This window comes from Bos mutus, chromosome 15 (genome assembly GCF_027580195.1).
Source record: "Bos mutus isolate GX-2022 chromosome 15, NWIPB_WYAK_1.1, whole genome shotgun sequence".
Taxonomy (NCBI): domain Eukaryota; kingdom Metazoa; phylum Chordata; class Mammalia; order Artiodactyla; family Bovidae; genus Bos; species Bos mutus.
The window spans coordinates 77,068,674-77,140,762 of NC_091631.1; positions in this window are offsets into that span (position 1 = coordinate 77,068,674).

Below are 72,089 nucleotides of genomic sequence, written 5' to 3' on the forward strand. Positions count from 1 at the left end.
AAATATCAATAACCTCAGATATGCAGATGATACCACCCTTATGGCAGAAAGTGAAGAGGAACTAAAAAGCCTCTTGATGAAAGTGAAAGTGGAGAGTTGAAAAAGTTGGCTTAAAGCTCAATATTCAGAACACTAAGATCATGGCATCTGGTCCCATCACTTCATGGCAAATAGATGGGGAAACAGTGACTGACTTTATTTTTGGGGGCTCCAAGATCCCTGCAGATGGTGATTGCTGCCATAAAAGCAAAAGATGCTCATTCCTTGGAAGGAAAATTATGACCAACCCAGACAGCATATTAAAAAGCAGAGACATTACTTTAACAACAAAGGTCCATCTAGTCAAAGCTATGGTTTTTCTAGTAGTCATGTATGGATGTGAGAGTTGGACTGTGAAGAAAGCTGAGCACCAAAGAATTAATGCTTTTGAACTGTGGTGTTGGAGAAGACTCTTGAGAGTCCCTTGGACTGCAAGGAGATCCAACCAGTCCGTCCTAAAAGATATCAGCCCTGGGTGTTCATTGGAAGGACTGATGTTGAAGCTGAAACTCCAATACTTTGGCCACCTTATGCAAAGAGCTGACTCATTTGAAAAGGCCTTATTCTGGGAAAGATTGAGGGCAGGAGGAGCAGGGGACGACAGAGGTTGAGATGGTTGGATGGCATCACTGACTCTATGGGCATGAGTTTAGGTAGGCTCCAGGAGTTGGTGATGGACAGGGAGGCCTGGTGTGCTGTAGTCCATGGGGTTGCAAAAAGTCAGACACAACTAAGAGACTAAACTGAACTGAACAGCCTAAGAGATATCTGAGACAACATTAACTACACTAACATTTTCATTATAGTGTTCACAGAAGGAGAAGAGGTAAAAAGAAAGAATATTTTTTCAAAGAAATAATAGCTGAAAACTTACCAAACATGGGAAAGGATATGGTCCCTCAAATCCAGGAAGCACAGAGTCCTAGGCCAAGGAGGAAATGCTGAGACAGATAATAATCAAACTGACAAAAATTAAAGACAAAGAAAAAATATTAAAAGCAACAAGAGAAAAGAAGTTAAGAGCATGCAAAGGAATCCCCATAAGGCTATCAGCTGATTTATCAGCAGAAACTCTCCAGACCAAAACGGAGTGGCATGATGTATTTAAAGTGACAAAAGGGAAAACCTTAAAACCAAGTGTATTCTACCCAGCGAGGCTACCATTCAAATTAGACAGAGAAATAAAGTGTTAAGAATCAAGCAAAGGCTAAGAGAATCCAGCACTACCAGACCAACTTTTTGAAAAATGCTAAAGGAGATTTTCTAATCATAAAAAAATGAGACCACAAAAGAAATTTTAAGGTTACAAATGAAAAATGTCACCATTAGGAAGATATACAATAAGTAAAGAAAATCATCTGCACACAAATATGATATCAAAATTAGTGATTTTTAGAAAAAGAGAGCATGAAAGCAGGATATTGGAATGGATTTGAAGATCAGCCTATCACACCTGTGGCTTAATGTCTTCAAAAAAAAGTAGAAGTAAAAAATTAAAAGATCGGCAACTTAAAACAATCTTGTGTATATGTAAACTGCTATATGTCAAAGTGTCATGCTAACTGCAAACTGAAAATCTACAATAGATACACACATAGAAAAAAAGAAAGAAAGAAAGAAAGAAACCTAGGCGTGACACAAGTTAGTCACTTAATTACAAAAGCAATTGTGCTTTCATGGCTGCAATTACTATCTGCAATGATTTTGGAGCCCCAAAAAATAAAGTCAGCCACTGTTTCCCCATCTATTTGCCATGAAGTGATGGGACCAGATGCCATGATCTTCGTTTTTTGAATGTTGAGCTTTAAGACAACTTTTTCACTCTCTGCTCTCACTTTCATCAAGAGGCTTTTTAGTTCCTCTTCACTTTCTGCCATAAGGATGGTGTCATCTGCATATCTGAGGTTATTGATATTTCTCCCAGCAATCTTGATTTCAGCTTGTGCTTCTTCCAGCCCAGCATTTCTCATGATGTATTCAGCATGTAAGTTAAATAAGCAGGGTGACAATATACAGCTTTGAAGTACTCCTTTTCCTATTTGGAGCCAGTCTGTTGTTCCATGTCCAGTTCTAACTGTTGCTTCCTGACCTGCATATAGGTTTCTCAAGAGGCAGGTTAGGTGGTCTGGTATTCCCATTTCTTTCAGAATTTTTCCGCATTTATTGTGATCCACACAGTCAAAGGCTTTGGCATAGTCAATAAAGCAGAAATAGATGTTTTTCTGGAACTCTCTTGCTTTTTTGATGACCCAGCAGATGTTGGCAATTTGATGTCTGGTTCCTCTGCCTTTTCTAAAACCAGCTTGAACATCTGGAAGTTCATGGTTCACGTATTGCTGAAGCCTGGCTTGGAGAATTTGCATTATTTTGCTAGCATGTGACATGACTGTATTTTTGCACTGGGTAATTTTGGTGGGAATATACGTGTAACTCAACGTATTTTCTGAAACGTTTATGGATCTTATCCCAGGGGCATTATTTCAGTATGTACTATGTGACCTTTTATTTTGAGCAGCATATTCTCATTAGAATTGCATCTATGGGACATTTTCAGGTTTTGTTGGTGCTATGAGTTGATTTGAAAGCCTATTATATATGGACCTTTTTTTTTTTTAATATGGACCTTTTTAAATTCAATTATCTGCTTGATATTTTTCAGACCACACATTTACTATTATTTCAGACATAAATCAGAGGTTAACTGGCTCATAGAAAAATTATCAGAGAATATTATTTCCTCCCCATCCACCAAATATTAATCTTCAATCAGGTTTGCTTACTATTCCCTCTGGGTAGGGAATTTATTTAGCATGAAGTTTTACATTGAGACTGACCCCTTAAAATCCCAACTTTAAAAAATATCTTTCCTAAGATGCTCCATCTTTAGCAAAGAGTAAGTTTTACCTATTATTCCCTGAAGATCTCCACAGTGTGGCAGAATATTTTTATTAGAAGATGGTTTTCATATACACTGCTGCTGCTGCTGCTAAGTTGCATCAGTCGTGTCCAACTTTGTGCGACCCCATAGATGACAACCCAACAGACTCCTCTGTCCCTGGGATTCTCCAGGCAAGAATACTGGAGTGCCATTTCCTTCTCCAATGCATGAAAGTGAAAATTGAAAGTGAGGTCACTCAGTTGTGTCTGACTCTTAGTGACCCTATGGACTGTAGCCTACCAGGCTCCTCTGTCCATGGGGTTCTCCAGGCAAGAGTGCTGGAATGGGTTGCCATTGCCTTCTCCTTATATACACTACTAACAGTAATAATTTCTCTTTTACTTCATGAGCTCCATAAAGAAAGAATATTTTCTTTCAATGTCAGATCAGAAATATATTTAAAAAGTTGTTTTAAATATTACATTGAGCATTTTCACTATTTCATTTGGAAGGTGATGTCATTTACCATATTGCTAGAGATAAAGACCTTAGATTTCTTTACCAGCTAAATCTTTCAGGTCAATATTCTGTTCTGGCATCATGCTTCCTCCAGGAAATCTTTCCTCTCAGTCCAGATTAATAACAGTTCTTGTGCTCCAAAATTACCTTAACTATTGCCATTTCATGCTTAAATCATCACTGCATGTAGCCTCTGCTGACCCTATTGGAAAGGAACCATGACATGTATCTCTTCCTTCAAGGTTATGGTTGTTGTTTAGTCTCTAAGCTGTGTCTGACTCTTTGTGACCCTAGGGACTACAACATTCCAGGCTTCCTTATCCTTCACAATCTTCTGGAGTTTGCTCAAACTCATGTCTGTTGAGTTGGGTGATGCCATCCAATCATCTTATTCACTGTTGCCACCTTATCCTCCTGCCCTCAATCTTTCCTGGCATCAGGGTCTTGTCAAATGAATCAGCTCTTTACATCAGGTGACCAAAGTGTTGGAGCTAGCTTCATCATCTGTCATTTCAGTGAATATTCAGGGTTGATTTCCTGTAGGATTGACTGGTTTGTTCTCCTTGCTATTCAAGGGACTCTCAAGAAGCTTTTCCAGCATTGCAATTTGAAAGCCTCAGTTATTTGGTGCTCAACCTTCTTCATGGTCCAACTCTCACATCTGTGCATGACTAATAAAAACTATATATATATTTTTTTTTTTTTTTTTTTTTTTTTACTATATAGACATTTGTTGGCAAAGTAATGTCTCTGCTTTTTAATATACTGTCTAGGTTTGTCATAGTTTTTCTTCCAAGGAGCAAGGGTCTTTTAATTTTGAGTGCAATCACCATCTTAAGTGATTTTGGAGCCCAAGAAAATAGAATCTGTCACTGTTTCCATTTTATTCCCTATCTATTTACCATGAAGTAATGAGATTGGGTGTCATGATTTTAGTTGTTGTTGTTTTTTTTTTTTTTTGAATGTTGAGTTTTAAGACAGCTTTTTCAGTCTCCTCTTCCCCTTGATCAAGAGGCTCTTTAGTTCATTTTCAATTTCTGCCATTGGAATGGCATCATTTGCATACCTGAGGTTGGTGATATTTCTCCCAGCAATCTAGATTCCATCTTGTGAGCCATCCAGCCCAGCATTTCACTTGAATTACTCTGCAAATTAGTTAAATAAGAAAGGTGATAGTATACAACCTTGACATACTCCTTTCTCAATTTTGAACCAACTATGGAAAACTGGTTTTGATGTCCCAGATAACCATGGTGGTGTGGTCACTCATCTAGAGCCAGATATCCTGGAGTGTGAAGTCAAGTGGGCCTTAAGAAGCATTACTACAAACAAAGCCAGTGGAGGTGATATAATTCCAGCTGAGTTACTTCAAATCCTGAAGGATGATGCTGTTAAAAGTACAGCACCCAATATGCCAGCAAATTTAGAAAACTCAGCAATGGCCATGAGACTGGAAAATGTCAGTTTGCATTCCAATCGCAAACACAATGCCAAAGAATGTTCAAACTACTGTACAATTGCACTCTTTTCACATGCTAGCCAGGTAATGCTCAAAATCCTTCAAGCCAGGTTTCGGAAGTACACAAACCAAGAACTTTCCAATGGACTAGCTGCATTTAAAGAAGGCAGAGGAAACAGAGGTCAAATTCCCAATATTTTTTAGATCATAGAAAACGCAAAGGACTTCCAAAAAACATCTACTTCTGCTTCATTGACTACACTAAAGTCTTTGACTGTGTGGATCACAACAAACTGTGGAAAAATCAGATTATTGTAGGATCTCATTAATGTTATGTTAACTATGTGACCAACCCCCTTACTCACAGATAAACGAATTTCTGATTCTTTTCTGGTTCCCTAGTTTTCCATTAAAGCAACTACTCCTTGGATTAACTGTTTCAATCTGAAGTTCTTGTGCTTTAACTTTTTTCCTATCTCTTCACTTTATGTAGTTACTATGTATGTATGTATGTGTGTGTGCAGTATGAATACTTAAAATCTACTCCCATAGCAAATTTTAATTATATAGTATATTATTAGTAACCTTGTACATTAGAACCCAGAGTTTATTCATCATGTAAGTGCAAAGAGTCGGACATGACTGAGCAACTGAACTGAACCAAACTGAACTGAAAGTCTGTACCCTTTGACCAACATCTTCCTCCAGGCTCATCCATGTTGTCTCAGCAGAATTTCCTTATTTTTATGGCTGAATAATATTTCACATACCATATTTTCTTTATCTATTTTCCACAGATGGAGACTTAGGCTTTTTCCATATCTTGGTTATAGTGTACAATGCTGCAATGAACATGGGTGTGCAAGTATCTCTTCAAGATATTATTATCATTTCCTTTGGATACAAACCCAGAAGTGGGATTGCTGAATCATGCAATGGTTCTACTTTCAATATTTTAAGGAAACTTCATACTGTTTTCCATAGTGGCTGCTCCAATTTGTATTCCCATCAACACAAAATGGGAGAAAATATTTGTAAATCATATACCTGATAAGGGGTTAATATCCAAAAATATAAGAAATTCATACAATATACACACACACATGCAAATAACCCAACCTACAAAAAACAGCAAAGAAGCTTAATGGACATTTTTATAAATATGCTTGAGTGACCAAAAAGTATATAAGAATCTGCTAAACATCATTAATACTTAGGGAAATGCAAACTTTTAAGATAGTAGTCATCAAAAAGATAAGAAATAGTAAGTGCTTATGAGGGTATAGAGGAGAAGGTGATGGCACTCCACTCCAGTACTCTTGCCTGGAAAATCCCATGGATGGAGGAGCCTGGTAGGCTACAGTCCATGGGGTCGAGGAGAGTCGGACACGACTGAGCGACTTCACTTTCACTTTTCACTTTCATGCATTGGAGAAGGAAATGGCAACCCACTCCAGGGTTCTTGCCTGGAGAATCCCAGGGACAGGGGAGCCTGGTGGGCTGCCGTCTATGAGGTCGCACAGAGTCAGACACGACTGAAGCGAATTAGCAGCAGCAGCAGCAGGCTTAACCCATGACCTTAATTCAGTCCTGCTTTTTCACTCAAGGCTTTTATTGTCACACATTATTTCCTATTATTTTTACTCTCTTGAAGTCCCAAACTTTTTTTGTACTGATGCCATCACTTGTGACACTGATCCCTTAGTGTCTAAGGATTCACACTTCCTGATAATTTTTGTCAGTTTTTATTATAGGATTGCAGGAAGGATTTGAATGAATAAAATAAGAAAAGTACATATTACAACCCCTCATACATAACAAATTGTCAACTAAAAATAAGACTATTGTTATTTTTGTTGTTGTTAGGACTATATCAAACAAAAGAACTATTATTACATTTTTAGAGACATTTCATGACTGGAAGGCTAATGGAGATCTTTAACCCCCTCATGAAACTGCACATCTTATTCAAATGAATTAATCTTAAAATCTTCCAGTCAAGAACAAGGTTAAACAAAAGTGGAATAAAGGAGAAAATTTCCTTTCATGCCCCTAATACCTTTCCTCTCTCTCAGCAAACATTTAAGCACATTGTCTCTTTGCAAATATCTTGTGCTTTCACACTGTTTGGGGCCCATGCCTTTTAAATTAAAAATAAATGAGGCATTCACTTAAACTATGGAGCTATCGAATTTTAACATTAACCCATGTCCTAGACTATTTTTTTTTTTTTTGTAAGCCACCAACTTCCTGGTGGCTCAGATGGTAAAGCATCTGTCTACAGTGTGGGAGACCAGGGCTCGATCCCTGGGTTGGGAAGATCCCCTGGAGAAGGAAATGGCAATCCACTCCAGGACTATTGCCTGGAAAATCCCATGGACAGAGGAGCCTGGTAGGTTACAGTCCATGGGGTCGCAAAGAGTCGGACACGACTTAGCGAGTGAACTGAGACTATTTTTTATAACAAAAGAACCAAAAGTAAGATATTCCTTAATCCAGTGAAATAAATCTGTTTTGCCATATTGCAAGCCTGGGCCTCGGGACTAAAGCATATCTGATTAGAACCACAACTCTTCTAATTACTGACAGTAATCTTGGACAGTTTTCTTAATCTCTCTGAGCTCCCAAGTGCTCATAAGTGAACTGGGAAAAAAATGCTTAGCTCATAAGGTTGGCAAGAAGATTTAAATGGATAAAATAAGTAAAACACATATTAGAATCCCTGGCATATAGCAAATGTTCTTCACAAAATAGGGACTACTGTTATCATTATTATTACTATATTAAATGGCCACTGTCACAAATACTATTGTATTTTAAGGAAATATTAGGACTAATGCTTTATTGAAACTACAGTTTTACACTACCTCTTCATTATCTTAGCCTGGTCTTCTCTTTTCTAGGATTATCATAGGATACATTTGCATCAGAATGGGTAGGGGTTATACCAGGCATCCTTGCCACAGCTGTTACTCTATTTTCAAGGATTTATCAAAGACAGTGAATGAACTTAGCAAAATACGCATATCAGTGCTGTATGCATGCCATCACAATCCACTTATGTTCATTCCATCTGCCTCTTCTTCACTTAGCAATATTAAGCATGAGCTAGTTACCATCTTCTGTAGCATCTTCCTCAGCTTTCCCTTGAATCTTTAGAAGTGGCTTCTAACCACGCCTCCCCCCCCCGCCTTTTTTTTTTCCTTCACCAAGCTTCATTTAATACTTGCCTCCTCTTGGTCACTCATCTTGTTTCTGATTTATATTTAAATAGCTGCCTTATGAAAGGCTCTTACCATCTCTACCTCTTTCATTTCCGTCTGTGTCTACCTCAGTCGCCTGCTTTCAGTTATAGGAAGTAAGTTCTGCTGGCCTTCAACTTATTTTCCCTTCCTTTGTTTCTTTTGTAGGCATTTCCCCAGTCTCTCTGTTATAATCAACTTCTTTCTCTTTGTACACCTCCTTGAGATTTTCCATTTGTAATCAGTTTTACCCTAACTTCCATACACATATTGGTCATATCAACTTCTCCACACCAGTCCTTTGGCACTGACTTTATTATTCAGTTCCAGTCATGCAGTGTTTCCCTGTCAAAACCAATATTGCCTTTCAAACTTGATGTTATAGTATTTAACTCTAGGTCAATTTTTCTCTAAAACACTATTTCATGACGCAGTGCGAAAATTATTATGACACACATACAAAAAAAAAAAAAAAAGATGCTGACATTTATCAACCTTGTCCCCAGATAAGTTCTGATTTACTGTAATTAAGGTCAGACTATACAGAAAATTAATGTTAAAATATAGGGGATGTACTTGACTTGACTATTAATTCCAAACATCCAGAGCACTGCTGCACAGTCAGCAATGTGAATTTAGGTGTTTTAAGCTACTGTGAACAGAAAAGATTTATGGGCAATAAAAGGAAATGTACTCATAATTCACAACTGGCCTGTGAGACCAAGGCTCTACTTTGGAGCAACAGGACAGTTCATTAGTTTCACTAAACAGTCCTGGAATTGAAACAGAATGGTCAGCCATCACTAATGTGATTAAGACTTTTGATTTCATGCTTTAAAAAAAAAAAAAAAAAATTAGTTCACCTAAATGTGATTTCAAAGCTTTCCTTTTGTATGCATCAGGTGTCAATAACCAGTTGTTGACAAGATAGGATAACCTTGAAACGTTATCAAGTAAGGAAGGCTAGGACTCCAAGGAAGGATTTGTGTGCTTATTTTTTTTTTTTTCCACACTGAAAATAGAGTTTCAATAGCACATTTAAAACAATTGTCTAAAATGATGAAATAAGTCTATTTGGAAAAGTAACCCATGTTAAAATTTACATAGTGACTCACCATCTACTCTGTTTCTTTTTTGAATGTTTGATGAGGCAAATAAATTTAATGAATGTGTCCAAGTAAAACATTTTACCATGCATTTTGCAACATTAAAATATGTTTGTGAAAGTGTTAGTTGCTCAGTTGTGTCCAACTCTTTGGGACCTCATGGACTGCAGCAGTCCAGGCTCCTCCGTCCATGGAGCCCTCCAGTCAAAAACACTGGAGTGAGTTGTCATTCCCTTCCCAGGGGATCTTCCCAACCCAGGGATCAAACATTAGTCTCTTGCATTATAGGGAGAGTTTTTACCATCTGAGCCACCGGGGAAGCCCAAGATATTTTTAAGATATGGGAAACTTTGAATCTCACTGAACATTTTAGTTTTCTTTCTTATAAACTGCATAATAATTTTTATAATCTATTAATATTTCTACTAATTTTCAATGATCAGAACTATAAGTCTGATTACAACATATATATCCTTGCTATTTACTAACTGAGCACTTCTTAGGACACAGGTAAGATTTCCATAGGTTACTAGAGAATTTAACCAACAATTACCTAGTGATAATCTGTGCTTTGCCTCTTTCCCTTCAAATTTGTACTGGAGATGAGATATGAAACAAATTGGGCTTCTAGAATTTGAATACAATGTATATAAACCAGCCTGTGTAATATGTTATAGTAAATTCTCACAGAGAATTTATTCTACCTTCCCCAAAGAAAGACTACCAATTATTTCAATTTTTAAATATATCTATTTTGCATAGCGTGCCTATAAATGAGAGAATTCTTCAATTCATTTTAATTTCCAGGAAAAAGTATGTGATCTTATTCAAGTGGCTCAGAGTTTTCTGAGGGACAAACCAGAGTGAGTGGACAATATAAGCTCACACAACAATCAGTGGCAGCTGTGAAACTAGAAGCCAGGACCCTATAATCTAGTCTTCTTGATTTTAACTGCAGTCACAGCTCCTTTTTCCTTTTATGTAACTTTTTTAGTAGAACTTTGACCATAACTTTAATAGTAGCTCTTTTGATTCTTTGAACGTAATGATAATATGCAGTAATTTGCAGTTTTGTTTCTGTTTTGGGGCAGATTTAAAGTTGTTCATGTGGTGGGCTGTGCGTAAGGGAGTCACCATGTAGTGTAGGGGGACACCTCATCACACATGGCTTTAGAAAAATTCTAGTACCTACTTCTTTGTACAGTTCTGGACTTTCCTACTAATCATTTTTCATTCAACTATTTTCAGAAGAAGCCTTGCATATATTATTTTAATAATTGGATTATAAAAGAAGCATAAAATGATAATATTAATTAGTAGTAAGAACAATACAAAGGGAGGAGTATTTTAAAAAAAACCATAAATATAAATTTGGGATCAATTAAAAATTGCTATGGATCATTATATGTTGCAAATGGAAAATTAGAACAAGACAGTCACTCTGGAAATCTTTTAGCTCTAATAAAACAAAATGTGCAACTGTCATATAACCTAATAATTGTGCTTTTGAGTATTTATCCAAGTTAAATAAAAACTTATATACAACACAGGAATCTGTACATAAATGTTCATAGCAGTTTTATTTTTAACAGTCAGAAACTGAAAAGAGCCAGATGTCCTTTACAGACTAGTGATTAAACAAAGAGTGTTACATCCAAATCACAGAAACTGCTGAGCTATAAAAGCGAAAGGATTATTGATACATTCAACAGCTTGGCTGCATCTCCAGAGAATTGTGAATAGTAAAAATACTCCAGTCTCAAAAGTTTACCTACTATAGAGCTCCATTTATATTACAGTTTTGGGATAATAGAATTTAACTAGTGGAGAATGTAGTGAATGTCAGGCATTACAGATGAGAGTAAGAGGGGGAAACATAAAGAAGTGTAGCTGTTATAAAAGAGCAATGCAAGGGATTCTTAGAGTGATGGAATTGTCAGTATTTTGACTTACAGTGGACACATAAAAATATTCAGTTCAGTTCAGCCACTCAGTCGTGTCCAACTCTTTGCAACCAATGGAATTCAGCAAGCCAGGCCTCCCTGTCCATCACCAATTCCCGGAGCTTACTCGTCATGTCCACCGAGTCAGTGATGCCATCCAAGCGTCTCACTGACTATTGTCCCCTTCGCTTACTGCCTTCAAACTTTCCCAGCATCAGGCTCTTTTCAAATGAGTCAGTTCTTCACATCAGGTGGCCAAAGTATTGGAGTTTCAGATTCAGCATCAGCCCTTCCAATGAATATTTAGGACTGATTTCCTTTACGATTGACTGGTTGGTCTCCTTGCAGTCCAAGGGACTCTCAGGAGTGTTCTCCAACACCACAGTTCAAAAGCATCAATTCTTCTGTGCTCAGCTTTCTTTATAGTCCAACTCTCACATCCGTACATGACTACTGGAAAAACCATAGTTTTTTTTTTTTTTTTTTTAAACTTTACAATATTGTATTAGTTTTGCCAAATATTGAAATGAATCCGCCACAGGTATACCCGCGTTCCCCATCTAGAACCCTCTTCCCTCCTCCCTCCCCTACCCTCCCTTGGGTCGTCCCAGTGCACCAGCCTCAAGCATCCAGTACTGTGCATCGAACCTGGACTGGCGACTCGTTTCATACATGATATTATACATGTTTCAATGCTATTCTCCCAAATCTCCCCACCCTCTCCCTCTCCCACAGAGTCCGTAAGACTGATTTGACTAGATGGACCTTTGTTGGCAAAGTAATGTCTCTGCTTTTTAATATGCTAAATGTATCATAACTTTTATTCTAAGGAGCAAGCGTCTTTTAATACCATGATTTGCAATCATAATCTGCAATGATTTTGGAGCCCAAAATACTGAAGTCTCTCACTGTTTCCATTTTTTTGCCTTTTCTTTGCTATGAAGTGATGGGACCAGATGCCATGATCTTTCTTATCTGAATGCTGAGTTTTAAGCCAACTTTTTCACTCTCCTCTCTCACTTTCACCAAGAGGCTCTTTAGTTCATCTTCACTTTCTGTCATAAGAATGGTGACATCTGCATATCTGAAGTTGTTGAAATTTGTCCCCAAAATCTTGATTCCAGCTTGTGCTTCACCCAGCCTGGCATTTTGCATGATGTATTCTGCATATAAGTTAAATAAGCAGGGTGACAATATACAGCCTTGACATACTCATTTCCTGATTTGGAACCAGTCTTTTGTTACATGTCCAGTTCTAACTGTTGCTTCTTGATCTGCATACAGATTTCTCAGGAGGCAGGTCAGGTGGTCTGGTATTCCAATCTCTTTAAGAATTTTCCACAGTTTGTTGTGAACAACACAGTCAAAGGCTTTGGTGTAATCAATAAAGCAGAAGTAGATGTTTTTCTGGAACTGTCTTGCTTTTCTGATGATGCAGTGGATGTTGGCAATTTGATCTCTTATTCCTCTCCCTTTCCTAAATCCAGCTTGAACATCTGGAAGTTCATGGTTCACATACTGCTGAAGCCTGATTTGGAGAATTTTGAGCATTACTTTACTAGCATGTGAGATGAGTGCAATTGTGTGGTAGTTTGAACATTCTTTGGCATTGACTTTCTTTGCGGCTGGAATGAAGACTGACCTTTTCCAGTCCTGTGGCCACTGCTGAATTTTCCAAATTTGCTGGCATATTGAGTACAGCACTTTAACCACATTATCTTTTAGGGTTTGAAATAACTCAACTGGAATTCCATCACCTCCACTAGCATTGTTCATTGTGATGCTTCCCTAAGGCCCGCTTGACTTCACACTCCAGGATGTCTGGCTCTACGTGAGTGAGCACACCATTGTGATTGTCTGGGTCATGAAGATATTTTTTGTGTAGTTCTTCTGTGTATTCTTGCCACCTCTTATTAATATCTTCTGCTTCTGTTAGATCCGTAACATTTCTGTCCTTTGTTGTGCCCATCTTTGCATGAAATGTTCCCTTGGTATCTTTAATTTTCTTTAAGAGATCTCTAGTCTTTCCCATTCAATTATTTTCCTCTATTTCTTTGCATTGATCACTGAGGAAGGCTTTCTTATCTCTCCTTGCTATTCTTTGGAACTCTGCATTCAAATGGGTATATCTTTCCTTTTTGCCTTTGTCTTTTGCTTCTCTTCTTTCCTCAGCTATTTGTAAGGCCTCCTCAGACAATCATTTTGCCTTTTTATATTATTTTTTCTTGGGGATGGTCTTGATTACTGTCTCCTGTATAATGTGACAAACCTCAGTCCATAGTTCTTCAGGCATTCTATCTATCAGATCTCATCCATTTAATGTATTTGTCACTGTATAATCATAAGGGATTTGATTTAGGTCATACCTGAATGGTCTGTTGGTTTTCCCTACTTTCTTCAATTTAATTCTGAGTTTGGTAATACAGAGTTCATGATCTGAGCCACAGTCAGCTTCCAGTCTATACATATGCTAATAATTATATAGAATAAAATAGGCACACACATGTATACATACACAAATTATTACAAGTAAAGCTGAGTAAACAATGTCAGTGAATTATGTAAATGTCTAAATAATGGTCATGATATTGTACTATAGTTTTGCAAATGATACTGTGAGAAATTATAAAAAATATACATGGTACCATTTTCATTATTTCTTATATAACTTTATGGTAATTTATAATTATTTCATTAATAAATTTCATTTAAGATAGTTTGAAATGTTGATTTGCTGAAGTTATTTATGCTCATGTTTGTACTATAAATTAGTTATTTATAATTTTATAATTTATATGTTTAATGAATATAATTAAAGAATTTAAAAAGTGATTTCCAAAATTATTTTAATGAGAACAATACAAATATACTGAAGTCGTGCATTTGTGAGTGAGAATAAGTAATAGTTTAAGGAAGCATACCTCAAAAAATACTTAACAACAACTACAGCACAGGTCCTGGTAGTTCAAGATGATGACAATAAGGAATTAGGAAAGTCATGTCTGTATTAGAAGCCTAAGGAGTTCTGGTTGATAATCATCCTAAATTGATGTTCTTAGTCCACAGATTGGAAACAATCAACTTAATGACTAATAAGAAATCACAGCCAGTTGAAGCTTAAATGAGACCACTAAACTTGTACAGAGAAACCATGCAGATAGAGTTGATAGCAGTCGATAAGAAGTCCAGGGTCCCCGAGGAGGAGAAAGTGGTCTGGGGCTCTCAAGGAAGAGATAGGGTTTTAGAATTCTCAAGGAGGAGGAAAGGACAAACTTTTTTTTCTCTACATTCCTTAGTCTTAGTCACATAAAACTTTTTTTCAAATCACTTTCAACTCTGTACTAAGGATTATATGACAACAATGTATCCGGCCTGAGGACAGTTTCTCCTTCTTGAAAACTGTCTGACTAATCATGTTATCTTAAAATGTGTATTATGGGAGTGGATCTGGTAAGATCTTTCTAATTTTAGTTCTAATACTGCCATCTTAAAATGTATGTATGGGAGTGGGTATAGTAAGACCTTTACACTTTGAGACATTCTTTTGATTGATTGTAATAACCAATTTAAAAAGTATATATTTCCCTTGCTAAGATGAGTGAAAGGGGCACTCTCCATTCCCCTTCTGATGTCTGTGTCAGAAACTTCCTTTGTCCCTTTTCATACTTTAATAAAAGTCTGCTACACAAAAACTCTTGAGTAACCAAGCCTAGTCCCTGGTCCCAAAGCTAAATCTTCTGCTTCCAAGATCATGAATCCGACACCATTCACTATAAGCTATCATTTATAAAATTGTTTCATTTCTTTAAAAGGAAACTACTATTATATGTTAAGAAATTTGTAGTCAATAATTTGTTTCAAAGAAGCAGAGAAGAATTGTTCATGATGGCAGTGTTATAAAATTTAAGTCAGTAATTCAATTTAAGTTATGAGATTTCTCAGAACTCATGTAAACCAAGATAAAAAACCCAAATTTGCCATCATTAAAAAGTCTGCAAATAACAAATGTACTGAGAGAGGGTGGAGAAAATGGAACCCTCCTGCACTGTGGGAATATAAATTGGTGCAGTCACTATGGAAAATGGTACAGTTATACTTCTACTTATTTGTGAAAGTTAAAATACGATACAAATGAACTTATTTACAAATCAGAAACAGATTCACTGACATAGAAAACAAACTTACAGTTACCAAAGGGAAAAGGGGGTAGTGAGGACAAATTAGGGCTCTGGAATTAGCAGATTCTGTAATAAATCAGAGTGGAAAAGAAAATGGATATAGATAGATAGATATAGATATATACATATGAGGTATATAAAAGTGACCAAATCACTATGTTGTGCACCAGAAACTAATACAACATTGCAAATCCATTATATTTTACTTCAAAATAAAAACTCAAGAATGTCTCCTCCTCCCTTTAGGACAATCCTTGGAAAAAATTTCTAGACATGAAAAGTGCAATTTCCTGCCTGTGTCTCTCAAATCTAACTTAGTAGAATACAGGGTAAGCAAGAGACACATTATTTAGCATAATAAAGCCAAAAAGTCATCCTTGAAGGGTTCATAAATCTTCATACAAAACAGAAATAGAATTACTGACAAACAATAAACTCCCTCAGTGGAAGCTATCTGAGTTACTAAAATATCTTTACTCTAAAATTACACTTTCATAATATATAGTGTTTGACATTACTTACAATTAATAAAAACACAGGAAGTACACAAAAATAGTTCAACAGAAACAGTATGTGTAACAATATGTTTATATGTTGAGAGAGATCAATAGTGTATACATCAAGTGTGTACAAATGATTAGAAAGATTTCCCTACATAATTAGACAATGAAAATTTGGAGGATGAAGCAATTTCCATGCTCACTAGTAATCAATAACCAATATATGAGCAAAAAAAATAAGAGATAAATTTTATCTTATGAATTACAGTGATGAATAACTATGATATTGTGAATTTGCTGTATGGAATCTTACTTCAGGGCTACTTCAAACTGGTTCAGCTTTTTGGAAAAGCAATTCGTAATATGTCTAAACTGTTATGCATGACATTCACCCCAAAGTTTGTCTGTTAGCATCTCAACCCAGAGAAATAAAACGGAGCACATTGTCTGGTTAACTTTTCATTATAGTCTATAGTTAGTAACAATGATGTATTAATGTTCATTTTCTGATTCTGATAGCAATATTATGACTATATAAGATATCAACGATAAGAGGAACTTGGATGAAGGATGCCTGGGAATTCTGTGTACTATTTTTTTTCTAATTTTTAAGTCTAATAATTTCACAATAAAAGGTTAAATAAAGAAAGAAAACCTAGACACAAGAAAGTAAATTAAATTAAAAAATGTGACAAATTAATATGGAACGTGAAGATTCTGTTCTTTAAATACTAAGCTTTGTTTTAAAGCAGTAAAATATATGAAGAAATAAAATTATCCTTATTTGCAGACATGTTTCCTCATATAAAACCAAGAATAAGGAACTATATTTTAGTTGAAATGAGAGTTAACAGCAATGTGTAGATGTGAAATGAATAACCCCAAATCAAGGGTTTTCCTTGATATAAAAGTGACAAATTGGAGACTTATGGATGGTGGATGATCTGATTTCTAATAGAAACCAAAATAAAATAAAATACCTAAGTATAGTATTAACAACAAATTTAATATGTATGAAAAACAAAAAATAATGTACATGACAAAAAAATCATCAAATATTCTTTAAATATCTATGATGAAAGAACATAAGGCAAATGAACAAGGTATTTTTGGATATGAAAACAAGTAAAGAACTCAACAGAAATTTGAATAACTATTAATTCAATACAAATGCTTAATGGACATATACTAAAAGCTATGATACAATCAACAAAAGAAGCATGAACTTTCCCTCATTGACGCTTATGCTTGTTTAGTACAAGACACAAATACAGTTGTAATGGTATAAAATCAAAGTTTTTGGGGGAAAATGAATAGAGGGCCTATGTTAGTCTGTGCCCTTTAATTTGGAAGTGCCACAAATCCAGCTCCAAATTGCTTAAGACAAAAAGAAAATGATACGCTTGTGTTGAAAAAAAAATAAGCCTTTACCAAATGTTATCAGAACTCACTGTCCACTATTAAATTTTGTTCCTCTCTTTGCGGGCTTTGTGGACTTCCCAGGTGGCTCCGCAGAAAGGAATCTGCCTGCAATGCAGGAGACACAGGAGATGTGGATTCAATCCCTGGGTTGGGAAGATCCCCTGGAGGAGGAAATGGCAACCCATTCCAGTATTCTTGCATGGAAAATCCAATGGAGAGAGGAGCCTGATGGGCTGCAGTCCATGGAATTTCAAACAGTGGGACATGACTGAGCACTCATAGTTGATTTTTTGTGGGCTTTATTTTCATATTGAATGTCCATTATGGTAGGATAAAGACCACTAGAAAGTCTAGTTTATATCCTACTGGCATCAAATTCATGGCAAGAGCATTTTTATTTTCAATGGTTCAAAATAAAGGTAATAAAGTGTGTCTATGGGACAACTAGCATTGCCTCAGCTGCATTTCCATCCATTTTGGTCTTTGAAAACAATGATTTTCTGACTGACCAGACCTATGGCATGGATTATGTACTTTGCAGCCAAAGATAAGAAGCTCTATACAGTCAACAAAAACAAGACCGGGAGCTGACTGTGGCTCAGATCATGAACTCCTTATTACCAAATTCAGACTTAAATTGAAGAAAGTAGGGAAAACCACTAGACCATTCAGGTATGACCTAAATCAAATCCCATATGATTATACAGTGGAAGTGAGAAATAGACTTAAGGGCCTAGATCAAATAGATAGAGTGCCTGGCGAACTATGAAATGAGGTTCGTGACATTGTATAGGAGACAGGGATCAAGACCATCCCCATGGAAAAGAAATGCAAAAAAGCAAAATGGCTGTCTAGGGAGGCCTTACAAATAGCTGTGAAAAGAAGAGAAGTGAAAAGCAAAGGAGAAAAGGAAAGATATAAGCATCTGAATGCATAGTTCCAAAGAATAGCAAGGAGAGATAAGAAAGCCTTCCTCATCGATCAATGCAAAAAAATAGAGCAAAACAACAGAATGGGAAAGACTAGAGATCTCTTCAAGAAAATCAGAGATACCAAGGGAACATTTCATGCAAAGATGGGCTCAATAAAGGACAGAAATGGTATGGATCTAACAGAAGCAGACGATATTAAGAAGAGGTGGCAAGAATACACAGAAGAACTACACAAAAAAGATCTTCATGACCCAGATAATCACAATGATGTGATCACTGACCTAGAGCTAAACATCCTGGAATGTGAAGTCAAGTGGGCCTTAGAAAGCATCACTATGAACAAAGCTAGTGGGAGTGATGGAATTCCAGTTGAGCTATTTCAAATCCTGAAAGATGATGCTGTGAAAGTGCTGCACTCAATATGTCAGCAAATTTGGAAAACTCAGCAGTGGCCACAGGACTGGAAAAGGTCAGTTTTCATTCCAATCCCAAAGAAAGGCAATGGCAAAGAATGCTCAAACTACCGCACTCATCTCACACGCTAGTAAAGTCATGCTCAAAATTCTCCAAGCCAGGCTTCAGCAATACATGAACCATGAACTTCCTGATGCTCAAGCTGGTTTTAGAAAAGGCAGAGGAACCAGAGATCAAATTGCCAACATCCACTGGATCATGGAAAAAGCAAGAGAGTTCCAGAAAAAACTTCTATTTCTTCTTTATTGACTATGCCAAAGCCTTTGACTGTGTGGATCACAATAAACTGTGGAAAATTCTGAAAGAGTTGGGAATACCAGACCACCTGGTGTGCCTCTTGAGAAATCTGTATGCAGGTCAGGAAGCAGCAGTTAGAACTGGACATGGAACAACAGACTGGTCCCAAATACGAAAAGGAGTACATCAAGGTTGTATATTGTCACCCTGCTTATTTAACTTTTATGCACAGTACATCATGAGAAATGCTGGACTGGAAAAAGTACAAGCTGAAATCAAGATTGCCAGGAGAAATATCAATAACCTCAGATATGCAGATGACACCACCCTTATGGCAGAAGGTGATGAGGAACTAAAAAGCCTCTTGATGAAAATGAAAGAGGAGAGTGAAAAAGTTGGCTTGAAGCTCAACATTCAGAAAACTAAGATCATAGCATCCGGTCCCATCACTTCATGGGAAATAGATGGGGAAACAGTGGAAACTGTGTCAGACTTTATTTTGGGGGGCTCCAAAATCACTACAGATGGTGACTGCAGCCATGAAATTAAAAGACGCTTACTCCTTGGAAGGAAAGTTATGACCAACCTAGATAGCATATTGAAAACCAGAGACATTACTTTGCCAACAAAGGTCCATCTAGTCAAGGCTATGGTTTTTCCTGTGGTCATGTATGGATGTGACAGTTGGACTGTGAAGAAGGCTGAGTGCTGAAGAATTGATGCTTTTGAACTGTGGTGTTGGAGAAGACTCTTGAGAGTCCCTTGGACTGCAAGGAGATCCAACCAGTCCATTGTGAAGGAGATCAGCCCTGGGATTTCTTTGGAAGGAATGATGCTAAAGCTGAAACTCCAGTCCTTTGGCCACCTCATGCGAAGAGTTGACTCATTGGAAAAGACTCTGATGCTGGGAAGGATTGGGGGCAGGAGGAGAAGGGGACGACAGAGGATGAGATGGCTGGATGGCATCACTGACTCAATGGACGTGAGTCTGAGTGAACTCCAGGAGTTGGTGATGGACAGGGAGGCCTGGCGTGCTGCGATTCATGGGGTCGCAAAGAGTCGGACACGACTGAGCGACTGAAGTGAACTGAACTGATGGCATGAATATTTTGTAGCTGTGGAGTCAGTTCTACTCAAACCACATGGATTGAAATCAAGTGAATATAGAAAAGTAGGAACTGATACTAGAGGGAATATAAATTGATGCTCCACAAGTAGAAACAGGTTGAAAAATAAGCACTATAGGAACTAATTTATTTTAGGATCATATGAAAGGTTTTTTGTCAGTAAATCATGTTTTCAATTGATCCCACAGATGAGTAAATCTTATCTAGGCTAAGGGAAGATTTAGAGGGATAAATTATTTAGGCTATATAGTTTATCTTTGTTGAGTTTGGGATATTTGTGTTTTTTAAGGAATTACTACATTTATTCTAAGTTGGTGAGTCATGAGTGTAAAGTTTTCAGATATCCCAATGTCAATCTGGAAGTTAATAACATATCATTTCTTTTAATTTTTCCAATTTTACCAGAGGTTTTATTTTTTATTATAGTTTATTATAAAGTATTGAATATAGATCCTGTGCTACACAGTAGGATATTGCTGTTTCTGTGTTATATATAGAATTTATATCTAGTAATCACAACCCTAACTTATCCCCCATCACATATGCCCATCCCCCATCACTCATTTATCTTTGGTAACTGTAATTTTGTTTTTTTTGTCTGTGAGTCTATTTCTGCCATATGAATAAGATCATTAATATCATATTTTAGATTTCACATGCAAATTATATCGTATGATATTTGTATTTTTCTGTTTCACCTATTTCACCTAGATGATAATCCACAAGTCCGTCCATGTTGCTGCAAATTGCATTCTTTCATTCTCTTTTAATGGTTGACTATCATTACGATGTGTATATATATACCACAAATTCTTTATCATTTCATCTGTTGGTGGACACTTAGGTTGTTTTCAGGTCTTGGCTATTATAAATAGTGCTTCAGTGAACATTGGGGTGCATATACCATTGTTTCTGGGTGTATGCACAATAGTAGGATGGCTGGATAATAAACAGCATATTAAAAAAGCAGATATATCAATTTGCAGAAAAAGGTTTGTATAATCAAAGCTATGGTTTTTCCAGTAGTCGTGTACGGATGTGACAGTTGGATGGTAAGGAAGGCTGAGCACCAAAGAATTGATGATTTCAAATTCTGGTGCTGGAGAAGACTTTTGAGAGTCCCTTGGGCTGCAAGGAGATCAAACTAGTCAATCCTGAAGGAAATCAACCCTGAATATACATGGAAGGACCATGCTGAAGTTGCAATACTTTGGCCACCTGACGCAAAGAGCCAACTCATTGGAACCTGATGCTGGAAAAGATTGAAGGCAAAAGGAGAAGGGAGCAACAAATAGCATCATTGATGCTATGGACATCACTGATTCAATGGACAAGAATTTGAGTAACTCTGAGAGATAGTGAAAGACAGCGAAGCCTGATGTGCTGTAGTCCATGTGGTCACAACTAGTCAGACAACATAACGACTAAACAGCAATAATTGCAACTCTATTTTTACTTCTTATGGAGCCTCCCTACTGTTTTCCATGGTTGATGCAACAATTTATGTTCCACCCACAGTATGGAAGGGTTCCTTTTTCTCCATACTCTCTTTAACATTTAATATTTGTAGATTTTTTAATGATACACATTCGGACAGTCTGAAGAAATTCCGCATTCTAGATTTGATTTTTTTTCATTAATAATTATTGACGTTGAGCATCTTTGCATTCACTTTTTGGCCATATGTAATCTTCTTTGGAAAAATGTCTTTTTAGGTCTTCTGCCCATTTTTGAGTGAGTCATTTTTTTTTTTTTTTAATTGAGTTGTATGAGCTGTATATTTTGGAAATTAAATCCTTGCCAGTCACAATATATCCAAATATTTTCTCCCTCTCTGTAGGTTGTCTTTTGGTCTTGTTTATGGTTTACTTTGATGTGCAAAAACTTATGATTTTGTTTAGGTGCTATTTGTTTATTTTTCTTTTATTTCCATTGCCTTGATAGACTGACTTAAGAAAATGTTGCTACAAATTATTTCAGAGATTACTTTGCTTATGTTCTCTCCTAGCTAGCTGTCTTAGAAGTTTTATAAAGTCATGCGTTATGTTTAAGTCTCTAAGCCATTTTAAGTTTATTTTTGTGTATGGTGTGAGGGAGTTCTAACGTAATTGATTATATGGGACTGTCTTTTCCCAACATGAATTCCTGAAGAGATAACTATAATTCCTCCACTGTATATTCTTGCCTCTTTTGTTGAAGATTAATCAAGTGTAGGTATGTGGGTTTATATGTAGGTTTTCTTTTCTGTTCCATTATTCCCTGTGACTATTTTTTTTTTTTTTTTTAATGTCACTACCATGCTGTTTGATGGTTGTAGCTTTGTAGTATTATCTGAAGTCTGGGAGGGTTATGCCTACTGTTTTGTTCTTTTTCCTCGTGATTGCTTTTGCAATTGCTTTTGGTAATTTGTTTCCATACAAATTTTGCAATTATATACTCTAGATCTGTGAAAAATACCAGGGTCAACTTGATATAGATTGCATTAAATCAGTAGATTGATTTGGGTAGTATGTTATTTTTTTCAATCTAATAACAGGAGACATCTTTCCATTTCTTTAAATCATCTTCAACTTCCTTTACCAATGTTTTATAGTTCTCAGGATATGTCCTTCATTTCCTTAGTAAGGTTTATTTTTGAGTATTTTTCAATTACTTTTAATTTTTTAATTGAAGTATAGTTGACTTGTAATATTGTGCTAATTTCTGCTGTACAGAAAAGTAATTGTTATACATATATGTATACACTTTAAAAATAATTTTTTCATTATGGCTTATCACAAGAGACTGAATATAGGTCTCTCTGCTATACAGAAGGACCTTGTTGTTCACCCATTCAATATGTAAAGTAGCTTATATCTGCTAATTTCAGCCTTCAACTCCATCCCACACTTGACAACTACAAGTCCCTTCTCTGTCCTTGAGTCTGTTTCTGTTTCTTGAGTCATATTTTAGATTCTACCTATAAGCAGTATCATATGTTATCTTTCTCTTTAGGACTTACTTAATTTAGTATGATACTCTTTAATTGTGTCCATGTTGCTGGAAATGGGATGATTTTATTCTTTTTTATGGTTAAGAAATATTCCATTGTATAGGTGCACCACACCTTCTTCATTCATCCATCTGTCGATGAACATTTAGGTTGTTTCCATGTTTTGGCTATTGTGAATAATGCTGCTATGAAAATGGAGATACATGTGTTTTTAGAATTAGAGATTTGTCTGGATATATGTCGAGGGGTGATATTACTGGATCATATGGTAACTCTATTTTTAGTTTTCTGAGGAACTTCATACTATTTTCTATAGTGACTGTACCAACAGTGTAGGGAGTTTTCCTTTTCTTCACATCCTTACCAAAATTTGTTATTTGTAAAATGTTTAATGATGGCCATTCTTACTGGTATGAGTTGGTTCCTCATTGTATTTTATTTGAATTTCTCTAATAATTAGAAATATCAAGAATATGTTCATGTGTTTATGGGCCATATTAATTTTTCTTTGGTGAAATGTCTAATTTTATCTTCCTTCTTTCAATTTTTGTGGCTGTTGTTGTTGAATTGTATGCTTTTTATATTTTGGAATTTAAACCTTTTTTTGGTTGCATTATTTGTAAATATTTTCACACAGTTTGTAAGTTGTCTTTTTTGTTTTATGTCTGGTTTCCTTTGCTAAGCAAAAGCTTTTAAGTTTGATTAGGTCTTATATTTATTTTGTTTTTTATTTCTATTGCCTTGGGAGACTGATCAAAGAAAATACTGGTAAGATTTATGCCAGAGAATCTTTCTAGGATTTTTATGGTTTCATGCCTTATATTTAAGTCTTTAAGTCATTTTATATTTATTTTTGTGTATGACAGGAGTCTGTGTTCTAACCAATTTGATGTTCTAACTTCTTTACATGTGGCTGTCCAACTTTCAAAAAAATGCAAAAGAGAAAAATGACTGTCTGAGGAGGCCTTAGAAATAGCTGTGAAAAGAAGAGAAGTGAAAAGAAAAGGAGAAAAGGAAAGATATAAGCATCTGAATGCAGAGTTCCAAAGAATAGAAAGAAGAGATAAGAAAGCCTTCCTCAGTGATCAATGCAAAGAAATAGAGGAAAACAACAGAATGGGAAAGACTAGGGATCTCTTCAAGAAAATTAGAGATAACAAGGGAACATCTTATGTAAAGATGGGCTCAAAAAAGGACAAAAATGGTATAGACCTAACAGAAGCAGAAGATATTAAGAAAAGGTGGCAAGAATACACAGAAGAACTGTACGAAAAAGAACTTCATGAACCAGATAATCATGATGGTGTAATCACTCACACTCCCATACAGCCAGACATCCTGGTATGTGAAGTCAAGTGGGCCTTAGAAAGCATCACTACAGACAAAGCTAGTGGAGGTGACGGAATTCCAGTCGAGCTATTTCAAATCCTAAAAGATGATGCTGTGAAAGTACTGCACTCAATATGCCAGCAAATTTGGAAAACTCAGCAGTGGCCACAGGACTGGAAAAAGTCAGTTTTCATTCCAATCCCAAAGAAAGGAAATGCCAAAGAATGCTCAACCTACCACACAATTGCACTCATCTCATATGCTAGCAAAATAATGCTCAAAATTCTCCAAGCCAGGCTTCAGCAATACGTGAACCGTGAACTTACTGATGTTCAAGCTGGTTTTATAAATGGCAGAGGAACCAGAGATCAAATTGCCAACATCCGCTGGATCATGGAAAAAGCAAGAGAGTTCCAGAAAAAACTTCTATTTCTTCTTTATTGACTATGCCAAAGCCTTTGACTGTGTGGATCACAATAAACTATGGAAAATTCTGAAAGAGATGGGAATACCAGACCACCTGGTGTGCCTCTTGAGAAATCTGTATGCAGGTCAGGAAGCAACAGTTAGAACTGGACATGAAACAACAGACTGGCTCCAAATAGGAAAAGGAGAATATCAAGGTTGTATATTGTCACCCTGCTTATTTAACTTATATGCAGAGTACATCATGAGAAACTCTGGGCTGGAAGAAGCACAAGCTGGAATCAAGATTGCTGGAAGAAATATCAATAACCTCAGATATGCAGATGACACCACCCTTATAGCAGAAAGTGAAGAGGAACTAAAAAGCCTCTTGATGAAAGTAAAAGAGGAGAGTGAAAAAGTTGGCTTAAAGCTCAACATTCAGAAAACTAAATCATGGCCTCTGGTCCCATCACTTCATGGGAAATAGATGGGGAAACAGTGGAAACAGTGTCAAATTTTATTTTTTGCACTCCAAAATCACTGCAGATGGTGACTGCAGCCATGAAATTAAAAGACGCTTACTCCTTGGAAGGAAAGTTATGATCAACCTAGATAGCATATTGAAACCCAGAGACATTACTTTGCCAGCAAAAGTCCATCTAGTCAAGGCTGTGGTTTTTCCAGTGGTCATGTATGGATGTGAGAGTTGGACTGTCAAGAAAGCTGAGCACCGAAAAATTGATGCTTTTAAACTGTGGTGTTGGAGAAGACTCCTGAGAGTTCCTCGGACGGCAAGGAGATCCAACCAGTCCATTCTGAAGGAGACCAGTCCTGGGATTTCTTTGGAAGGACTGATGTTTAACCTTAAACTCCAGTACTTTGGCCACCTCATGCGAAGTGTAGACTCATAGGAAAACACCCTGCTTTGGGGAGGGATTGGAGGCAGGAAGAGAAGGGGACAACAGAGGATGAGACGGCTGGATGGCATCACCAAATCGATGTACATGAGCTTGGGTGAAATCCAGGAGTTGGTGATGGACAGGGAGGCCTGGCATGCTGCAATTCATGGGGTTGCAAAGAGTCGGACACTACTTAGCGACTGAACTGAACTGAACCGAACTGTCCAACTTTCCCAACACCACTTGCTGAATAGACTTTTCGTTTTCCCCAATGTATATTCTTTACTCCTTTTTCAAAGATTAACTGACTGTGTGGGTTTATCTGTGGGCTTTCCTTTCTGTTCCACTGATCAATATATCTCTTTTTATGTCATTACCACAATGTTTTATAACTGTAGCTTTGTAGTACTGTCTGAAGTCTAGGAAGGTTGTGCCTTCTTCTTTGTTCTTTTCCCTCAAAGTTGTTTTTGAAATTCTGTATCTTTTATGATTACATGTAAATGATAAGATGATTTATTCTAGTTCTGTGAAAAATATCATGGGTAATTTGATAAGGATCACATTAAATCTGTAGATTCCTTTGGGAAGTATGCCAATTTTAATAATAATAATTCTCCTATTCAAGATCATGAGGTTTCTTTCCACTTCTCTAAATCATCATCAATTTCCTTTATTAATAATGTATAGTTCACACTGTATGAGTCTTTGACCTCTTTGGTCACATATATTCCTAAGTATTATATTTTGAAGGGTGAAATTTTAAGAGATATTTTTTTCTTTTTACATTCTCTTTCTCATATTTCATTGTTCATGTAAAGAACTGATTTCTTGATGTTAATCTTATATACTGCTACTTTGATAACATTTAGGTTAATTTTTGATAGACATGTATTTATTGCCATTGTAAACATGGTTTTTACATTGATTTTATATTTCTTTGTCCTTTTGCTTTTCCTTTCATTGTTTGATGATTTTCTGTTGTATTATACTTATCGTCTCTTCCTTTTTTGGTTTTTGTGAATGTATTGTATGTTTTTGATTTCTCATTATTCTATTTCTCAAATATGTTACTTTCTTCCTCTGTCTCTTTACCTTAGGCTGTTATTTATATAGGCTCTAACATATTCTGTAAATTTAAAAAGATATATGTTTTCTTACTTTCCTTCACCACTTCAGTCTTCCTCAATTATTTTGATACCTTTTTTTTTTTAATCTTCATTCTTTTGTTTTCATTGTGGTTATCATCACTTTCACAGATTTTTTTTTTTTTTAATCTGTGTACTCTACACATTTATTTAGGTGATTTGCTTTCCTTTTTTTTTTTTTTAATTTTCTCTTTCCTATAAATTTTACTATAGATTTTTGCTATAATTTTTTGATTTAAAGAAGACCTTTCAGTATTTGCTGTAGAATGGGTTTAGTTTAGCTGTGTTCTTTTTGTTTTTGCCTGTCTGAGAAATTCTTTATCTTTCTCTTCTAAAAGATAACCTTCCTGGGTAGAGTATCTTAAGTTATATATATAAATAGCTTACAGGCTTCTAGTGGTCTCTGTTCTAGCTCTTGCATTCCACCTGCTGCATTCTCCTCTGAGGTTCTAAAGATCCCACTCTGTCCTGGCTGAGCTTCCTACACGTGAGAGGACTTCCAAGGTTGTAGGAACCTTTCTTCTTTCATAGCTGCTCCCAGGAGCACAAGTTCCATCCCAATTGCTATTATACTTTTTATTTATTTATTTATTTTTTCCTACTGATTTGTGTGGAGATGTTCTTGCTCTTTCAGAAGTCTGAGATCATCTGCCAGCATTAAGTAAATATTCTGTGAGGTTTGTTTCCAACGTACATGTATTTTTTTTATATTTGTGGGAAGAAGTGAATCTTACAATCTATTATTCTGCCATCTTAATTGCCCCCTTCATAAGTATTTTATCTTTTGATGAGATTTTAAAAGTCATTTTTTCTCCTTTCCCTTTACATTATTTCCTTATTATGGTAAAGAAATGAAACAGATTTCCTTACATTAATGTTGTATCCCTTGTTTAATTCATTTATCTGTTTTAACAGTTTTTATGTGGACTCTTTAGGCTTTTCTATACATAGATCATGTCATCTGCATATAATAATAATTTTACCTCTCCCCTTACAATTTGGATATATTATGTTTATTTTTCTTAGACATGGTCAAAGTGGGCATACTTCTCTTGTTTGAGGTCTTGGCAGGAAGGCTTTCAGCTTTCCACATTTGAGTATCATATTGACTGTGGGTTTGTCTTAATAGTTGATATGATATTGGATACGTTCTGTCTATACCCAATTTGGTAAGAGTTTTGTTTTTTTTTTTTAAATCACAAAGAGATACTGACCTAGATAAAATGCTTTTTCTGAATCTACTGAGATTATCTTGTGTTTTTTTTTTGTCTTTCCTTATGTGGATAGGATGTATCACATTGATTAATTTGCACGTATAAAACTACCCTTTTGAACCTGAGGTGAATCCAACTTGATCATGTCATATCATCATTTTTTATGTGTTGTTTGATTCAGTCCACTAATATTTTGTTCAAAAAATTTTACATCTATATTCATCAAAGATATTGGCCTGTAACTTCTTCTTCTTCTTCTTCTTTTTTTTGGGGGGGGAGTGTTGTGCCTTTGTCTGGTTTTGTTATCAGAATGATGGTGGCTTCATAGAATGACTTTAGGAATATTCCCTTCTCTTTAATATTTTGGAAAAGTTTCAAAAGTCTCAATATATCATCTTATTTGTATGTTTAGTAGAATTCCTCAATGAAGTCATCTGGTCCTGGACTTTTGTTTACAAGAAGTTTATTTTCATTAGAGACTCTACTTTACTTCTAGTGATTTTTCTGTCAAATTATCTGTTTCTTCTTGATTCAGCTTTTGAGAACTGTATGCTTTTTGTCCATTTCTACTATACAATTTATCATAGTATTCTCTTATTTTTATTATTAATTTTTAATTTAGATAACTTTATTATCTCATCTCTTTCATTTCTTATTTAACTTAGTTGGGTCCTCTCTCTTCTCTTCTTGATGATCCTGGCCCTGGGTGTGTTAATTTTGTTTACCCTTCAGGAAAAAAAAAATGACCCTAGTTTTACTGATTTTTGTACTATTTTTTAAAAAATCTCAACTGTATTTATTTCCTCTCTGATTTTATCATTTCCTTCCTTCTGCTGACTTTAGGTTTAATTTTTCTGTTTTTCTCATTCCTTTAAGTGGTAGTTTAGGTTGTTTAGGGGGCTTCCCTGGTGGCTCAGACAGTAAAGAATCTGCCTGGAATGCAGGAGACCTGGGTTCAATCCCTGAGTCAGGAAGATCCCTTGGAGAAGGGAATGGCTACCCACTCCAGTATTCTTGCCTGGAAAATTCCATGCACAGAGCAGCCTAGTGTGCTACAGTCACGGGATTATAAAGAGCTGTATATGACTGAGTGACTAACACTTTCACTTTCACTTAGGTTGTTTATTTGCCACTTTTCTTGTATTTTGATGAAAGACTTTTTCCTATGAACTTCCCTTTAAGACTGCTCTTTCTGTTCCCCACTGACTTTGTATGGTTTTGTTTTGCTTTAATTTATCTCAGGATATATATACAAAAAATAAAATAAAATCAATGGGTCAGCAATAAAATAAAAGAATACAAATGAATACATACTATATATATATATATGTATTCATTTTCTTTTTTATTTTAGTGCTGACACTTTTTTTTTTTAGTAACATGTTTCTTAGTTTCCATGTGTTTTGTTTTCCTTCTCATTTATCTTTCTGTGGTTGATTTCTAGTTTCATAACATTGTGACCCAAAAACGATGCTTAGAATTTTTGTATCTTTTTAAATTTGTTGAAACTTGTTTTGTGCCCTAGTATATGGTCAATCTTAGAGACTGAAGTTTTGAAAAGAATGCATATTAAGTTTTTTTAATGTGATGTTTTAAAAATATAAATAAAATATACTGTCCTTTAGCATCTCTGCTGCCTTTTTGATTTTCCTTCTGGAAGAGCCGTTCATTGATGTCAGTGGGGTGTTAAAGTCTCCTACTTTTATTGTATTCCATTAATTTCTCCTTTTATATCAGTTAGTATTTGTTTTATATATTCTAGTGCTCCTATATTAGGTGCATTAGGTTAATAAATGTAATATCCTCTTTTCGTATTGATCTTTTTATCATTGTATATTGTCCTTTTTTTAAATTTTTCTTTATTGCCTTTGTTGTAAAGTCTATTTTGTCCAATATGAGCATTGTTACCCCACTTTAATTTCTATTTGCATGAAATATCTTTTCTAATCGTATAACTTTCAATCCATGTTTGTCCTTTGCTCTAAAGTGGGTCAGTTTCATTAAAAAAAATAATAATAATCTATATCCTGACTTAAGTGATTTATTTTCCAGTTGTTATTTTTTCTTATTAATTCATGCTTCTTTTTCATTTAAAGAACACCTTTTATCATTTATTTTAGTATAGGTTTAATGTTGCTGTATTCTTTTAGTTTTTGCTTCCATGAGAAATGCTCTATATTTTTTTTTTTTTTTTTTTTTTTTAATTTTTCTCTGATAATGAGTGATGTTGAGCATCTTTTCATGTGTTTTTTAGCCATCTGTATGTCTTCTTTGGAGAAATGTCTATTTAGATCCTTGGCCCATTTTTTGATTGGGTCATTTATTTTTCTGGAGTTGAGCTGTAGGAGTTGCTTGTATATTTTTGAGATTAGTTGTCTGTCGGTTGCTTCATTTGCTATTATTTTCTCCCATTCTGAAGGCTGTCTTTTCACCTTGCTATTAGTTTCCTTTGATGTGCCAAAGCTTTTAAGTTTAATTAGGTCCCATTTGTTTATTTTTTACTTTTATTTCCAATATTCTGGGAGGTGGATCATAGAGGATCTGCTGTGATGTATGTCAGAGAGTTTTTTGCCTATGTTCTTCTCTAGGAGTTTTATAGTTTCTGGTCTTACGTTGAGATCTTTAATCCATTTTGAGTTTATTTTTCTGTATGGTGTTAGAAATGTTCTAGTTTCATTCTTTTACAAGTGGTTGACCAGATTTCCCAGGACCACTTGTTAAAGAGATTGTCTTTAATCCATTGTATATTCTTGCCTCCTTTGTCAAAGATAAGGTGTCCATATGTACGTGGATTTATCTCTGGGCTTTCTATTTTGTTCCATTGATCAATATTTCTGTCTTTGTGCCAGTACCATACTGTCTTGATAACTGTGGCTTTGTAGTAGAGCCTGAAGTCAGTTAGGTTGATTGCTCCAGTTCCATTCTTCTTTCTCAAGATAGCTTTGGCTATTCGAGGTTTTTTGTATTTCCATACAAATTGTGAAATTATTTGTTCTAGCTCTGTGAAGAATACTGTTGGTAGCTTGATAGGGATTGCATTGAATCTATAAATTGCTTTGGGTAGTATACTCATTTTCACTATATTGATTCTTCCAATCCATGAACATGGTATATTTCTCCATCTATTAGTGTCCTCTTTGATTTCTTTCACCAGTGTTTTATAGTTTTCTATATATAGGTCTTTAGTTTCTTTTAGGTAGATATATTCCTAAGTATTTTATTCTTTTCGTTGCAATGGTGAATGGAATTGTTTCCTTAATTTCTCTTTCTGTTTTCTCATTATTAGTGTATAGGAATGCAAGGGATTTCTGTGTGTTGATTTTATATCCTACAACTTTACTATAATCATTGATTAGTCCTAGTAATTTTCTGGTGGAGTCTTTAGGGTTTTCTATGTAGAGGATCATGTCATCTGCAAACAGTGAGAGTTTTACTTCTTCTTTTCCAATTTGGATTCCTTTTATTTCTTCTTCTGCTCTGATTGCTATGGCCCAAACTTCCAAAACTATGTTGAATAGTAATGGTGAAAGTGGGCACCCTTGTCTTGTTCCTGACTTTAGAGGAAATGCTTTCAATTTTTCACCACTGAGGATAATGTTTGCTGTGGGTTTGTCATATGTAGCTTTTATTATGTTGAGGTATGTTCCTTCTACTTCTGCTTTCTGGAGAGTTTTTATCATAAATGGGTATTGAATTTTGTCAAAGGCTTTCTCTGCATCTATTGAGATAATCATATGGTTTTTGTTTTTCAATTTGTTAATGTGGTGTATTACATTGATTGATTTATGGATATTGAAGAATCCTTGCATCTCTGGGATAAAGCCCACTTGGTCATGGTGTATGATCTTTTAATGTGTTGTTGGATTCTGATTGCTAGAATTTTGTTTAGGATTTTTGCATCTATGTTCATCAGTGATATTGGCCTGTAGTTTTCTTTTTTTGTGGGATCTTTGTCAGGTTTTGGTATTAGGGTGATGGTGGCCTCATAGAATGAGTTTGGAAGTTTACCTTCCTCTGCAATTTTCTGGAAGAGTTTGAGCAGGATAGGTGTTAGCTCTTCTCTAAATTTTTGGTAGAATTCAGCTGTGAAGCCGTCTGGACCTGGGCTTTTGTTTGCTGGAAGATTTTTGATTACAGTTTCAATTTCCGTGCTTGTGATGGGTCTGTTAAGGTTTTCTATTTCTTCCTGGTTCTAAATGATGATTTTACTAGGTATAATATTCTAGGTTGCAAGTTTTTCCTTTCAGGACTTTGAGTATATCTTGCCACCCCATACCAGCCTGGACTGTTTCTGCAGCATAAACAAACAAACAGACAAACAAAAATGCTTATAGAGTTATGGGGATTCCTTTATAACTAACCCTTTGTTTTACCCTTGCTTATTTTAGAGTTCTCTGTCTTTTGCCATTTGAATTATGATATGTCTTAGCATAGGTTTATTTGTGTGTGTGTGCGTGCATGTGTGTGTGTGTGTGTGTGTTTATCTTGTTTGGGATCCTCTGTGCTTCCTGTACCTGGATATCTGTTTCCATTTTTTTAGGTTTGAAAAGTTTTCATCCATAATTTCTTAAAGTACATTTTGACCCCATTTTCTCTTACTTCCAAAACCTTCTGGAATCCTTATTATGCATAGTGATATGCTTTATGTTATTGCTGTCTTTTTTCTTCATTTGGCTTTCTGTCTGTTATCTGGATTGCATAATTACCATTATTCTATCTTCCAGATCACTTATTCATTTTATGCATTATTTAGTTTGCTACTTACAGCCTTTGTGTCAGCTTTTGTCTCAGCAAATGTTTTCTAATTGTAATTGGCTCTTCTTTACAGTTTCTATTTTTATAGTGATCTGCATTTCAATTAATAAACTTTCTTAATTCCTTCACTCTTTTTATTACCTCAATTTTGAATTTGGGATCTGGTTTCATTGCTTGTTCTTTCAAAGGATTTCTATTGTATTTAATTAGAAATGGTCCCTCTGCTTCTTCATTTTACTTGTTTTCTTTGGTTTTATGGATTTAGGAAAAACAGTTACCTACATGGTCTTGACAGACTCTGTTTATGTGGGAACATCTTTAAGTAACCTTTCCCAGGTGGTTCACTGGTAAAGATTCCACCTAACAATGGAGGAGACACAAGAGACACAGGTTTGATTCCTGGGTTATAAAGATACCCTGGAGTAAGAAATGACGACCTGTTCCAGTATACTTTCCTAGAAAATTCCATGGACAGAGGAGACTGGCATGGTTTTGGCCTATGGGGTCACAAAGAGTCAGACATGAATGAGTATAACATTCATATCCTTGAGTAGCTTGTGAGAGGCCAATATTTTTGGTGTGGGCTATTGTTAGCATGGATGACTAGAGTGTTTTTTCTCAGTATGTTTTGGCAACTTCATAAGTAGTGAAAGTGGCGTTGTTGTGGCCAGAAACTCTACTAGATGTTAACCAGACTCTCTTCACTCTTTGGTTGTCACACCTCTATTGGGAGCAGAGTATTCTGCCCAGTTGTTGGAATAGATCCCCCAGATCTGTTTCTGAGCTATGATGTTGAGTAGGAAGGAATGGAATATTTCTGGCAGGAGAGAAGCCTCTGAGTATTCCTCCACAGAAACTGCTCACAAGGAACTGCAGTCTGTGGTGTCATCAGTCACCTGTTTTATATGCTAACATAATATACTGTTTTGGCACTGTCCTCAGACCTTCCTCACCTGTGCGAATGCCAGGAATCATCCTAGATATCCCTCAGGTGCTGGCTCCACATCTGCACACATGGACCCCCAAAGCCTGCAGCTTCTAACTCAGTACCCACTTGAGCCAGGGAAGTGCCAGTAATCCACTGGGATGTCCTACACACATTAACATCTCAAAACTGCTGAACATGGTTCTGATTTTAGCCATTTCCAAAGTCACATGACTCCTGGCAATCAGCCCAATTGCAACTTTGCCTCCTTCAGTGTGTGGTCAACTACCCAGGCTTTTCTGCTCCCAGACTTGGTAGAAGGACACCAAGAATGAGTTTGCTATTTCTGGATAATACTGTCCCTCCTTTAACATGTGTGTTAACAATGGGATTTCTATTGCAGCATTTGGGCTCCATCTTTCAAACAATCTCAGCTACAACCCAGTCAACTCTTCATCCCCTCTAGGCTGTCTCCATGTCTCTATGCCTTTCCTTAAGTCTGTCAGCCAAAGGCTGAGTTTCAGCAACCAGCTCCTGTATGCTCCAACACATGTGCATCTCAGGTTGTGGAGTGCAACAGGGTGACTAGGACCATCTGTTCTAGTTTCTCTTTGTTCTGCCTGCAACGAGTGTATTTGACATTTTTCTTTGAGCCTCTGAATCTCCCTTTCTGTCCCAGCAGATCTCCCCATAGGGAATCTTTCCTCTTTTTAGCTCCCTCCTAAGGGTGTAGGTCCTATCTTGATTCCTTTTTTAAAAAGTTTTGTCCTACCCAGTTGTAGGGTGACCTCTCTTGCAGTTTGGTTGTGTGAGATCTTCTGCCAGTGCAGTAGGTATTCCATGAAAATTATTCCACATGAAGAAGAATTTTTGATATATTTATGGGAATACATGTGCTTCAGTTTTTAGTCCACTATTTTAACCTCTCCCCTCTGTCAACGTCCTTGATTTTTGTATTAAGGACTAGCTTTTCTTGTTTGTTTCATTGATTTTATCTGTGGTTTTCCTGTTTTTAATGTTGCTGAATTCTGCTTTTAATTTTTCCCTTCTTTCTGCTTGTTATGTATTTTCATTGTTCTTTTTTAATCTTCATTTGAATTAGGAACATAGATCATTCATGAGGTACTTTCTTTTCCTTTAATGTAAGCTTTCAGTGCTGTGCATTTCCCTCGCATCACTGGTTTGGCTGAAACTCTCATATTTTGATATATTGTTTTCTCATTTAGTTATATTTTTTATTTCCTCATTCATTCCTTTAGATGCATGGATTATTTAGAAAAGTAATGTCTCACAGAGATATCCCCTCTGTTCTTACATTATTAAATCATAGGTACATTTCATTATGGTCAGAGAATATGCTTTGAGCTATGCTGAGTTTTTTTTTTTTTTTTTTTTCCCCCAAGCTTTTTTCTATGACTAAGGATATGTTCCATCTTGGAGAATATTCATGGGCATTTTAAAACAAAAGTTCATTTGCCAGTGTTGGGTAGAGTGTTTATTATGTCAGCTATATCCCATTGGTCAATTGTATTTTTCAGATCCATATTCCTCCTGATTTTCCACCCCTTCCAGCTCCTTCAGTTCTGACAAGAAATGCTAAATTTTCTAACTATAATTTCAGATATGCATATATTCCTTTAGAATCTATTCATTTTTGTTTCATGTACTTTGAGACTCTCTTGTTTGGTTTATACAAATTTATAGTTGTCATGGTTTCTAGCTTGATTAATCCTTTGATCAGTGTGCAATCACCCTTTGTTTCTAGCAATTTTTCTTTCCTCAGAAGTGTATTTTACCAGGTACTAATATAACCACTCTTTTTTTTAATTAATATTTTCATGGTGTATTGTCCCACATTTTTACTCTCAACCTATCCATATAATTGTATTTGAATCGCATTTCTTATAAAAATATAGTTGTGCCACATTTGTATCTTTTCTTCCAATCTATGCTTTTTATGTGGCATATTTAGACTATTTGCAATCAAATAAATTATTGATAAATGTGTCTGTTTCTTCTTCATCCTATTCACTTCACATAGCAGTAAAGATAGTCAGTTCTTTTTCAGAACATTGGAAATATTGTGTCCCTTCATTCTGGTTTCTGTGGTTTTAGATAAGATATATCCTATCACTTGAATTCATGTTCCTGTAGAGGTAATGTATAATTTGTCTCTAGCTACTTTCAAGGCTTTTTCAATGGCTTTAGGTTTCACAAGTTTAATTATGATGTATCTTGGGGTAGATTTGTGGGGGTTGTTTCTCACTGCATTTTCTCTGCTTCTTAAATATGTTTACATTTTTTGCCAAATGGGAACAAATGTTCAAACTTTATGTTTAAAATAATATTTCAGCCCCACTCTCTTTGTCCTTTCCTCCTATGATCCAATGATATGAATGTTGAAACTTTCTTTATTAGATCCCCAGAGGTCTACTCATTTATATTTCAATTAAACTGAGTAAATTCATTTGACTTGTCCTTCAATTGACTTATTACTTTCTCTGTCACTCAACACTTGAGTTCATCTAGTAAGCTTTTATTAATTTATATTATTATATTTTTTTCAGTTTTATAATTCTCATTTGATTCTTTACTATAGCTTTTAATTATTTGTTGGAGTTCTATATTTTAAAAATTTGTTTAGTAAGAATTTTAGCTATTTGGATTGTTTTCATAGTAACTTTATTATCCTTTGCACATAGTTACTTTATGATCCCTTGCAGATAGTTACTTCATGATCCTTTGCACATAGTTACTTTATAATCCTTTTCACATAAATCCTACATCTCATTGTTTGTGTCACTTAATCTTCTCTTCTCCTTTAAACTGTTTTCCTTGTTCCTTGTATGACTATTTTTTTTTTTAACAGACATTTTAGCTGTTATGTTAGGGACCCTGTGACAGTGAAAGTGTTAGTCCCTCAGTCATGTCCAACTCTTTGTGACCCCATGGACTGTAGCCCACCAGACTCCTCTGTCCATGGACTTCTTCAGGCAAGAATACACGGAGTCCTATGCAATTTTGTTGATGTTTTATTGTTGTTGTTATTTTAGCTTGCAATTCTCCTGCTTACCCATAAAAAACAGGACTTGAGCTTCTTTTGTGAACTATTTTTTAGTCTTTGTACGACTATGTTGGTCTTGGTTTATCTCATGCCACTGAGGTTCCCATTGCTCCTTTCTGGTTCTTCATGAGGAATAGAGTTTTCCCAGTCTGGGAAAGCTGATACTTCTTGATGGTAAAACTGAGTATCTAACCCACGAATATAAGTTATTCCAAGGCAAGTACTGGTATTGCAGGCTGCTGTTGTCTATGCAGAGGAGGGTAATTTCAGGCCCAGAAGGACAAAGAAGCTCTCCAATTAATTTTGTTTGTTTGTTTTAGAATCCTCTCTCTTGCTTTCTCCCATCCATTTTCCCCCAGCCAACAGCTGACAGGTAACTCAGGTGGAGGAAGAGAACTTCAGGTCCATCAAGAGGGAAAAGTATTTATAGAAAAAAGTTCTTTATTGTAGCAAAACCTTGTTACTGGTCCCCCAACCATATATGTCCTTGAGTCAGGGAGGAAAGTTGTCTATAATTTTGCAATAATGATGTTTCTTACCAAAAAAAAAAAAAAAAAATAGAATCTTCATGTAACAGAAATAATTTAAATAAAATCTCCAAAAAGTTGGCTAATTTTTTTTTTTTTTAATTTGAGAAGAAATTTTGGCTTTTAAAACTGTTATCACAATGTTGTTTTTTTTTTTTCTTTTATGCCTATTTTTCCTGGGGTGTCTAAAGTTATTAAATAGTCTGCTTTTTATAATTAAATCTGTTAAACATATTTTCACCTGGCATACTGAAGTTTATAGAATTTCTTACTGAGCATCGACAACATATATTCATAGAATGGTTTAGGGAAAACTGTAATTAATGATATGAATTTAAACTAGCTATTACAGGTGATGTTTTCCATGTGTGCTAGATAATTTGTGTCTAACAAGCTTCTATGCCTCCTGAAAGTTAAAACCCACAGGGTTTTTCTGTCACTTTTAGTGTATAATTATACCAAAAAGAGCTGATCATGTGGAACCAATATTCCAAACAGCTCAGTGGTAAAATAAAGAACTAACAGCAACAACAACAAAAACAGAGCCTTATTCTTGTGGGTGCTACTGTAGTTTGTGATGTGGTACAATGATTTAAGACCTTACCAATGCACATAAAAACTTACACAATTAAGTTACAATTTGTTGGTTTTTCAGTATCCCAACTATATCATAGCAGATACATCACATATTAAAACTAAAGTCAGGGGGTAGAACAAGATGGTGGAGGAGTACATGCATGTGGAGTACATCACTCTCCATGGATACATCAGGGATATATCGTCAACACAGAAGTGCATGCAGAACACCAGCTGAGAGCAGACAGGAGTACCTGACCAATGGAAAAGAATGTATAAAACCATGCAAAACTCGGTAGGATGAAGGAAATAGGGGGAAAACAGGAGTGAGTAAGACTAGACCTGCCCTTGGCAGGTAGGGGAACTGAAGCAGGGGTCCGATCCCCACATTGGGGCAATTGTCTGAGTCAGAGGAAGAAACATTTAAGGCTGAAAGTGAAACAGCTGATCTGTGGCAGCCTAAATGGAATGAGAATCAGACAGAACTTGCCACAGCCATATGTATCCTAGACAGGGATGCAGGTTCCCTAGAGCAAGCAGTGGTTGGGAGCTGTAGCATAGGGATTGTGGAGCAATCCCAGGGTGAGGGCTGCTGTTGACTGTGGAGAGGCCTACTCATCGCCAGCTACCAGAGGTTCTAAAAAAGACTCTGATAAGGCCATAACTCCTGCCTTGAGACAGTCCATGTCCCTGCACACTTGGCACCACCAGGGTTCCTGCGACCAGAGCAGCTCCACCACCTTCAGGCTTAACCCTCACCGGGGCAGAGTTGCCACAGACAGAAAAAGAGTCTTGCATCTATCCACTCTGGATGCTTCAGTTATGTCCAACTCTTTGTGAACCTGTGGACTGTGATCTGCCAGGTTTCTCTGTCAGGGGTATTCTCCAGGCAAGAATACTGGAGTATATTGGTCACTGCTGGTTGTCGTACACTTCTAAAACACTGTATTTCCTGCTGCCCTAGCTGCCAACTCCCCTGAGTACCTGGTGCTTCCAGAACCCTGGCAACCCAAGCAACTTCATAACCTCCACACCTGGCCCTCACTGGGGCAGACCCATTTCCTCCAGGGCAAGCTCATAGCAAACTCCAGTGAGTGACACACATGCAGAGGTGGAAATAAAGCCACAATTGAAACCCAGGGGCAATGTGGCTAAGGAAGAAGACCCAAAACCTTCCCATCAGCTGTACAAGCTACAGATTAAATCCACATGAACAACTAGGCAGACTCTGTGTCTATGGAATATATAAAACGATACTGAGAGCTCCCACAAAACAAAACACACTAGTTCTGAAAGCTATGGACATCGGAGGCAAGAACACACAGGAGTATGGCCAGATTAAAAACTAAGCTGCCCTCACAGGAGGTCCAGAGACCAGCACAGTATTGAAGGGCATCCTAGGGAGGTGAGGTGGACTGTAACTCCCAGTGAGGGAAAGGAGTCACAGCAGTGACTCAAGAAAATATTTATTATTTATTATTCTTTTTATTCTTATTTATTTATTATTATTTTTTTATTTTACAATATTGTATTGGTTTTGCCATACGTCAAAACATGTATTATTTATTATTCTTATGTTTTGACTTATTCTGTAGTTTATTTTGGATTTTATTTTCTTTTTCATTTTCCTTTCCCCTCTATGTTGTAGCTGTCAACATTACTGCACTGTGAAATCTAATTAAGCTTTTGAGTTTTTAATTTTTTTCAATCACTTTTTTTGTTGTTGTTATAAACCTCTGTCACTCAACTGGGCTTTGCAGTCCAGTGGAATTTTCCTTTTTTTAATTTTTTTTTTTCTTAGTCTTTAATTTTTTAAACATTATTATTTATTCTTTGTTTGCATTTCATACTGTTCTTTTCCCCTAGCAGATAATTTTTATGATATATAAATCTTTATCTACTTCTGTTTAATTTTGCATATCTATTCTTTCTTTCCTTTCTGCTCAACAATTTGTTAATTTTGTTTTCATTGCTTTATTTCCCACTTGGCACCTTGCTTTAGTTTTGTTTCACAGTTTGCACTCTAGTTAGTTTTGTTCTAAGCTGGTAGACAAAATTTTTGGTTTCCTTTGTTCACCAGGTCAATATATTGTACTTTTTATTTTTGTTGAATTGTTTTGATTTTGCTTATGGGTGTATATGTATACGTGTATTTTCCTTTATACTAATTGTCATTTACCTGGTTTTGTAACTGCCGTTTGTCTGGGGTTCATCTTTAGTTTCTCATTTTGGGGTATTGTTTTAATCTCACTTATTGCCATAACAAACTGCTTGTGAAATCTTCATTCCTGACCAGAGATTAAGCCCTGAGCCTTTAGAGTGGGAGCACTGAATCTAAGACCCTAGACTACCAGAGAACTAACCATAGGGAATATCAAATAGTGAGAACTCCCACAAAGCAAACCACTTGAATAAAATATCCAGCATCACCCAATCACTCATAGCATCCAAACAACAAACAAAGCAAAAATACAAATCCAATCATCAACAGACAGGATGACCACCTCACTCAGCTTTGCCCATCAGAGGGGGAAAAAATCAGCACAAATATCACCCTATACAAAGCTCACACAAACCAATGGACCAATATTAAGAGGGCAGAAACCAAAAGCAAGATAGAATTCAGCCTTGAAGCCTGGGAAAAGAAGACTTCAAACACAAGTTTGAACAAAATAATGAAAAGGCAGAGAAATACTCCACAAATGAAGGAACAAACTAGAAGCACAGAAGTCCAAATAAATGAAGAGGAAATAAGCAAACTATCTAAAAAAGAATACAGAATAATGATAGAAAAGATGATCAAAAACCTTGAAAACAGAATGGAGAAAATCGAATTAAAAATTAACAAAGATCTAGAAGAATTAAAGAATAAACATACAAAGACAAACAATACAATTACTGAAATTAAAAATACTCTAGAAGGAATCAATAGCAGAATACCAGAAGAAGAAGAATGAATTAGTGAGCTGGAAGATAAAATGGTGGAAATAACTTCTGAAGAACAGAAGAAAGTAAAAAGAATGAAAAGAACTGAAGATAGTTTCAGAGACCTCTAGGATGATATCAAATGCAACAACATTTGAATTATAGGGGTTCCAGAAGAAGAAGAGAAAAAGAAAGGGTATCAGAAATTTTTTGAAGAGATTAGAGTTGAAAATTTCCCCAACATGGAAAAGGAAATAGTCGATCAAGTCCAAGAGGCACAAAGAGTCCCATACAGAATAAATCCAAAGAGAAACAAACCAAGACAGACACTAATCAAACTCACAAAGAATAAACACAAAGAAAGAATATTAAAAGCAACAATGGAAAAGCAACAAGTAACATACAAGGGAAACCCCATAAGTTTAACAGCTAATCTTTCAGCAGAAACTCTGCAGGCCAGAAGGGAATGGCAGGATATACTTAAAGTTCTGATAAGGAATAATTTACAACCAAGACTACTACACCAGGCAAGGATCTTGTTGAAAATTGATGGAGAAATCAAAACCTTCTCAGACAAGCAAGTTCAGTTCAGTACAGTTCAATCACACAGTCACATCCTAATCTTTGCATGCAACTGTATGGACTGCAGCAAATCACCCTGTCCATCACCAACAAATGGAGTTTACTCAAACTCACGTCCATTGAATCGGTGATGCCATCCAACCATCTCATCCTTTGTCATCGTCTTCTCATTCCACATTCAATCTTTCCCAGCATCAGGGTCTTTTCAAATGAGTCAGTTCTTCACATCAGGTGGCCAAAGTATTGGAGTTTCAGTTTCAGCATCAACCCTTCCAATGAATATTCAGGACTGATTTCCTTTACAATATCAGACAAAATGGGGCAAAACCAATACAATATTGTAAAGTAAAATAATAATAATAAAATAAAAATAAAATAAAGAATATTACAAGAGATAAGGAAGGATATTACATAATGTTCAAGTGATCAATCCAAGAGGAAGACATAGCAATTGTAAATATCTATGCACCCAACATAGGAGCATCTCAGAACATAAGACAGACACTTAAAAACATAAAGGGAGAAGTTAACAGTAACACAATCATAGTAGGAGACTTTAACACCCCAGTTACACCAATGGACAGATCATCAAAAGAGAAAATTAATAAGGAAATATCAGTCTTAAATGATACATTAGATGAGATGGATCTCATTGATAACTTCAGGACATTCCATGCAAATGCAGAAGAATACACCTTATTCTCAAGTGCACATGGAACATTCTCCAGAATAGACCATATCTTGGGTCAGAAATCAAACCTCAGTAAATTTAAGAAAATTAAAATTGTATCAGGCATCTTTTCCCACCACAATGCTATGAGACTAGATACCAATTAAAAGAAAAAAAAAAAACCTGTAAAAAATGCAAACGCACAGAGATTAACAAATACGTTTCTAAATAACCAACAGGTTACTGAAGAAATCAAAAGGGAAATTAAAAAAAAAAATTCTAGAAACAAATGACAATGAAAACACGACAACTCAAAACCTATGGGATGCAACAGAAGTATTTTTAAGAGAGAAGTTTATAGCAATGCAATCCTACCTCAGAAAACAAGAAACATGTCAAATAGAAAATCTAACTTCATACCTCAAACACCTGGAAAAAGAAGGACAAAAACACCCCAAAATTAGCAAAAGGAAAGAAATAATAAAGATTAGAGCAGAAATAAATGCAAAAAAAAAAAAAAAAAGAGAGAGTAAAAATTGATCAATCTAAAAGTTGGCTCTTGGAGAAGGTAAACAAAATTTACCAACCTTTCTCATCAAGAAAAAAAGAGACTATTTTCAAATCAACAAAATAAAAATGAAAAAAGAGAGGTTACAGCAAACAATATAGAAATACAAAGGATTATAAGGGACTATTATGAACAACTATATGACAATAAAATGGATATCCTGGAAGAAATGGAAAGCTACTTAGAGAAGTTTAATCTTCCAAGGCTGAACCAGGAAGAAATAGAAATTATGAACAACTCAACTACAAGCACTGAAATTGAAGCTGTGATCAAAAATCTCCCAAAAAACAAAAACACAACACCAGATGGCTTCACAGGAGAACTCTATCAAACATTTAGAGAAGAGCTAATGCCTATTCTTCTAAAGCACTTTCAAAAAATTGCAGAGGAAAGAACACTTCCAAACTCATTCTATGAGGCCACCATCACCCTGAGACCAAAACCAGACAAAAATAACATAAAAAAAGGAAACTACAGGCCAATATCACTGATGAGCATAGATGCAAAAATTCTCCACAGAGTTTTAGCAAACAGAATTCAACAACACATTAAAAAGCTCATACACCATGATCAAGTTATGCTTATTTCAGGAATGCATGGATTCTTCAATATACACAAATCAATGAATATGATACATCATATTAACAAACTGAAAGATAAAAACCATATGATAATCTCAATAGATGCAGAAAAAGACATTGACAAATTTCAGCACCCATTTATGATGAAAACTCTTCAACAAATAGGCATAGAAGGAACCTACCTTAACATAGTAAATGCCATATATAATAAGCCTCTAGCAAACATTATTCTCAATGGTGAAAAACTGAAAGCATTACCCCTAAGATCAGGAGCAAGACAAGGGTGTCCACTTTTACCACTATTTTTCAAGTTTTGGAAATCATAGCTATAACAATCAGATAAGCAAAAGAAATAAAAAGAGTCCAGATCAGAAAAGAAGTAAAGCTCTCACTGTTTGCAAATGACATGATACTGTATATAGAAAACCCTAAAGATAGTATCAGAAAATTACTAGAGCTAATCAGTGGATTTAGCAAAGTCACAGGATACAAAATCAATACACAGAAATCATACATTTCTATATACTAACAATGAAAAATCAGAAAGAGGAATTAAAGAACCATTCCCATTCACCATTGCAACAAAAAGAATATAAAATCTAGAAATAAACTTACCTAAGGAGATCAAAGAGACCTGTACATAGAAAATGATGACACTAATGAAAGAAATCAAAGATGACAGAAACAGATGGAGAGATAGTCCTTCTTCCTGGACAGGTAGGAAGAATCAATATTGTGAAAATGACTATACTACCAAATGCAATCTACAGATTCAATGCCAAATTACCAATGGCATTTTTCACAGAACTAGAATAAAAAAAAAAAAATCACAATTCATATGGAAACACAAAAGACCCTGAAAAGCCAAAGCAGTCTTGAGAAAAAAAGAGTGGAGCTGGAGGAATCAACCTTCCTGACTTCAGATTATACTACAAACCTACAGTCATCAAGACAGTATGGTACTGGTACAAACAGAAATATAGACCAATGGAACTAGATAGAAAGCCCAGAAACAAACCCACGCACCTTATGAGTACCTTATTTTTGACAAAGGAGGCAAAAATATACAATGAGGCACAGACAGCCTCTTCAATAAATGGTGCTGGGAAAACTGCACAGCTACATGTAAAAGAATGAAATCAGAACTCTTAATAACACCATTTTCAAAGATAAACTCAAAATGGATAAAAGACCTAAATATGAGACCAGAAACTATAAAACTCTTAAGAGGAAAAGGTCAGAGCACTCGATGACATAAATCAAAGCAAGATCCTCTATGATCTGCCTCCTAGAGTAATGGAAATAAAAACAAAATTAAACAAGAGGGACCTGATTAAACATTTTGCATAGCAAAGGAAAGTATAAGCAAAGTGAAAAGACAACCCTCAGAATGGGAGAAAATAATGGCAAATGAAACGACTGACAAAGGATTAATTTCCTAAATGTACAAGCAGCTCATACAACTCAATACCAGAAAAACAAACAACCCAATCAAAAATTGGGAAAAAGACCTAAACAGACATTTCTCCAAAGAAGACATATAGGTGGCTAACAGATACATGAAAAGATGCTCAACATCAGTCATTATTAGAGAAATGCAAATTAAAACTACAATGAGATATCACCTCAGTTCGGTCAGAATGATCATCATCAGAATGTCTATAAACAATAAATGTGAAGAGGGTGTGGAGAAAAGGGAACACCCTTGCACTGCTGGTGAGAATGTAAATTGATACAGCCACTATGGAAGACACTATGGAGATTCCTTAAAAAGCTAGGAATAAAACCACCATATGACCCAGCAGTCTCACTCCCAGGCATATAGCCTGAGGAAACCAAAACTGAAAAAGACATGTGTATCCCATTGTTCTTGCAGCAGTATTTTTAATAGCTAGAACATAGAAGCAACCTAGATGTTCATCAACAGATGAATGATTAAAGAAGTTGTGGTACATATGCACAATGGAATATTGCTCAGCCATAAAAAAGAATGCATATGAGTCAATTTAAGAGGTGGATGAAACTAGAGCCTATTATAAAGACTGAAGTAAGTCAGAAAAAGAAAGATAAAAATCATATTTTAATGTACATACATGGAATCTAGAAAAATGGTACTGAAGAGTTGATTGGCAGGGCAGAAATGGAGAATCAGACATAGAAAACAGACTTATGGACATGGGGAGAGGGGATGAGAGGCTGAGATGTATGGAAAGAGTAATATGGAAACTTACATTGCCATATGTAAAATAAAGGTTGAAAAGGGAGGGGATATATGTATACCCATGGCTGATTCATGTTGAGGTTTGACAGAAAACAACAAATTCTGTAAAGCAGTTATCCTTAAATTAAAAAAAAAAAAAAAAGATCACATCCAGCAAAGAATAAAAAGTTGACCTAGCAACCAGAGAGTCTGCATTACAGAAAGGGCAGTTCACCACAGAGCACTGAGTAGATTTGAGCACTTACATTCTTTAATCCTCACAACAGCCCATACTGTTGCTCCTGAGAGTTTACAGAAGAGAAAATCTGTGTCTAATAAATGATTCAGATCTCACCCACATTCTCGCTCATAAAGCAACTTCTGAATTCCTGTGGGTTTTAGTCTATAAGCATGGTGACCTAAATGGGATTAACTCCAAAAAAAGAGGGGATGTATGTATACATGCAACTGATTTACTTTGCTGTACAGTAGAAACTAACATAACATTGTAAAGCAACTATACTCCAATTTAAAAAATCAAAAAGAAAAAAAGACTACAAATAACAAATATTGGTGAGAATGTAGTGAAAAGGGTAGCCTAGTACACTGTTAGTAGAAATGTGAATTATTGCAGTCACTGTGAAAGACATTGTTAAGTTTCCTCAAGATATTTAAAATAGAATAACCCTTTGATCCAGAAACTCTATTCTTGTGTATATACCCCCCAAATGAAAACCCTAATTGGAAAAGATACATGCACTCCAATGTTATTAACAGTATCATTTACTACATGCAAAATATGGAAGCCTAAGTGTCTATCAACCAGTGAACCTATAAAGATGTGATATACACAATCAAATATATAAAACATAAAAATGAATTCAATTTTGCTATTTGCAACAATATAGATGAACCTAAAGGGTATTAACTTACTGAAGTAAGTCGAACAAAGAAAGACAAATGCTGCAAATTACCACTTAGTGGAATCTAAAAAAAAAAAAAAAAAAAAGAAGAGCAAATATAACAAAACAGAAATAGACAACAGATAAGGAGAACAAAATAATGGTTACCAATGAGGCGAGGGAAAAGGAGAGGGACAAGGTAGGGTTTGACTATTAAGAAGTACTAAGTACCAAGTGTAAAATAAATGAGTACAGGGTGATATATAATGATATATTTATTGTACAGCACAGGATGAAAAAGGAGGGTGAAAAAACTGGCTTGAAGCTCAACATTAAAAAACTAAGATCATGGTATCTGGTCCCACTACTTCATGGCAAATCGATGAGGGAAAAGTGGAAGAAGTGATTTTATTTTCTTAGGCTCCAAAATCACTGCAGATGGTGACAGGAGCCATGAAATTGTCACTTGCTCGTTGTAAGGAAAGCCACAAAAAACATAGTATATTAAAAAGCAGAGACATATAAAAAGCAGGTCTGTTTAGCCAAAGCTATGGATTTTTCAGTAGTCATGCATGGGAGTGAGAGTTGTGCCACAGAGAAGTCTGAGCACTGAAGAATTCGTGCTTTCTAATTGTAGTGCTGGCAAAGACTCTTGAGAGTCCCTTGGACTGCAAAGAGATTAATCCAGTCCATCCTAAAGGAAATAAGTCTTGAATATTTATCAGAAGGACTGATGCTGAAGCTGAAACTCCAACATTTTGGCCACCTGATGAGAAGAACTCATTTGAAGAGACCCTGATGCTGGGAAACATTGAAGGCAAAAGAAGAGGACAGCAGAGGATGAGATGGTTAGATAGTATTACCAACTCAATGAACATGAATTTGAGCAAACTCCACGAGACAGTAAAGCACAGGAAAGCCTAGTGTGCTTCAGTCCATTGGGTCTCAAATAGTCGGACATGACTTAGCAACTGAATGACAACAACAACAAAAAAAAACAGAGAATATAGCCATATTTTGTAATAACTTTAAATGTATTATAATCTATAAGAATATTGAATTACTATGTTATACCTCTAAAACTAATATATGATTATAAATCAATTATACTTCAACAAAAATTACATATTTACTTAAGAGCACAAGACACAGCATTTAAGAAAACATAGCTGTCTTTTCAGTGCAGTCTTCTGGAATCCATATCCTAATCCAAATTAGTGGTTCTAATAATAAAATATTAGTCAAATTAGCAGGTAATAAAAGAGATCCTTTTGGACAGGGAGACATTTACTCTCCCTCAAACACATTTTCTTGTGTAATTATTCACAGGAATATTTTTTAAGTTACAAGGCATAGTTTATTTTATTTTATATCTTTTTTCAGCATTTCTTTCTTTTTTTTATTTTATTTTTTAACTTTACAAAATTGTATTGGTTTTGCCATATATCAAAATGAATTCTCCACAGATATACATGTGTTCCCCATCCTGAACCCTCCTCCCTCCTCCCTCCCCATACCCTCCCTCTGGGTCGTCCCAGTGCACCAGTCCCAAGCATCCAATATTGTGCATCGAACCTGGACTGGCAACTGGTTTCATATATGATATTATACAAGTTTTGATGCCATTCTCCCAAATCATCCCACCCTCTTCCTCTCCCACAGAGTCCAAAAGACTGTTCTATACATCAGTGTCTCTTTTGCTGTCTTGCATACAGGGTTATTGTTACCATCTTTCTAAATTCCATATATATGCATTAGTATACTGTATTGGTGTTTTTCTTTCTGGCTTACTTCACTCTGTATAATAAGCTCCAGTTTCATCCACCTCGTTAGAACTGATTCAAATGTATTCTTTTTAATGGCTGAGTAATACTCCATTGTGTATATGTACCACAGCTTTCTTATCCATTCATCTGCTGATGGACATCGAGGTTGCTTCCATGTCCTGGCTATTATAAACAGTGCTGCGATGAACATTTGGGTACACGTGTCTCTTTCAGTTCTGGTTTCCTTGGTGTATATGTCTAGCAGTGGGATTGCTGGATCATAAGGCAGTTCTATTTCCAGTTTTTTAAGGAATCTCCACACTGTTCTCCATAGTGGCTGTACTAGTTTGCATTCCCGTCAACAGTATAAGAGGGTTCCCTTTTCTCCACACCCTCTCCAGCATTTATTGCTTGTAGACTTTTGATTCCCAGCCATTCTGACTGGTGTGAAATGGTACCTCGTAGTGGTTTTGATATGCATTTCTCTGATAATGAGTGATGTTGAGCATCTTTTCATGTGTTTGTTAGCCATCTGTATGTCTTCTTTGGAGAAATGTCTATTTAGTTCTTTGGCCCATTTTTTGATTGGATCATTTATTTTTCTGGAATTGAGCTGTAGGAGTTGCTTGTATATTTTTGAGATTAGTTGTTTGTCTGTTGCTTCATTTGCTATTATTTTCTCCCATTCTGAAGGCTGTCTTTTCACCTTGCTTGTAGTTTCCTTTGTGGTGCAGAAGGTTTTAAGTTTAATTAGGTCCCATTTGTTTATTTTTGCTTTTATTTCCAATATTCTGGGAGGTGGGTCATAGAGGATCCTGCTGTGATGTATGTCGGAGAGGGTTTTGCCTATGTTCTCCTCTAAGAGTGTTATAGTTTCTGGTCTTACGTTTAGATCTTTAATCCATTTTGAGTTTATTTTTCTGTATGGTGTTAGAAAGTGCTCTAGTTTCATTCTTTTACAAGTGGTTGACCAGTTTTCCCAGCACCACTTGTTAAAGAGATTGTCTTTAACCCATTGTATATTCTTACCTCTTTTGTCAAAGATAAGGTGTCCATATGTGAGTGGATTTATCTCTGGGCTTTCTATTTTGTTTCATTGATCTACATTTCTGTCTTTGTGCCAGTACCATACTGTCTTGATGACTGTGGCTTTGTAGTAGAGCCTGAAGTCAGGCATGTTGATTCCTCCAGTTCCATTCTTCTTTCTCAAGATTGCTTTGGCTATTCGAGGTGTTTTGTATTTCCATACAAATTGTGGAATTATTTGTTCCAGCTCTGTGAAGAATACCATTGGTAGCTTGATAGGGATTGCATTGAATCTATAAATTGCTTTGGGTAGTATACTTATTTTCACTATATTGATTCTTCCAATCCATGAACATGGTATATTTCTCCATCTATTAGTATCCACTTTGATTTCTTTCACCAGTGTTTTATAGTTTTCTATATATAGGTCTTTAGTTTCTTTAGGTAGGTATATTCCTAAGTATTTTATTCTTTTCGTTGCAATGGTGAATGGAATTGTTTTCTTAATTTCTCTTTCTATTTTCTCATTATTAGTGTATAGGAATGCCAGCTCTCCAGCAAATACTAAAGGATTTTCTCTAGACAGGAAACACAAAAAGGGTGTATAAATTTGAACCCAAAACAATAAAGTAAATGGCAACAGGATCATACTTATCAATAATTACTTTAAACGTAAATGGGTTGAATGCCCCAACCAAAACACAAAGACTGGCTGAACTGATACAAAAACAAGACCCCTATATATGTTGTCTACAAGAGACCCACCTCAAAACAAGGGACACATACACACTGAAAGTGAAGGGCTGGAAAAAGATTTTCCATGCAAATAGAGATCAAAAGAAAGCAGGAGTAGCAGTACTCATATCAGATAAAATAGGCTTTAAAACAAAGGCTGTGAAAAGAGACAAAGAAGGTCACTACATAATGATCAAAGGATCAATCCAAGAAGAAGAAGTAGCAATTATAAATATATATGCACCCCACATAGGAGCACAGCAATAGGTAAGACAAATGCTAACAAGTATTAAAGGAGAAATTAACAATAACACAATAACAGTGGGAGAGTTTAATATCCCACTCACACCTATGGATAGATCAACTAAACAGAAAATTAACAAGGAAACACAAACTTAAACGATACAGTAGACCAGTTAGACCTAATTGATATCTATAGGACATTTCATCCCCAAACAATGAATTTCACCTTTTTCTCAAGTGCACATGGAACCTTCTCCAGGATAGATCACATCCTGGGCCATAAATCTAGCTTGGTAAATTCAAAAAAAATTGAAATCATTCCAAGCATCTTTTCTGACCACAATGCAGTAAGATTAGATCTCAATTACAGGAGAAAAACTATTAAAAATTCCAACATATGGAGGCTGAACAACACCCTGCTGAATAACCAACAAATCACAGAAGAAATCAAAAAAGAAATCAAAATTTACATAGAAACGAATGAAAATGAAAACACAACAACCCAAAACCTGTGGGACACTGTAAAATCAGTCTTAAGGGGAAAATTCACAGCAATACAGGCATACCTCAAGAAACAAGAAAAAAGTCAAATAAATAACCTAACTCTACACCTAAAGCAACTAGAAAAGGAAGAAATGAAGAACTCCAGGGTTAGTAGAAGGAAAAAAATCTTAAAAATTAGGGCAGAAATAAATGCAAAAGAAACAAAGGAGACCACAGAAAAAATCAACAAAGCCAAAAGGTGGTTCTTTGAAAGGATAAATAAAATTGACAAACCATTAGCCAGACTCATCAAGAAACAAAGGGAGAAAAATCAAATCAATAAAACTAGAAATGAAAATGGATAAATCACAACAGACAACACAGAAATACAAAGGATCATAAGAGACTGCTATTAGCAATTATATGCCAATAAAATGGACAATGTGGAAGAAATGGACAAATTCTTAGAAAAGTACAATTTTCCAAAACTGGACCAGGAAGAAATACAAAATCTTAACAGACCCATCACAAGCACGGAAATTGAAACTGTAATCAGAAATCTTCCAGCAAACAAAAACCCAGGTCCAGACGGCTTCACAGCTGAATTCTACCAACAATTTAGAGAAGAGCTAACACCTATCCTGCTCAAAGTCTTCCAGAAATTTGCAGAGGAAGGTAAACTTCCAAACTCATTCTATGAGGCCACCATCACCCTAATACTAAAACCTGACAAAGATGCCACAAAAAAAGAAAACTACAGGCCAATATCACTGATGAACATAGATGCAAAAATCCGTAACAAAATTCTAGCAGTCAGAATCCAACAACATATTAAAAAGATCATACACCATGACCAAGTGGGCTTTATCCCAGGGATGCAAGGATTCTTCAATATCCACAAATCAATCAATGTAATACACCACATTAACAAATTGAAAAATAAAAACCATATGATTATCTCAATAGACGCAATGAAAGCCTTTGACAAAATTCAACATCCATGTATGATAAAAACTCTCCAGAAAGCAGGAATCGAAGGAACATACCTCAACATAATAAAAGCTATGTATGACAAACCCACAGCAAACATTATCCTCAATGGTGCAAAATTTAAAGCATTTCCTCTAAAGTCAGGAACAAGACAAGGGTGCCCACTTTCAGCATTACTATCAACATAGTTCTGGAAGTTTTGGCCACAGCAATCAGAGCAGAAAAAGAAATAAAAGGAATACAAATTGGAAAGGAAGTAAAACTCTCACTGTTTGCAGATGACATGATCGTCTACATAGAAAATGCTAAAGACTCCACCAGAAAATTACTAGAACTAATCAATGAATATAGTAAGGCATATTTTAAGTACTGATTTGCATTTAAAATTATAGAGAACATCCAATGAGTAAGTTGCAATGCCTTATTTATTTTACTTTGTCAGTTTAATGATCCCATCCTGAGAATTTTGAATTCATTGGAAAATTCATTTTTCTTACCTTTAAATTTATCATTTGACATAGCAGGAAAGGTACAATCAACTCACCTGGCAATAGGTACTGTAATATTTTTAATAGCATTTTATAGAAATATCATATTCAATTAGTAGTTTCACCATGCCACCTCAATAATTTGTGAACTAATCTATTAAATGCCATTAAAAATCATATCAGGGGATTTTTTTTCATCAGTCATTTATAAGTTATTAATACACTGTCAAGTTTAGAACTCAAGCTGAATTCAAAGCAAATCCATGGTCTTCAGATTTGCTCAGTGACTTTATAAACCAGTGACTTATAGGTGAAAGACTCTATTTTCCTATTCCCTTTTATCTAAATTATAATCTTTTCATTTCTCTGTGTGTCTCCACTGTTCTTCCTACATGACTAGAATCATGAGTTGTATTTGCACTGAATTGAGTCTCCTACTCAACTCAGCTTTTGCCTATTTCTATATCCAGTTAGAAGATGATGGATTTGGCTGGAATTTCAAAGACAGAATATGCCACTTATGTTGATTTTTTGTAATCTGTAATAGGGTATTATGTTGACATCCCTTCATTGAAATTTTAAATATGTGTATTAATCACAAAATCATATTTTTCAGAAGTACTGTAAGTATAATATTCATGTTTTCATATATCAAAACTACATTGTGCTTTGTTCTCTCATTTGCTTTTTATTTTTTTCTCTTATAATATGCAAATTTCAGGCAGTTCCTGGTTGTTGCTTTTCATAAATTTCAAGATAAAATTAAGATCTGCTTTTCCTAGACACTGTTTCAGAATAATTGTTTAGATATGTCCCTGCCACTTGGATATAAATTAAACTATTTATTAACCAAACAATATTTTGAAGTGTCTACTTTAAGAAGAACTGAAAGGAATACAAAGAGATGCCTACATTTTGTCCTTAAAGAGCTTACGATTTAGGTTAGAAGGAAATGCTCGGTCAAATAAAAAATCAATTAATAATAATGAGTTAATTTGGAATGCAATATTGGTTCAAAAGGTGTAACTCAATATTATACGACTGTTAAATGACTAGTGAAAATAGAATTTCTGTGGTCCAGCGAAGCTTCAAAGCACTTTAGCTAGACTTTGAAGGACAGCATTAAAATTTGAGATTTTTGTAGAGAATCCTGTCCTAGCTTCAAAATCAACATATAATAAAATAAATATGATTCTCTCTTGGGATCATATTACTATAATTTGCCTTTAACTGGTAATTCCAGGATACTAAACACCTGCAAAGAGCATGGACAATCCCTAATCCTGGCATCAGTAGCCACACCCAAGATGAGCTACTCTATTGTTTCACGTTTCACTGACCTATTTTGCCCTTAAGCTTCAATTCAAATTAAGCAATGGCCATCTGTCAAAGTTTGTGATGGGTCATTCAGGGTTATAAAAATGAATATTATAGGTTGTTGTTTATATTTTCACCGGAAAGATAGTCACTCAGATTCCCCTTCCCTTTATGAAATGGCATATGATGGAGAAAGTGGGTTTAAAAGACTTTGGTACGGGGAGGGAAGTGGGAGGGGGGTTCAGGATGGGGAACACGTGTACACCTGCGGCAGATTCATGTTGATGTATGGCAAAACCAATACAATTTTGTAAAGTAATTAGCCTCCAATTAAATAAATTTAAATTAAAAAAAATGACTTTGGAGATTTATAGGAAAATGGGTTCTCATAATCACAGGACTCCCCAGGAACTCTACAGTATTTAAGTAGGTTGTCTGAGTGAAAACTGAACTAGAGACTAAACTGAACCAGTGACAAAACTGAACCAGTGACTGATGAGCTGCAACTGGTTTTACTTGGCTGTTTTGGAGAGTTAAATATTATTGCTACTACCCACAGCAGTGGTTCTGATGATTTATTCCTGATCTTAAAGCCCAAAACTTTATCAGCTTTTCATCCTGATCTACAGTTCTGCCTTTATACATGTACCCTCAAGCCAGACAGGAATTCCTTGGATTACTGTATAATAACTATGGCTAACCAAGACATCTGTTCCAGGACCACCTGTTTGGATGCCTCTTATCAAATAGTGTGTAATTGCTTTTAGGGATGTTCCCAGAAATTCACAGACTCTTATTAGTGTCCGAAGTGAAGCATGAAACAAGTCCTTATATTACCCACTGATGGGGCAGTGAGTAAGAGTCTGCCAGTCAAAGCAGGGGACAGAGGTTCAATCCCTGGTCTGGGAAGATTCCACATGCCTCAGAGCAACTAAGCCCATGCCTCACAACATGAGAAACCACTGCAATGAGAAGACTGCACTGCAACGAAGAGTAGACCAGCTTGTCATAACCAGAGAAAGCCTGCATACAGCAATGAAGACACAGTGCAACCAGAAATAAATAAATAAAATAAACATTTTGGGAAATTATTTTGCTATTGTCTAAACCTAATGATAAGCTTGTAGTTTTGCCACAAACATGTCAGGTGCTTACAGTTATCTCTATCTTATTTATTTATTTATTTATTTTGTTTGTTTGTTTTAGTTGCTCAGTCATGTCTGACTCTCGTCGACCCTGTAGACTGTAGCCCACCAAGCTTCTCTCTCCATGAGATTTTCTGGGCAAGAATACTGGAATGGATTGCCATTTCCTTCTCCAGGGGTCTTCTGGACCCAGGGATTGAACCTGGGTCTCCTGTATTGCAGGTAGATTCTATAACATCTAAACCACCAGGGAAGAACATTACTTTTGAAATGATCCTAATTAATGAACATCTCCATCTATCCACTTGTGTAGATAAATCAAGCTGGTTACAGATTTGAAGTAACTAATTTAAAGTTACAGATTTGAAGTAAGTTGATTTGAAGTTACAGATTTGAAGCAATTCGACAAAGTCTTGCATTGAAAAATGTAAATAAGAAATTAAAGTAATATTTAGCACAATATTGCTCCAATTAAACTCTGGGAAAAGGTGATAAGGATACATATCAGTCAGAGTTCTATCAAATAGAACCCATAGGACATTATGACCATCAAAATATGTAACAGACAGAGATATTGCCAGGCTGGAATAGGAACTATAAAGTAAGAGCTGATGCTTCAGTCCATGGACAAGCAGAATTTCTTCTTCCCTGTGGAAACTTGTTTTGCTGTTGAAGATTTTTCAAGTAACTGGTTAATCTCTCATTTACTTAATATCAACTGATTGTGGATATTAAGTACCATCTACAAAATAACTACATAATGTCTATATTAGTGTTTTATTTCATAAATGGCTACCATAGTGTAGTACAGTTTTAAAAAAACAAAAAGCAAAAACTAACAATTGCTGTTACTGTCATTCAGTCACTAAGTCCCGTCTGACTCTTTGCAACCCCATGGACTACAGTACATCAAGTTTACCTATCCTCTACTATCTCATGTCCCACGAGTTGGTGATGCTATCTAACCATGTCATTCTCTGTTGCCCTCTTCTTTTGCCCTGAATTTTTCCCAGTATCAGGGTACTTTCCAGTGAATCAGTTCTTTGCATCAGGTGGCCAAAGTACCGGAGGTTTACCTTCAGCTTGTCTTTCAAAGAATATACAGCATTGCTTTCCATTAGGAAAATATTTGTTTTTTAAAGAATGTATAAAAGAATATCTTTATGACCTTGTAGCTTGCTAAGATATCTTTGACAGTAACACAAATGCCCACACACAACTGTACATCAGCTTATCAACTGTACATTGATAAGCTGATCTCTTTCAAAATGAACAATTTCTGCTCATTAAAAGTCATCATGAAAAATAATCAAGTTATAGCATAGGTTAAAATATTCACAATACAAATATTTGACAAGACACATAGGTAGATGTGTTGTTTAAACCAATATTAAAAATCAAATAACCCAAGTAAACAGTGAACAAAGACTTGGATATTTCACAAAGGAAATATACAACTAGACAGTAAGCAAATTAAAATGTGATACAACTGTCATTAGAGAAAGAAAATTATCTGATACCACTACACTCTAACTAACATTGGAAAAATAAAAGGAACTGAAAGCATGAATATCTGTGAGCTTCTGATGTAACCAGAACTTTCATTCATTGACAGTGGAAATACGAAATGGAACCAAGTTAGAAAATCATTTGATAGTTTCTTATAAATTTCAGAATGAACTTTCTATGACTCAAAAACTCCATTTTGTATTTATTTTTGCAAGAGAAATTAAAACATATATCCACAAAATATTTGTACAAGAATGTTCAAAGCTCCAAATATTTCCAAAAACCTAGAAGCTTCCAAGCTGTCTATATACAGATGAATAATTTTAAAATGTATATAAACACAATGAACACTTCTCTACAATTAAAATTAGCTTACAACTCATATCCTCAACATAATGGATTAAATGAAAAAAAAAAGGGGGGGAGGAGCCAAGATGGCGGAGGAGTAGGACGGGGAGAATACTTTCTTCCCCACAAATTCATCAAAAGAGCATTTAAACGTCGAGTAAATTCCACAAAACAACTTCTGAATGCCGGCAGAGGACATCAGGCACCCAGAAAAGCAACCCAACTCTTCGAAAGGAGGTAGGAAAAAATATTAAAAACAAACAAAAAAAAAGAGACAAAAGAGGGAGGGACGGAGGTCCGTCCCGGGAAGGGAATCTTAAAAAGAGAGAAGTTTCCAAACATCAGGAAACCTTCTCACTGCCGAATCTGTGCCGAGCTTTGGAAGCACAGAGGGCAACATAACAGGGAGAAAAAATAAATAAACAATTTAAAACTCGCAGATTGCGAGCCCTACGGTAACTCCCCCAGCAGAGAAGCAGCGCAGACGCCTGCATCCGCCATTAGCAAATCGGGGCTGGGCAGGGAGGCGCGGCGTGGGCTGCATCGCTGAGAGTAAGAATCTGGCCTGAATACCCTGAGCGCTATCTGAGCGAAATAATTTGGGCTAGCAAACCAGACTGTGGGATACCTACCACGTGAAAAGCCAGCCCTAACCTAAGACCGCCAGGCCCGCGCCGCGGAAACAAAGGACTGAACAGAGATAGCCGGCTGCAGACCTTCCTCCGGTGACAGGCAGCCAGAGCCGGAAGGGGGCAATCGCAGCCCCAGAGAGACATTATCTATAAAATTGGAAGCAGGCTTTTTGCTAACTAAAACTTTTTGGGGTCTGGACGGTCAACATCTGCCTGAGAAGGTGCGCGGGTTTTACATCCAGATAACCGAGTGGCGGGAGGCGATAAGTCGCAGCATTGGCGCCGCTTGGGAAGAGCAAATTGGCGCTCAGACCTGGGAAGAGCACAAAACGCAGGCCCAACTGAGTCTGCGCCTCTGAGGACTACCCGAGTGCCTGAACCTGAGCGGCTTGGACCTGGGAGGTGCATGCAGCCCAGGGCCAGCCTCGGATTGTTCCCGGCGGAACAACCTAGAGTCCGAGCAGTGTGGACAGGAGGCTACACGCGCCCGTGAGCGGGGGCAGACCCAGGGTGGCTGAGGCACTGCGAGCCCACGCCAGTGTTATTTGTTTGCAGCATCCCTCTCTCCATCCCCACAGCGCGACTGAACAAGTAAGCCTAAAAAAAAAAAAAAAAAAAAGTGTCCTCCACCGTGCCCTTTGAGTCAGGGCAGAAACCAGATACTGAAGAGACTAGCAAACAGAAGAAGATATAACAGAGGGAAACGCCTTGGAAGCTACAGGCAATAGATCAAAACCCTGTGGTTACTACGGACTACATAGGAAGGGGCCTATAGATCTTGAGAAATATAAATCTGACCAAGGAACTAGCCAAAAATGAACTGAACCCACAACACCCACAAAAAAAAAAAACCAGAAAAGTCCTAGATATATTTTTATTATTTTTACGATCATTCTTTCTTTTTTTTTTTAATTAAAAAAAAAAATTTTAAGTCCTCTATTGTTCCTTTAATTTTCACTTTTATAACCTATTACTTTGCAAAAAAAAAAAAAAAGACCCTATTTTTTTCTTCTTCAGCAAACTTCATATATATATATTTTATAATTTTTTGACCTTGTTTTTTTTTTTGTTTGTTTTGTTTTGTTTTTGTTTTTTTCTTCTTTTCTTTAACATTGTATTTTTGAAATTCCAAACTCTACTCTAGATTTTTAATTTTCGCTTTTTGGTATATGTTATCAATTTTGTACCTATAGTTTTTTTTTAATATAATTTCTGTGACTTTTTTTTTTTTTTTCTTCTTCTGTTTTTCTTTCTCTTCTTCTTTTATATAACATTGTATATCTGAAATTCCAAACTTTACTCTAGATTTTTAATTTATGCTTTTTGGTATTTGATATCAATTTTGTACCTGTATTTTCTTTATAATTTTTGTGACATTGTTCGTATTTGTTTGTTTGTTTTCTCTTTTTTTTTTCTTCTTCTTTTTTTTTTTTTTTTTTTAACATTGTATTTTTGAAATTCCAAACTCTACTCTAGATTTTTAATTTTTGCTTTCTGGTATTAGTTATCAATTTTGTACCTGTACTTTCTTTATAATTTTCATGACCTTGTTTGTTTTTGTTTGTTCGCTTTTCTCTCTTTCTTTTCCTTCTTCTTTCTTTTTAACATCGTATTTTTGAAATTCCAAACTCTACTCTAGATTTTTAATTTTCGCTTTCTGGTATTAGTTATCAATTTTGCACCTGTACTTTCTTTATAATTTTCGCGACCTTGTTTGTTTTTGTTTGTTCGTTCTTTCTCTCTTTCTTTTCCTTCTTCTTTTCTTTAACATCGTATTTTTGAAATTCCAAACTCTACTCTAGATTTTTAATTTTTGCTTTTATGTATTTGTTACCAATTTTGTACCTTTAAGGACCCAATCTTCAGGACCCATTTTTCACTAGGGAGTGAGATTACTGGCTTGACTGCTCTCTCTCCCTTTGGACCCTCCTTTTTCTCCACCAGGTCGCCTGTGTCTCCTCCCTAACCCCTCTCTACTCTACCCAACTCTGTGAATTTCTGTGTGTTCCAGACGGTGGAGAACACTTAGGGAACTGATTACTGGCTGGATCTGTCTCCCTCCTTTTCATTCCCCCCTTTTATCCTTCTGGCCACCTCTGTTACCTTCCTCCTTCTTCTCTTCTCTGTATAACCCTGTGAACATCTCTGAGTGGTCCAGTTGTGGAGTGCACATAAGGAAGTGACTACTGGCTAGCCCACTCTCTCCACTATTGATTCACCTCATCTCATTTGGGTCACCTCTAACTCCCTCCTCCCTCTTCTCTTCTCCATGTAACCCTGTGAACCTATCTGAGTGACCCTCACTGTAGAGAAACTTATCATCTTTAATGTAGATGTTTTATCAATGGTGCTGTATAGAAGGAGAAGTTTTGAAACTACTGTAAAAATAAGACCGATAATCGGAAGCAGGAGACTTAAGTCCAAACCCTGACTCCAGGAACTCCTGACTCAAGGAACATTCATTGACAGGAGCTCATCAAATGCCTCCATACCGACACTGAAACCAAGCACCACACAAGGGCCAATAAGTTCCAGGGCAAGACATACCAAGCAAATTCTCCAGCAACAAAGGAACACAGCCCTGAGCTTCAAGATACAGGCTGCCCAAAGTCACCCCAAAACTATAGACATCTCATAACTCATTACTGGACATTTCATTGCACTCCAGAGAGAAGAAATACAGCTCCACCCACTAGAACACCGACACAAGCTTCCCTAACCAGGAAACCTTGACAAGCCACCTGTACAAACCCACACACAGTGAGGAAACGCCATAATAAAGAGAACTCCACAAACTGCCAGAATACAGAAAGGACACCCCAAACTCAGCAATTTAAACAAGATGAAGAGACAGAGGAATACTCAGCAGATAAAGGAACAGGATAAATGCCCACCAAACCAAACAAAAGAGGAAGAGATAGGGAATCTACCTGATAAAGAATTCCGAATAATGATAGTGAAATTGATCCAAAATCTTGAAACTAAAATGGAATCACAGATAAATAGCCTGGAGACAAGGATTGAGAAGATGCAAGAAAGCTTTAACAAGGACCTAGAAGAAATAAAAAAGAGTCAATATATAATGAATACTGCAATAAGTGAAATTAAAAACACTCTGGAGGCAACAAATAGTAGAATAACAGAGGCAGAAGACAGGATTAGTGAATTAGAAGATAGAATGGTAGAAATAAATGAATCAGAGAGGATAAAAGAAAAACGAATTAAAAGAAATGAGGACAATCTCAGAGACCTCCAGGACAATATTAAACGCTACAACATTCAATCATAGGGGTTCCAGAAGAAGAAGACAAAAAGAAAGACCATGAGAAAATACTTGAGGAGATAATAGTGGAAAACTTCCTAAAATGGGGAAGGAAATAATCACCCAAGTCCAAGAAACCCAGAGAGTACCAAACAGGATAAAACCCAAGGAGAAACACCCCAAGACACATATTAATCAAATTAACAAAGATCAAACACAAAGAACAAATATTAAAAGCAGCAAGGGAAAAACAACAAATAACACACAAGGGAATTCCCATAAGGATAACAGCTGATCTTTCAATAGAAACTCTTCAAGCCAGGAGGGAATGGCAAGACATACTTAAAATGATGAAAGAAAATAACCTACAGCCCAGATTATTGTACCCAGCAAGGATCTCATTCAAGTATGAAGGAGAAATCAAAAGCTTTTCAGACAAGCAAAAGCTGAGAGAATTCTGCACCACCAAACCAGCTCTCCAACAAATACTAAAGGATATTCTCTAGACAGGAAACACAAAAACGGTGTATAAACTCAACCCAAAACAATAAAGTAAATGGCAACGGAACATACTTATCAGTAATTACCTTAAATGTAAATGGGTTGAATGCCCCAACCAAAAGACAAAGACTGGCTGAATGGATACAAAAACAAGACCCCTACATATGTTGTCTACAAGAGACCCACCTCAAAACAGGGGACACATACAGACTGAAAGTGAAGGGCTGGAAAAAGATTTTCCATGCAAATAGGGACCAAAAAGAAAGCAGGAGTAGCAATACTCATATCAGATAAAATAGACTTTAAAACAAAGGCTGTGAAAAGAGACAAAGAAGGTCACTACATAATGATCAAAGGATCAATCCAAGAAGAAGATATAACAATTATAAATATATATGCACCCAACACGGGAGCACCACAGTACGTAAGACAAATGCTAACAAGTATGAAAGGAGAAATTAACAATAACACAATAATAGTGGGAGACTTTAATACCCCACTTACACCTATGGATAGATCAACTAAACAGAAAATTAACAAGGAAACACAAACTTTAAACGATACAATAGACCAGTTAGACCTAATTGATATCTATAGGTCATTTCATCCCAAAACAATGAATTTCACCCTTTTTCTCAAGCGCACATGGAACCTTCTCCAGGATAGATCACATCCTGGGCCATAAAAAGCTAGCCTTGGTAAATTCAAAAAATAGAAATCATTCCAAGCATTTTTTCTGACCACAATGCAGTAAGATTAGATCTCAATTACAGGAGAAAAACTATTAAAAATTCCAACATATGGAGGCTGAACAACACACTGCTGAATAACCAACAAATCACAGAAGAAAAATCAAAAAGAAATCAAAATTTGCATAGAAACAAATGAAAATGAAAACACAACAACCCAAAACCTGTGGGACACGGTAAAAGCAGTCCTAAGGGGAAAGTTCATAGCAATACAGGCACACCTCAAGAAACAAGAAAAAGTCAAATAAATAACCTAACTCTACACCTAAAGCAACTAGAAAAGGAAGAAATGAAGAACCCCAGGGTTAGTAGAAGGAAAGAAATCTTAAAAATTAGGCAGAAATAAATGCAAAAAAAAACAAAAGAGACCATAGCAAAAATCAACAAAACCAAAAGCTGGTTCTTTGAAAGGATAAATAAAATTGACAAACCATTAGCCAGACTCATCAAGAAACAAAGGAGAAAAATCAAATCAACAAAATTAGAAACGAAAATGGAGAGATCACAACAGACAACACAGAAATACAAAGGATCATAAGAGACTACTATCAACAATTATATGCCAATAAAATGGACAACGTGGAAGAAATGGACAAATTCTTAGAAAAGTACAACTTTCCAAAACTGGACCAGGAAGAAATAGAAAATCTTAACAGACCCATCACAAGCATGGAAATTGAAACTGTAATCAAAAATCTTCCAGAAAACAAAAGCCCTGGTCCAGATGGCTTCACAGCTGAATTCTACCAAAAATTTAGAGAAGAGCTAACACCTATCCTGCTCAAACTCTTCCAGAAAATTGCAGAGGAAGGTAAACTTCCAAACTCATTCTATGAGGCCACCATCACCCTAATACCAAAACCTGACAAAGATCCCACAAAAAAAGAAAACTACAGGCCAATATCACTGATGAACATAGATGCAAAAATCCTTAACAAAATTCTAGCAATCAGAATCCAACAACACATTAAAAAGATCATACACCATGATCAAGTGGGCTTTATCCCAGGGATGCAAGGATTCTTCAATATCCGCAAATCAATCAATGTAATACACCACATTAACAAATTGAAAATAAAAAACCATATGATTATCTCAATAGATGCAGAGAAAGCCTTTGACAAAATTCAACATCCATTTATGATAAAAACTCTCCAGAAAGCAGGAATAGAAGGAACATACCTCAACATAATAACAGCTATATATGACAAACCCACTGCAAACATTATCCTCAATGGTGAAAATTGAAAGCATTTCCTCTAAAGTCAGGAACAAGACAAGGGTGCCCACTTTCACCATTACTATTCAACATAGTTTTGGAAGTTTTGGCCACAGCAATCAGAGCAGAAAAAGAAATAAAAGGAATCCAAATTGGAAAAGAAGAAGTAAAACTCTCACTATTTGCAGATGACATGATCCTCTACATAGAAAACCCTAAAGAGTCCACCAGAAAATTACTAGAAATAATCAATGACTACAGTAAAGTTGCAGGATATAAAATCAACACACAGAAATCCCTTGCATTCCTATACACTAATAATGAGAAAACAGAAAGAGAAATTAAAAACAATTCCATTCACCATTGCAACGGAAAGAATAAAATACTTAGGAATATATCTACCTAAAGAAACTAAAGACCTATATATAGAAAACTATAAAACACTGGTGAAAGAAATCAAAGAGGACACTAATAGATGGAGAAATATACCATGTTCATGGATTGGAAGAATCAATATAGTGAAAATGAGTATACTACCCAAAGCAATTTATAGATTCAATGCAATCCCTATCAAGCTACCAACAGTATTCTTCACAGAGCTAGAACAAATAATTTCACAATTTGTATGGAAATACAAAAACCCTCGAATAGCCAAAGCGATCTTGAGAAAGAAGAATGGAACTGGAGGAATCAACCTACCTGACTTCAGGCTCTACTACAAAGCCACAGTTATCAAGACAGTATGGTACTGGCACAAAGACAGAAATATTGATCAATGGAATAAAATAGAAAGCCCAGAGATAAATCCACGCACATATAGACACCTTATCTTCGACAAAGGAGGCAAGAATATACAATGGATTAAAGACAATCTCTTTAACAAGTGGTGCTGGGAAATCTGGTCAACCACTTGTAAAAGAATGAAACTGGACCACTTTCTAACACCATACACAAAAATAAACTCAAAATGGATTAAAGATCTAAACGTAAGACCAGAAACTATAAAACTCCTAGAGGAGAACATAGCCAAAACACTCTCCGACATACATCACAGCAGGATCCTCTATGACCCACCTCCCAGAATATTGGAAATAAAACCAAAAATAAACAAATGGGACCTAATTAACCTTAAAAGCTTCTGCACATCAAAGGAAACTATTAGCAAGGTGAAAAGACAGCCTTCAGAATGGGAGAAAATAATAGCAAATGAAGCAACTGACAAACAACTAATCTCAAAAATATACAAGCAACTCCTACAGCTCAACTCCAGAAAAATAAACGACCCAATCAAAAAATGGGCCAAAGAACTAAATAGACATTTCTCCAAAAAAAGACATACAGATGGCTAACAAACACATGAAAAGATGCTCAACATCACTCATTATCAGAGAAATGCAAATCAAAACCACTATGAGGTACCATTTCACACCAGTCAGAATGGCTGCGATCCAAAAGTCTACAAATAATAAATGCTGGAGAGGGTGTGGAGAAAAGGGAACCCTCCTACACTGTTGGTGGGAATGCAAACTAGTACAGCCACTATGGAGAACAGTGTGAGATTCCTTAAAAACTGGAAATAGAACTGCCTTATGATCCAGCAACCCCACTGCTAGGCATACACACTGAGGAAACCAGAAGGGAAAGAGACACATGTACCCCAATGTTCATCGCAGCACTGTTTATAATAGCCAAGACATGGAAGCAACCTAGATGTCCATCAGCAGATGAATGGATAAGAAAGCTGTGGTACATATACACAATGGAGTATTACTCAGCCATTAAAAAGAATACATTTGAATCAGTTCTAATGAGGTGGATGAAACTGGAGCCTATTATACAGAGTGAAGTAAGCCAGAAGGAAAAACATAAATACAGTATACTAACGCATATATATGGAATTTAGAAAGATGGTAACAATAACCCGTTGTACGAGACAGCAAAAGAGACACTGATGTATAGAACAGTCTTATGGACTCTGTGGGAGAGGGAGAGGGTGGGAAGATTTGGGAGAATGGCAATGAAACATGTAAAATATCATGTAGGAAACGAGTTGCCAGTCCAGGTTCGATGCATGATGCTGGATGCTTGGGGCTGGTGCACTGGGACGGCCCAGAGGGATGGTATGGGGAGGGAGGAGGGAGGAGGGTTTGGGATGGGGAACACATGTATACCTGTGGCGGATTCATTTTGATATTTGGCAAAACTAATACAATTATGTAAAGTTTAAAAATAAAATAAAATTGGAAGAATAAAAAAAAAAAAGAGAGATTACCAGCCATAAAAAAAAAAAGAAAGAAAAAAAAAAACAGTACATAAAACAAGAAAAAAAAGGTTTATGCAAAGAGATAATTTGTGTGTTTTGATTTATATAAACTTTAAGAAAAGGCCAAATAAATTTGTGATGATAAAAATTAGATCTGATATCTCTTGTTGTAAGAGCATTGACTGGAAAGGGATATGAAAAAACTTTCTGGGATGATAAAAGAGTTCTAAATCTTGATTGTGATATTTGTTACACAAGTTTCTGTTTTTGTCAAAATGTACTATACTAATAAGGGAGATCTATACATTTGTCTACATGCAAATTATACATTATAAAAATAAAGTTTTAGGATCTCTCAGCTTACTTAGCAGATGGCAGTCAGTGAGGAAGTTCTTATCAGACATTGGAAACATACCAATTATTATAAAGGATAGTTATTTTTAAAAATTGTTTCCTTTGAAAATCTGGATAGCTGCAGAAGAAAAGGTTATACAGCAGACTATCAGTTATGTGTGCTGTTTTTAAAGTGACACAGTAAAGCATTACTGAAAATAAGTAAATAAAGAGATGAGCCTCAGGAGGAATTGGGTAGTTTGAAAGCAGAAGTGAATTTAAAAGAGAAGAAATAACAAAAATCTAAGACTCGCAGACTGAAAAAGTAAACTGCTTCTAGATCCCCACTTGGGAGAGCCTCATCTAGATCTTTTTGCTGAACAAAAGACTTAGATATAGGCAGAAGCTGAAGTGTGGGGAGAACTGATTCAGTTCAGTTCAGTTCAGTCGCTCAGTCGTGTCCGAATCTTTGTGACCCCATGAATTGCAGCACGTCAAGCCTCTGTGCCCATCGCCATCTCCTGGAGTTCACTCAAACTCACGTCCATCGAGTTGGTGATGCCATCCAGCCATCTCATCCTCTGTCGTCCTGAGAACTGATTAACAGGGTTCAAATCATATGTCATTAATTTTAGAGGGAATGAAAGAAAATCAAGGAGGTAAGACTGAAATAAATAGATCAAACTAAATAACTAACATCTAGCAGCAAACTTGAGTATAGCTTCAAACATATGGCACTGACCAAAGTAATTCGGAGAAGGCAATGACAACCCACTCCAGTACTCTTGCCTGGAAAATCCCATGGGTGAAGGAGCCTGGTAGGCTGCAGTCCATGGGGTCGCTAAGAGTCGGGCACGACTGGGTGACTTCACTTTCACTTTTCACTTTCATGCATTGGAGAAGGAAATGGCAATCGACTCCAGTATTCTTGCCTGGAGAATCCCAGGGACAGAGGAGCCTAGTGGGCTGCCGTCTATGGGGTCGCACAGAGTCGGACACCACTGAAGCGATTTAGCAGTCAGATCAGATCAGATCAGTCACTCAGTCGTGTCCAACTCTGTGCGACCCCATGAATCGCAGCACGCCAGGCCTCCCCGTCCATCACCAACTCCCGGAGTTCACTCAGACTCACGTCCATCGAGTTGGTGATGCCATCCAGCCATCTCATCCTCTGTCGTCCCCTTCTCCTGCTGCCCCCAATCCCTCCCAGCATCAGAGTCTTTTCCAATGAGTCAACTCTTCACATGAGGTGGCCAGAGTACTGGAGTTTCAGCTTTAGCATCATTCCTTCCAAAGAAATCCCAGGGCTGATCTCCTTCAGAATGGACTGGTTGGATCTCCTTGCAGTCCAAGGGACTCTTAAGAGTCTTCTCCAACACCACAGTTCAAAAGCATCAATTCTTTGATGCTCAGCTTTCTTCACAGTCCAACTCTCACATCCATACATGACCACAGGAAAAACCATAGCCTTGACTAGATGGATCTTTGTTGGCAAAGTAATGTCTCTGCTTTTCAATATGCTATCTAGGTTGGTCATAACTTTCCTTCCAAGGAGTAAGCATCTTTTAATTTCATGGCTGTAGTCACCATCAACAGTGATTTTGGGGTCCAGAAAAATAAAGTCTGACACTGTTTGCACTGTTTCCCCATCTATTTCCCATGAAGTGATGGGACCGGATGCCATGATCTTTGTTTTCTGAATGTTGAGCTTTAAGCCAACTTTTTCACTCTCCACTTTCACTTTCATCAAGAGGCTTTTGAGTTCCTCTTCACTTTCTGCCATAAGGGTGGTGTTATCTGCATATCTGAGGTTATTGATATTTCTCCCGGCAATCTTGATTCCAGCTTGTATTTCTTCCAGTCCAGCATTTCTCATGATGTACTCTAGCAGCATTCAAAGACTTTGCTGCTCCTGCTGCTGCTAAGTCGCTTCAGTCATGTCCGACTCTGTGAGACCCCATAGAGGGCAGCCTACCAGGCTCCCCCCGTCCGTGGGATTTTCCAGGCAAGAGTACTGGAGTGGGGTGCCATTGCCTTCTCCATCAAAGATTCTATTATCAAATAAACCATAAGCCTGGCCTAACAATAATTTTACTTGTAGGATATGGCTACAGAATATGAATTTCACAAGAAGGAATACTCCCTAATGCCCATTACAAATGTTGCCATGGATTACAGGGGAAAGAAGAAAAAAAAATCGTGGACAAAAGATTTGTTCCCAGAGAACAGAGTGAAAGTCTACTTAAATACTTTCTCTATTACCAGGGCAGAGAGTCTTTATAAAGTCAGTCCTGTAGGTTTTTGTCATTGCTGTGACTCTCCCACCCTTCACTTCCCCAAATGAGACTTTCAATGATGTTTGCAGTCCTCCCTGCTTCAGGTAAGACATTTCACCTGTCGTTTTCCATCGATTGTCAGAGTAGGATATCATACCTAATAAAGAGGACTGCACAACATCCACAAAGGCCCCCTGGACTTTGAACTGGATATTTCCTGGGTGAGCGAGTGATGTTTAATGAGGCTTGGGAGGCAGATTATGCAGGAATTTTTAGACAAACCAAGTGAATTTAATTTAAAGCAATGGTCAGCTGTTGAAGGGTTTTAGCAGACATGGCATGACCTGATGCATGTTTTGAGAATGTCTCTCTAACTATATGTAATATGTTGAGTGGATTAAAAGTGGATCTGAGTGAAAAATAGGCAGTAAATTAGGTTTCATAGCAATTAAGATAAAAGATGATGACAGCTAGTAATAGGCTTGTGGCAGAGGAGATTTAGGAGCATGAGTCAATCAGAAATATTTAAAAGGTAGTTAATTGAAATTGGCGATGCATTAGAAATAGTGAGAGAAGGCTGAGAGCAGGAGAGTCTTTTTACATTTGACATAAAAGTTTAGTTGTATCATGGTGTTATTTCTTGGGAACACAACTAAAAAATAACCAGGTTTGAAGGGAATATATTGAAATTGGACCAGTTGGATAAGGGGTGGTAATAGTCACCTGGAGCTATCTAATGCCTTGACTTCAGGAGTGATATGATCTTTGAATACTCATCTAGGAATAAGTAAGATGTAAAAAATGATTGAGGATCTTGTTTTAAGTTAGTCTAGGCAATGGCAACCCACTCCAGTACTCTTGCCTGGAAAATCTCATGGATGGAGGAGCCTGGTAGGCTGCAGTCCATGGGGTCGCTAAGAGTCGGACACAACTTGAGCGACTTCACTTTCACTTTTCACTTTCATGAATTGGAGAAGGAAATGGCAACCCACTCCAGTAATCTTACCTGGAGAATCCCAGGGATGGGGGAGCCTGGTGGGCTGCTGTCTATGGGGTCACACAGAGTCGGACATGACTGAAGCGACTTAGCAGCAGATGGTCAACACCGAAATCAGATTGATTATATTCTTTGCAGCCAAAGATGAAGAACTCTATACAGTCAGCCAAAACAAGACCATACCATACAGATATGACCTAAATCAAATCCCTTATGATTATACAGTGGAAGTGAGAAATAGATTCAAGGGCCTAGATCTGATAGATAGAGTGCCTGATAAACTATGGACTGAGGTTCATGACATTGTACAGGAAACAGGGATCAAGACCTTCCCCATGGAAAAGAAATGCAAAAAAGCAAAATGGTTGTCCGGGGAGGCCTTACAAATAGCTGTGAAAAGAAGAGAAGTGAAAAGCTGGAGAAAAGTAAAGATATAAGCAACAAATGCAGAGTTCCAAAGAACAGCAAGAAGAGATAAGAAAGCCTTCTTCAGCGATCAATGCAAAGAAATAGAGGAAAACAATAGAATGGGAAAGACTAGAGATCACTTCAAGAAAATCAAAGATACCAAAGGAACATTTCATGCAAAGATGGGCTCAATAAAGGACAGAAATGGTATGGACCTAACAGAAGCAGAAGATATTAAGAAGAGATGGCAAGAATACACAGAAGAACTGTACAAAAAAGATCTTCATGACCCAGATAATCACGATGGTGTGATCACTGACATAGAGCCAGACATCCTGGAATGTGAAGTCAAGTGGGCCTTAGAAAATATCACTACAAACAAAGCTAGTGGAGGTGATAGAATTCCAGTTGAGCTCTTCCAAATCCTGAAAAATGATGCTGATGAAAGTGCTGCACTCAATATGCCAGCAAATTTGGAAAACTCAGCAGTGGCCACAGGACTGGAAAAGGCCAGTTTTCATTCCAATCCCAAAGAAAGGCAATGCCAAAGACTGCTCAAACTACCACACAATTGCACTCATCTCACACGCCAGTAAAGTAATGCTCAAAATTCTCCAAGCCAGGCTTGAGCAATATGTGAACCGTGAACTTCCTGATGTTCAAGCTGATTTTAGAAAAGGCAGAGGAACCAGAGATCAAGTTGCCAACATCCACTGGATCATGGAAAAAGCAAGAGAGTTCCAAAAAAACTTCTATTTCTGCTTTATTGACTATGCCAAAGCCTTTGACTGTGTGGGTCACAATAAACTGTGGAAAATTCTGAAAGAGATGGGAATACCAGACCACCTGATCTGCCTCTTGAGAAATTTGTATGCAGGTCAGGAAGCAACAGTTAGAACTGGACATGGAACAACAGACTGGTTCAAATAGGAAAAGGAGTACGTCAAGGCTGTATATTGTCACCCTGTTTGTTTAACTTATATGCAGAGTACATCATGAGAAACGTTGGACTGGAAGAAACACAAGCTGAAATCAAAATTGCCGGGAGAAATACCAATAACCTCAGATATGCAGATGACACCACCCTTATGGCGGAAAGTGAAGAGGAACTCAAAAAGCCTCTTGATGAAAGTGAAAGTGGAGAGTGAAAAAGTTGGCTTAAAGCTCAACATTCAGAAAACAAAGATCATGGCATCCGGTCCCACCGCTTCATGGGAAATAGATGGGGAAACAGTGGAAACAGTGTTTAAATATACAGACTTAAACATACAGTTTAAAAATAAACAGACTTTATTTTTCTGTACTCCAAAATCACTGTTGATGGTGACTGCAGCCATGAAATTAAAAGATGCTTACTCCTTGGAAGGAAAGTTATGACCAACCTAGATAGCATATTCAAAAGCAGAGACATTACTTTGCCAACAAAGGTCCGTCTAGTCAAGGCAAAGGTTTTTCCTGTGGTCATGTATGGATGTGAGAGTTGGACTGTGAAGAAGGCTGAGTGCCGAAGAATTGATGCTTTTGAACTGTGGTGTTGGAGAAGACTCTTAAGAGTCCCTTGGACTGCAAGGAGATCCAACCAGTCCATTCTGAAGGAGATCAGCCCTGGGATTTCTTTGGAAGGAATGATGCTAAAGCTGATGATGCTTTGGCCACTTCATGCAAAGAGTTGACTCATTGGAAAAGACTCTGATGCTGGGAGGGATTGGGGGCAAGAGGAGAAGGGGATGACAGAGGATGAGATGGCTGGATAGCATCACTGACTCGATGGACGTGAGTCTGAGTGAACTCCGGGAGTTGGTGATGGACAGGGAGGCCTGGCGTACTGGGACTCATAGGGTTACAAACAGCTGGACACAACTGAGCGACTGATCTGATCTGATCTATAGTTATTTTAAAAAGGTAAATCATTTAATATGTATTGTGAGTTCCAAACAAAAGTATCTCTATATTATCAACTCTGTGACCTTAGAAAATATTGGGAAAAAAGCATGCCCCTGTTTAAAATTTTGCATGTGAATTATTCTTTAAAAAATAAATGTACTAGTAATTACTATGTACCAGAATGATCAAAAGTCTTAAAAATTAATATCCATATTCATTATTTATAATCACCATAGATTGAAAGTTTACTTTAAAATTTAATTGAAGAAAAATGTGTTATTTTTATATCAGAGATAAAGTGAAAAATGATCATAACTTTGCTGTGGCAATAATGAGGCAACTATAATATTAAGATGATTTTTTTCAGTAGTTATCAGTATCATTTTTCCTGTCACATTATTTCCAAAATAAGAGAAAATTAGCAACTCTCAGCCACACTCTAAAACATTTCATTAATGTGGCTCATATTATTTGTATGTTTAATCATTCTCATTTTTCCCCCTTTGAAGATGAGTAATTTACGTTTGCTTGGCAAGGACTTAACAGATAACACAACTTTATTCACAAGGAGAAAAAGTTTTTTCAGCTTGTTTCAATATTTTTATTGCCATGTTAGAAAATAAATTTTTTGAGGGTATGGAATGTCTTTTACTTCATTATAAAGTTTATTTTCTAAAGAGATCTCTAACCTAAAAACTCCTTTACATCAGTGAATATGTAATAAAAATTGCTAATTAAAACCAGGAAAGGGAATGTATAAGCACTTAGATATTTGATCATTTTATTTTCTATTAAGTATTTTAGTTATGCTGTATCTACAAAGTTCTATGTATGAAATTTAATTTTGCAGAATTTTCCTGAAATTGGCTGTGGGGTAGAGGTAAGGGAGAGGATCAGGCTAGAAACAGACTTAAGAATATGTAGTGTGCTATTCACTAACAGAGAGAAATATATTTAAAATTAGCAATTGCTATGTTACCATCGGAGGAGGGTCAAGCGGAAGGGAAAACTAATGGGAGCAAAGCTTCAGGCAAATTATGAAATCAAAAGCACTAATTAGTCTTGTCAAACAAGCAGCTAAGTCACCACGTTGTGATCAACTTGAGAAAAAGATGTGAGACTATTTTTACTAGCATTTTCACAAAAATTCACTTTTTGTGCAAAGCAATAACTTTAAGCATGTCTGTGTGCTTAGAT